This window comes from Ammodytes marinus (assembly GCF_949987685.1).
Source record: "Ammodytes marinus genome assembly, chromosome: 12".
Lineage (NCBI taxonomy): Eukaryota > Metazoa > Chordata > Actinopteri > Uranoscopiformes > Ammodytidae > Ammodytes > Ammodytes marinus.
Window position 1 is genome coordinate 15,044,527 of NC_137216.1, and position 72,089 is coordinate 15,116,615.

At 41.0% G+C, this 72,089-nt stretch overlaps 4 protein-coding genes across 5 annotated transcripts in view; 2 read left to right on the forward strand and 2 right to left on the reverse strand.

Moving 5' to 3' along the window:
• The first annotated feature begins 5,118 nt into the window (after positions 1-5,118).
• On the forward strand, positions 5,119-13,904 carry desma (desmin a). 2 transcript variants are annotated; one of them, XM_080038636.1, is made up of 11 exons: positions 5,119-5,768; positions 7,840-7,900; positions 8,096-8,191; positions 9,077-9,238; positions 9,686-9,811; positions 9,961-10,071; positions 10,278-10,387; positions 10,562-10,617; positions 11,302-11,393; positions 12,473-12,544; positions 13,076-13,904. In XM_080038636.1, exons 1-11 carry the CDS (start codon positions 5,200-5,202, stop codon positions 13,115-13,117), a joined length of 1,497 nt encoding a protein of 498 aa, XP_079894762.1. In that variant the 5' UTR covers positions 5,119-5,199; the 3' UTR covers positions 13,118-13,904. The 2 variants fall into 2 exon arrangements, with proteins under 2 accessions (XP_079894762.1, XP_079894763.1); XM_080038637.1 differs by lacking the exon at positions 12,473-12,544.
• A 5,336-nt stretch (positions 13,905-19,240) lies between these two features.
• Positions 19,241-30,973, reverse strand: tmem198aa (transmembrane protein 198aa; the record flags this gene model as incomplete). The annotated part of the gene is made up of 6 exons (XM_080038681.1): positions 19,241-19,390; positions 19,872-20,182; positions 23,554-23,677; positions 24,746-24,958; positions 25,991-26,229; positions 30,835-30,973. The coding sequence occupies 6 exons, from the start codon at positions 30,971-30,973 to the stop codon at positions 19,241-19,243; spliced, it is 1,176 nt and encodes a 391-aa protein (XP_079894807.1).
• A 17,157-nt stretch (positions 30,974-48,130) lies between these two features.
• On the forward strand, positions 48,131-61,579 carry bin1a (bridging integrator 1a; the record flags this gene model as incomplete). The annotated part of the gene is made up of 20 exons (XM_080038434.1): positions 48,131-48,217; positions 49,118-49,198; positions 49,434-49,488; positions 49,698-49,792; positions 50,048-50,143; positions 50,379-50,489; positions 50,611-50,703; positions 51,153-51,238; positions 51,410-51,485; positions 51,967-52,028; positions 52,866-52,901; positions 53,985-54,054; positions 54,203-54,328; positions 55,145-55,228; positions 57,156-57,176; positions 59,358-59,774; positions 60,365-60,418; positions 61,081-61,155; positions 61,282-61,383; positions 61,478-61,579. The coding sequence occupies 20 exons, from the start codon at positions 48,131-48,133 to the stop codon at positions 61,577-61,579; spliced, it is 1,929 nt and encodes a 642-aa protein (XP_079894560.1).
• A 4,851-nt stretch (positions 61,580-66,430) lies between these two features.
• The window catches only part of LOC307258782 (indian hedgehog B protein-like), a gene marked incomplete at its 5' end in the record, with an annotated part of 17,442 nt that continues 11,783 nt past the window's right edge, over positions 66,431-72,089 (reverse strand). The window contains 2 exons of the mRNA XM_080038435.1: positions 66,431-68,806; positions 71,191-71,294. Of these exons, the coding sequence (XP_079894561.1) occupies positions 68,058-68,806; positions 71,191-71,294 (853 nt within the window). The 3' untranslated portion in view covers positions 66,431-68,057. The remainder of the gene's footprint in view (positions 68,807-71,190; positions 71,295-72,089) is intronic.

A 72,089-nucleotide genomic window follows, 5' to 3' on the forward strand; every position in this document is an offset into this window, starting at 1 on the left:
CCTGACAAGTCCTGTATTCCCAGAACCACAAAATAAACGTTTTGTAAAAAAAGAAATTGTGAACAGCAGCTTAAAGTTTGTAAGGTTACCTTTGAAATATGTACGCTAGGCAAAACAAAGCAATATGATTCAAATGTGGTGTTGAAAAGAAGACTTTTTGAAAAGTGATACAACACTGAACACACACACAAGGACTGAGTAGGTCATATGCCTGAGGCAGTGAACAATGGCTTATCTTGTCTCTCTTGCATACTTGTAGATTGTTGTATGCACAGCAGGGGGGGGGGGGCAACTTGCAAGAGAAAGGAGTCTGGCTCTAAAATTCCTTTGATCAAACTTTGCTGTTGTGCTTGGACACCAATGAATGTCAAATCTGATTTGCAGTTGATAGTATCTGAGTCTGACTGTCAGCAGTTACTGTATTAAGGGCATGCCAGTAAAAGCAGCATCATAAGTCTTATTTTTACTGACAAGGTCGGGCTGTCTTCAGACCCATGAACCTTTGGGACAGTGGCTATACAACAGAGTTCAAACGGGAAAGCTTAAAATAGAGCTGATGCCACTAGCAGCTGACAAACACATTCCTCCCTGAAATGCATTTAAATGCACGACCACCCATGAACAACCCAACACCCACCAACAAATTCCTGTGTAAATTCATTTCTTCATCTTTATGTTAAAAACATATCAGCTCACATAAATGTGTCTCTCTCCTAAATGTACACCACTTAGAGCTCACTTACTCAATCCATTTCTTAAAAGAATGGTTCAACATTTTAGTTTTTGCCTCACTCTTCGTCTCAAGAAAAGTTGACATGAATCATCCCTTTATATGCGTGTGCATTTTTGATGAAGAAATGGGCAAATGTCACACACAGAGGTTAGCTTAGCGCAAACACTGGTAGTCAAGGGGAGTGTTAGCCTGCCTCTGCTGACCAAGAGTGCCTATTTGCAGACCCATGGGGGAGCGGAGCTCCACCGGAAACACGAAACCTGCTCCACCGGAAATACGCTACCTTCTTCTTCGTTTTGTTTTACTGGTGGCCAAGTGGCCAGGGGCCTATTTCAGGTAGCTGGTTTACTGCGGCAACATACGCCGTGGGTCTAACCTGCTGGATAGGTGATTTGACCTACTCTGAGTTTGTTTTCACTTTATGCTGCTGCTCGTTAAATAGCCTAATATGAATATAGAAATGATATAATAATTAAAACTGTGATCACTAGAGGACAAGGGATCTGGTAATAAATCAATCAGGATCTACAATGGAAACTGTCACCCTATGTCAGACGTTAATGTCTTTCACTCCTCACTTTTTAAAATTAGTTGTTTATTTTAATCTGGTGGCACTTTTTGAGTTTTATTTATAAGAGTTTATATTTGTATGTGATTGACCTACTTGTGATAATTGTGAATTAAAGAGACGGATTTCGGAAGATGTTGGCCTACACAAAGCTTCGTTGCGTCATTCATCTTCTACCTCAACATCTACTTTTTACCACGGTCCTGGCCACTTGGGACCCTTAACAAACGGACTTATTTTACTGTCTACTAGCACCATAGCCGGTGGAAACTGTGTAAAACAAAACGAAGAAGAAACGCTGGGTGATCGCCGCCAGTAAAACAAAACGAAGAAGAAGGTTTCGTGTTTCCGGTGGAGCTCCGCTCCCCCATGGGTCCGCAAATAGGTGCCTCTCCTGCTGACAGTCAAATTATTCACTAAACTCAACACATCCCTAAACGCTCACGTGTGCTTGGTGTGACTTGTTTATTTACCACATTATGTTAACTTATATGTTCACTATTCCGATACCGTGGTGAAGTTAGTTTGAAGTTGGATATTCGACAGACGTTCATCAGCTAGCTTTTCTCGTCTCGTACTTAAATCTTCACCAAACCTCTACAACAAACCAACCAATATATTTTCAATATAAAAAGATTTAAATATGTTATGAAAAGTGCGACTCAGTTACAGAACATATTTAAATCCCTGTTTATATTGAAGGAGGAAGGTGATAAACCCTCGTTCAGTAACTTTTTATAGTGATAGCACATTCATCCAGTTTCATCGTCATTGCAATTCTACAGTAATGTTAAACCTAAAAATGTATGGCTAACTTTGTGGGACTGAATTATGGCTTTGAGGTGTGAGGTGATTCCAATACGAAAAATGTATTCTCCCTCAAAATTACAAATATAAAGACACAACAGAGACAGCATTATAAAATGTTCAAATGATGCACTTAACTAGATCCAGCATGGTTGGTCTACACATATTTTTACACCCAAATAGGATGCATGCAAGTCCAGTGGAGAGCCATTATGACAAACTGGAGAGTGTGAGGGATGTTCCTAGTCAACCCATACCGCTCCTAATGTAACCAAGGGTACATAGAATACAACTCTTTTGTAACTTTATAGCTTCTGGCAGGGTAGTCAGTCACCCAACCATTATGTAAGATACATACTATTGTGCAGCATCAGGAGCATCCGTTTTATGTGTGAAGGAATTAAGTTGATACAGTTAGAAATGTCAGTCATCAGTAATGTGTTTGTTTGAAAATTAGGCCGTGTGCTTTTATGATCCAGTTTCTTTTCCACCATTTAACTTGCATACACTGAATTACAATAAGGACACCTTAGCTATTTCAAACGTGGGAAGCTATTTGAAGCTGACATGGGATGTCAGTGGCGTGCACAAGCATTTTGGGGGGCAGGTGTTGTTTGCAGCATAACAACAAGGCAAACGGCTACTTTTTCTGCAGGCAATTGGGCATCTTTGAGCCAATTAATTTTAGCAGGAGCTTTAATTCAGCCTTATTATGATTATGCGTGTGGCTCATGGTACAGTGGTGTCACGGTGCATTTGAAACACAGGCTTCAGACCTCGCAAAATAAGTTGGTTTGGCTTATTTTTGACCTCCCCATGAGAACTCATCTTGAATCTTCCCGCCTTTGAGAGGTTGGGTTGGTTAAAAGTAGATGATCGGGTATCTCAAATACAGCTATGTATGGTACATAGGATTGTGAATGGGGATGTTCCCAGATATTTTAGAGGTTATTTTAATCGAGTAGGTGAGGTTCACACGCATGCCACTAGGGGTAGCACCACTGATTTTGTACCACCCAGGGTGAGGACTAACATGGGAAAGGGTTCCTTTTTGTATGCAGGTGCAGCACTTTGGAACAGGTAACCGGGAGCACTCAAGTTGGTCGGGAGTTTGGGCAATTGGCCCTAAAAAAATGGCTTAGACATAATTAGGCTTGTCTTAGTTATCTTTATGTATGTGTATATTTTGTGTATGTTTTGTGTACAGGGACCACAATGGAAATAAGCCTTCGGGCTTTTTTGTGTCTATCCCTGGCTAATTTATGTATTTTAATGTGTGACAGAGTGCTGTTCATGTTTTTATATCAAAATGGTCAAATAAAATCATTCATTCATTCATTCAATGACACAATATTTCTTCTGATGGATGACCAAAGCATTTTAAGGTTATTTGTACATAGACACAACCCCCTGGTCTAATGACTTCTAATAACCAGACACACAGAACCGGGAACTAGGGTGTGGACCCTGGACCTTCTTGGGGGGTCCGGGGGAATGCTCCCCCGGAAGAAAATGTTTAACCTTTTAAAGTAAAATTCATCAATCTGGTGCACTTTGAGAAGAAAACTGAGGCTAAATCAATTGTGTCCTATGTGAGCTATTTAGTTCTATTTTATGGAATAATTTGGAGACAAATAAAAAAGCAGAAAGAAAAATCCTTCTGCTGATCTCCGATCTCAAAAGGCCACTTGATTGGTCCAGGGGGCAAAGGGCAGGTGCTCAAGCACTACTTTGGGTCTACCTGTGCACGCCCCTGTAGGGATGTGATTTATTTTGGTCTATTGACAAATAGACTGTGGCTCCGCGGTGAATACTATCCCCTCTGGATGTGGTATACAGAAAGAGTTTATGAAGCAAGAATATAGTTTCTCTCTAACAACTACATTGACTGTCTAATGGACACACTGACTTACTTACTCACTCACTCAATAGTGCATTCAACCAAGAATGCACACACACACACACACACACACACACACACACACACACACACACACAACACACACACACACACACACACACACACACACACACACACACACACACACACACACACACACACACACACCCACACACACTACAGGAAAAAGCCACCACCCTTTCAAGCATTTGAAACCAGACCCCTCGACAGCTGAATCCAGGGCTGGCAACAGGCGCAGCTTGGGGAGAGGGGAAAAGGGGTTGGAGGAAAGAGGAGTCGCTGAAGAGTGGGTGGAGATGTAAAGGAAAGGCCTTGAAAATAACTGATGACATATCAAGATACCTGAGAAATTTACATTTACAAAAAAAGGACATCTAAGAAATCTCAATCTCTTTGAAAACCAGTTATTTTCCTTTTTAATGCTAAGGATTGCAAAGCGGAAATAAATGACCAAACAGAAATTACTTTAATCAGACATGGAATAGAGGTTATTCCTGTGAATGATATATCAATACATCATCTGCGTATAAAGTAATGCTCCCTTCATCAACGAAAATACAGAATATTAGAGCGTTCTGCCTTATTACATGACCATATAGAATAAATCACATTACTGAAAACTATTGAAGGATTGCTTTTCTGATCGCAATGATCGGCATCTTTGCACTTCACCAAAGCGGCCATGTGATAAAAATGTTAAAATAATCCATATAGTCTCTACTCTCTACGGTAAAATGTGCCATTAAAGCTCATGTACAGTTAGAAGATTATTAGATGAAAGTTAACGTTGGTAGAATTAGAAGCACTTTCTGTGATCATAATCTCCATTGTGTTTCCAATCTTTACTCAGAGATACATCTTCAGTCCATTGTGAACCGTCTTAAATTTGGGGACAGGATTTAAAATTATGAAACAAGTGTTAAATTGAAGGAAATTGGGGTTGAGGGATGACGTAGGAGGAAGTGGGAGTACGAGGTGATTGGAGAAAGAGTATGGGGCAGGGGGAGGGGTAAGGGTAGGAGTGGGTGTGGTAAATCTACAAATAGCCGCGCTCAGTGTCAGGCATTTCTTCACTTTGTTTCTCTCCCAGTTGCGCAGTGGGACAGTTGGGTCTCATCACCTCAAGCGGCTCCATCCAACTCCACAAGACAACCAAGCAGTAAACCAGCCATGAGCAAGTCCTACTCCTCCTCGGCCCAGTCGGCCTCCTCGTACCGTCGCACCTTCGGTTCAGGTGTCGGGGCGACCCCAAACCTCTACTCTTCTGGAGGGGGCCGCAGCTCTGGTTCAAGCCACATGTCCAGAGTCTATGAGGTGAAGAGCACTGGCGCTCCCTCCTATTCCAGCTACCGGGTGTCTTCTGGTGCCGGGGGAGCGGGGTACGGCTCCTCTGCCGCTGTGCGCACCTATTCCGGAGAGAAACTGGACTTCAACCTGGCCGATGCCATGAACCAGGACTTCCTCAACACAAGGACCAATGAAAAGCACGAGCTCCAGCACCTCAACGACCGCTTTGCCAGCTACATCGAGAAGGTGCGTTTCCTGGAGCAGCAGAATGCCATGCTGACCATGGAGATTGAGAAGATGAAGGGCCGTGAGGGGACCGGGCGCGTGGCTGACATGTTTGAAGAGGAAATGAGGGAGCTGAGGAGGCAAATCGAGGGCCTCTCCAACCAGCGTGCCCGAGTGGAGGTGGAGAGAGACAACCTGGCTGATGACCTGCAGAAAATTAAGCTCAGGTAAGTTACAAGAGGTACTGAATGAGTTGATGGATTGTACCAATGGCTTTACAGGTAAAGAGTGGGGATGAATGAAGGAAAAGGGTGGAAGGAAGAACACGTTACACTGATATGGTTGTTTATTTTAACAGTTACCGACTGAGTAGGTCAGATAAGGTCACTGTCACTTTGCACTTCTATTATTGGGAAGAACAACTGTCACTTTTGGCTTGTGACCCTTTAAAGCGAAGCACTTTCTATTTGCGAAACCCATGTCACACTTTTAATTTCTGTGAGTCTCCACCCCCATGTTGGCAACTGCTAGTCTACAACAGAAACAAGGTGACACATTGCTGGATGTTACAGGAAGAGAAATTGAAAGCAGAAGAAGAGGGATCACATGTGGCATCAAAGGCAACTCATTGATTTCCAGAGGGTGTCTCTTCCCTTTTGAGAAGAGGAAAGCAACAAAGTAACAAAGGAGAGATTTGAGAATAGCTACACTTCAATGACTGTTACAGTCCACCAACTTTTTACAAAGGTGTTTTATAATTAATTCACAAGAGACGTAGAAGAAGAAGAAGAGAGATGAAGAGAGAGAAAGAGGGACTTGCAGGCCCCTAGGAATAAAGTTGAGGCAGACAGTCAGCCAGATAGAGAAGCAGACAGATGATGATGAACAGATGAACACATTGTCTGTTTGGAAAAATTATAGCGAGAATGAAACAAAGGTAGAAAAAAGGACAAACAATTTGTAAACACAAGTCCATCCGAGTGTGGGATACAGTTAGAGCCGTGATGTGGGTGTACTTCTGAATAGTCTATTTGTAGCTATGTTAGCCTTTTGTATTAAGATTTTTTGTCAGAAAGCAACATCAGCTAGATGGTTAGCGCGCACACACACACACACACACACACACACACACACACACACACACACACACACACACACACACACACACACACACACACACACACACACACACACATTATATGCACAAACTTTCCCTCTTCCAACAGCCCTTTTCTAATGCCTGCAGCACTGATTGAACTTGCCAAAGCACCTGCTGCTCCCACAAGATGAAAATACACACAGAAACCTCCTGCCTGCCAACAGTTAAAAACGCAGACACACACCCACTCAAACACACAGTGTCTACATCAGCAAATAAAACTACTGTAGAGACATAGCTAATCTTTAAACAATCTCTTTTTTGTACCCGTTAGCCATTTCGCTGCAGCTGCAAGAAAGCGGCAGAAAGTGAAACACTATCAATGCATTTGCTGCAGTGACAACATAAAAAACAAGATACAATATGATTACTAGATTCTTCATGGGACATATGTTCTGCAGATTCACCACAGAGCAATTATAGGAATATAATCCAATATCCTGTACAGTATAGTCCATAACTGCTAAGTGCCATCCAACTGTGCCACATGTAACAAAGAAAAGCATTTTACCACCAATGTGAAATTGATTACCATGAAGTCTGATTTGAAACATTCCCTGATAATAGCCTGCTTTTCATGGAACATTTCCCTGAATGCTGTATCATTTAAAACTGCAGAACAGTTACAATTAACATCTCACAAACGGTAGAACAATCAAAAATCACCAACCAACTTTATCTGTAACCAACTTTATCTGTACCACATGTATTTTTCCCCACATTTTCCAGTTGTTCATGGTGCATAGTGGAGTGCTAATTCTGGAAACAGCACCAGCCAAGGGCAGACCTCTGTTCATTTCTCACTGTTACCCTTTCTGACTCTGACAGTGTGACAGCAGCTGCACCGCAGCTTCAGGGACTCAAAGAGCAAGTGCACAAGTGTGCGTGTGTGTGGCTACTGATCCACTTAAAAGTTAGACTGTGATGTGTCTAGTCAGTTCTATTCTTGTAAATTGTACAGTCAGCCAAAACGTACAGAGAGCTGGAGGAAAGAGTCTGAAACTAGTTTATCTGTGTTGTAATTGATTCCTGTGGAAGAAGACATGTTCTCAAACACAGTTATGATGTTTATCTTGGCTTATCTTTCAACTCTCCTCTCTTCTTTCTTTTTTCTGTTATTTTGCTCCTGCTCTGCCCAGACTGCAGGAGGAGATTCACCAGAAGGAAGAGGCTGAGAACAACCTTTCTGCTTTCAGAGCTGTACGTCTTCTATTTCCACATAATCACACATTTGCACCTCAACTCATTTTATTCTTAAAGCTTGAAGTAAAAAAATAAAATTAAAATAAGTGAATTACTCCACCTCGCCCAATTTTCCCTCTCATCGAGCAATTTCCGCTACTTTTATTTTCTTTCTTCATCCTCAATTATTTTTCTTCCTGTTTGTGCATTCAGGATGTTGACAGTGCCACCTTGGCCAGGCTGGACCTGGAGAGACGCATTGAGAGTCTGCAAGAGGAGATTGCCTTCCTCAAGAAAATCCATGAAGAGGTCTGTTGATCGATCAATTACTGTCTGTCTGTCCGCCTGCAACCAGGCCCCTACAGTATGTCCAAGTACTATGTATGTCAGTACTGTATCGTATAACAACTCTGAGTTAGGTGATACTGTAATATTAGATATATCTGAGCGTATGTAGGCATGCAGCACTTCAAAGGGATCAAATATATTACACCTAAACACACCCACCTATGTTAAAATGTATATCGTCACACAAACAGTCTCTCACCCTGTTTGTACAAAGATTTAACAATCTGGGCCTTAATGTTTCATGCAAAGCAGATGCAATGAGTGCAATAGACACATTTGTGCCCATTCACCCACAGACTTCAAAGGACACATAGTTGACCTCTCAGAAATGCAGAACTGTTCACTGGTTCAAGAGCATGTCAGCTGCAATGAACGTGTGTGTGTGTGTGTGTGTGTGTGTGTGTGTGTGTGTGTGTGTGTGTGTGTGTGTGTGTGTGTGTGTGTGTGTGTGTGTGTGTGTGTGTGTGTGTGTGTGTGTGTGTGTGTCTGGGAGAGAGAGGGTGAAAGATTGTGTGCATGTGAACAGATGCAAAGCTATGTATATCTATCTATACACACCAAGAGACAGCTGATTGAAACCAACCATTCTAGTTTCACAGCGATAGGCCAGCCCTATGCTGCATGTTGCTTTTAATAATCAGTCAATGCACCACCAGGGCAAATGGCTGTGGTTTGACATCTGACATTTCTTCTATAATAATACTGTGTGATCCTTTTGACACAGGTTATTGATGCAGAGACCAGGCCTAAATGAGCTGTCTGTTTCTTTAACTCTTTTCCCATAAACATTCCCCTTTACACTTTCCTGTCTAAACGGACTGCTTTTATTCTCCTATCACTTTGCAGGAGATCCGTGAGTTCCAGAGCCAGATGCAGGACACTCAGGTCCAGGTCCAGATGGATATGTCCAAACCAGACCTGACTGCTGCTCTGAGGGACATCCGCGTGCAGTACGAGGCCATCGCCGCCAAAAACATCTCAGAGGCCGAGGAGTGGTATAAGTCTAAGGTAAGAGAGCAGGAGCACACACACACACATATATACACACACACACACACACACACACACACACACACACACACACACACACACACACACACACACACACACACACACACACACACATATATATATACACACACATGTTGTCTTAGGTCACTTTTGGGGACTTTACATAGGCATACATTCGTTTTTCCTGGAACTTGTAGTTGCCTAAACCTAACCCTGAACCTAACCTTACCCTTACATTAACCACCGACCCAAAAATATGAGTTGTATGGCTTTTGTCCCCAATTGCCAAGCCGTCCCCACTCAACCCGTTTTAGGTCTTGTTTGTGTCCCCGAAAGTCCCTTAAATCAGAAACGCGTGCACACACACACCCATACACCCACACACACACACACACACACATAAGTACCGGTACACTGTTAAAACCACATCCCCTCTCTTCTCAGGTGTCTGATCTGAACCAGGCTGTGAGTAAGAACAACGATGCACTGCGTCAGTCCAAGCAGGAGAGCATGGAGTACAGACACCAGATCCAGTCCTACACCTGTGAGATCGACTCACTCAAGGGCACCGTAAGTAATTGTGGTTATCTTCCCATTCTTTTCTTACTGTAACAGGCACGATTCCTGTTTCGGACACATGGGGCCTTTTACTGGCCTGTCTTTGCTTTCATTCTGTCTTACCTCTCTGTTCCACTTCTAACAACATCATGTCTCTGTAGAACGAGTCTCTGCTGCGCCAGATGAGGGATATGGAGGATCGCAACGGCCGCGAGGCTTCTGGTTTCCAAGATAATATCTCAAGGCTGGAAGAAGAAATTAATAAGATGAAGGTAATTATCTTTTCACATCCACAAATCCACTGGATTGTAAATAGTATGATCAAAATTTGAGCCGAATTTCGATGGTTGTCAATCTGGTGATACTCATCGACTAGAGCTCATAGCAGCTACATCACTGATTATTTATCTGACCTTAGCGCAGTGTTTGGTGTGAAGTTAATTTGAGCGGAGAATAACACTTTTTTTGTTTATTACAGGATGACATGGCGCGTCACCTGAGAGAGTACCAGGACCTCCTCAATGTGAAGATGGCCCTTGATATTGAGATCGCAACCTACCGCAAGCTGCTGGAGGGCGAGGAGAGCAGGTGTGTGTTTGTATGTCTGTGTGTGTAAGGTTAGACAGCCCAAGACTGTCATAACTTGACTCCTCTGATTGAGGTGTGTAACTTGTATTTTAGTATGTTCCCTATTTATTTATTATATATTATTATAACCAGCTGAAGTAGTAAGCAGAATTCTGTGTTTCACCTTTGTTCCAGGATCACTACCAATGTGCCCATGCAGTCTGCTTACTCCTCCTCCATTGGATTCAGAGGTAACGGACACAGCACACATTCCTCCCTTCACGTTAAAATACCCACAAAATCAATACAAACATTCCAGATGAGGTGACAAGGGGACAGAAAAGACTAATTATAGCTTGTGACTGTATATGGCAGGTGCTATTTTGAGGGGCATTACATGTTGCGTGCCAGCAGTGACACATTGTAACCACAGTGTGGCGACATATGGCACGTCCGAAAACACTCTCTGATTCACAGGGACACTCTCACCAACAAGCCACACATTGCTGATCACACAACTATGTCCGCTCACTTGATGGATTGAGTCAGAACGTGCAGTTTATCTCTGTCGATACCTCTCCCCGCTTCACTTTGCCGCTGCTTGAATACAACGATGAGTAGTAATTTAAGATGATGTAGTGGGTACAGCGACGCTTCATTAGTGCCATTGATTTGGAATTTGAGTTTGAATATTACACCTTTAGGGAAGCCAATCATAGGAGCTACAGAGACGGCTATGGATCATGGCTGTCCCTTTAATGTGCAGGATGTGTCATCATTCACTTCATAAGCAATTAACCCTCTGAGGGCAATTTTAAACTGATGGCAATGTTTACAGCCTGAATTAACTCATTTTGTAATTGAAAAAAAGGTTTATTGTATGAGTTTATAAACCAGTTTAAAGTAGTAACAGCTGTATGAATGTATTCTTACAGAGACCAGTCCAGAGTCCCAGCAACCACGCTCTTCAGAGGTTCACTCCAAGAAGACTGTGCTCATCAAGACCATTGAGACCCGCGATGGAGAGGTTTGAGCACACACACACACACACAAACAGACACAAACACACATACATGACAGACAGTACACCTTTCAGCCCCATAAACTGTTATGGAGTTGTTTCACCTATGTTTGAGCTAGTAAGAGACAACCATTAATAATTCTCCAAATCAATCGTTTTTATTTTTTATATTCTTATCCAGATGAAATATTTTATGGGCCAGGGCTCTAGTGCCCATAGTGTAAGTCTGCATGCAATATTCCACCCACCTTTGAATATCTGTTCACATACGGGATAACACAAACAACTAGAATTCAAAAGAAAAATCCCCTTGGTTTAATTTATTCTCCACATTTGTCTATAAGGGAATGAAGCAATCTATAAATTGAAATCTTTAAATTATCTTTATCATACCTCTAGTCTCTAGCTGAAATCTTGTTGTTTGCGACAACCCTTCAAGTGAATTGCAGCACTCCACACCAGCTTCCACCAATAAGCAGCTTTACTGTAACTGACAACTGTTCCTCCTTGCCATGGGCATTATAGTGGGAGGGGGGGGGAGTGTAACTGACTACTGAGGATCCCCCCCAAAAAAAGGCTGTCTGTGTCCACTATCAACCCTCCCAAAATTATTCCAGGCAATGATTTCTAAACAGCTGATCCAGCTGAGGAATGCAGGTGCTCTGAAGTGCACAGTTAAGCCCCTTTCACACATGAACCTCAGAGAATGTTTCCGTAGAATTTGACCTGGAGAATGTCCGGATCTACCTGTTCACACATGCAGCACACAGCAGGAGATTGAATGTGGGTTGTCGGCGTTGGTATAAATGACCTGCCTGCCTTTGCCTCTGGCATTTGTATTTTTCGCCGGTCACGCGCCAATTGGGCGATATCGATATGCCCACCCTGCGCTCCCGACTGGGACTTAGGAATAGGGGGCCACCTTGGTAATATCTTCGTAAAGACTGGGTAGAATTCCGAGTCATACCTACAGCTCATCCGGGTAAACTCCGTTTAATTTCTGAGTCGAAAGTGCAGGTGTGAAAGGGGCTATATTGTCATGCCTCTCTCTCTCTCTCTGTCTCTCTGAAAAAAAATTAAAAAAGGAAAATCTGGTAACCAAAAGAGAGAAGAAACAAAGGAAAGAGAAAGAAAGGAAGGCGAGGGAAGCTGCTGAGGTGAGCACATCAAACACAGTTAAGAATGGTTACAGCTCATATTACCTGTTGTTTGGATTGAAGGCAGTCAGCCAGGAATACATTTTTGGAGCATTTTTGGTATATTTAACCTGAATTAGTCTGTATCAGAAATAAATCAGCATCATATCTAAAATGGCATATATGGCATTATATCTTTAAAAAATGACCTATCAAAGCCTCACATCAAATACATGGCCCTTATTTAACCTAACTAGACCATAGTTTAGTTTGGCTACAATATGTTGAGGAAGGAGGGTTGATATGTGGGCTAATTTCAAACTTTGCAGACTTAACCACAAAAAAGGGGCCCACAACCACTTGGGGCCCAGGATTTTGTTCTACACCCCTGCTCCCCGCAAAGCACTTCACTCCAAACAATACCCGCTTCACTATTGATGGAAAACACTCTCGCATGTTATCTGCAACACTCTGAAGCGCTTTACATAGAACTTTTTTTAAATGTTGTCCTTCATAGCAATTTACACTACTTTCCTCTTCTCTCCTCCTCAGGTGGTCAGCGAGTCCACACAGCACCAGCAAGACATCATGTAAAACCAGAAGAACCAAAAAAACACTACGTGTGAAAAAAAGTAATGAAAAAAATTGTACGTCAAAAATTAAAATGTTCCTACCACAACTATAACAACCTATAAGCTGAGCCTATTTCTACAAACAGAAAGTTGACCATTTCAGCTAATTCAAAAGGAAACTTTCATTTACATAAGTGAATGCAACCAGTGTACATTTTTAGACAATGCTCTGTAAACATCATAAGCATGGCCGCACGATGCATAATGTCTTTAGCCTGGTTTTTAAATAAAGGTCATTCCAGGAATTCTGCTTTGTATTCATGTTACGTTCCTTCCCTTAAAAAGTTTTTTTAACGTCATCCCCACAAAAAGAAATAAATCAATGTCGAGAGCAAGAGTTTCATGCTAACGGGCGGGCTTTGTGTGGCTGTATAGGCCCTGTATCCACAGGGAGCAAAGTGGGAGATGGATCAATGGTCCTCAAACACCACGGTGGAAAGTGAAAGTGTTACAGTACAGAACATATTCCAAGTCTCTCTGTGCGAGTGTAGAAGTAACTGACTTGAATAAGAAGGGGAGGTTGGTTGAGTGACTGATTTAGTGAAAAATTAGACACTGGTCTTAGGTTTGAAAAATGTCAGAAAAACAAACATCTAATGAGAAAAAGGAACTCAGCTTAGTTTGAAGTTTGAGCTCAACAGCCTAGCATGTGTTAGGTGAGTAGGCCTAATTGTTATGTGTATGGGTGGCTCTGTTATGCTACTTCACTGTGCCGACAATCTCAAATAAAGACATTTGTTTTCACCGTTCGTCGCTTTTGGGTCAGCCAGTTTCTTAAAGATTCACCATCAAATAAAAATCTTGTTATTTGTGACTGTACCATGGCACGTGCACTGTGGGTCGTTAGCATATCTCATATAGCGTACACATCTCTGGATTGGTTCCTTCATGAACTGTTCCTACCCAGTGCATTCATCATCTGATGTGGGGCTGTGTTCCCTCTCTAAAACCATACTGGCTTTCTCAGCCAAGTGTAACCTTCTATTGTTAACATTTAATTCACTCTGAAAGGGAGAATGGGAGTTGAAATCATCAGTAACGGGACTAATCTTGGTTGCGGGGAAAGAGTGAACAATGTCTTGTTAATGAGCTGGGCTCCGGTCTTGCTTTGTTTTTCAGCAGAAGGCAGATAAGCTCAGCGACAAGAATAATGTAGTCTGCGCACTTTGTGTCTGAAGTCACTGGACTGAAAATGTCAGCAGCGATAAAGAAAAAAGAAAAGAAAGAAAAAAAAGGGGGTGGGGGAGTTCTGCTGGAGACAAAAAAGAAAGCTACAGAAGCTAAGACCAAGAGGGTGGTACAGGAACAAAACAACGGAGAGAGACAGCACACATGTTATGAAAAGGGATATTCAGCGATACAGAAAAAAGTAAAAAAACAAGGAGAAGATTCAGTGAGAATAAAGAAAAAAGAACAGAAAGAAAGAGGTGGAAAAGAAAAGCGTTTTTTACTGCTTTTCCAGGAATTATTGGAGCAATGTTGATCGGAGCTTTCTGTCTTTGGTCTCTGCTGTCGACGAATACGACTTTTCAATCTTTAGGCTATAGGTTAATAAAAGAAAGAGGCTGCATATTCCTCGGTTCCATTTCCCCCAAATGAAGCCAGCTATACCTTTGTGACCTCTCCTCCACTGGCTAGATAAAGTACATGTAAAACGGCATTGAGGCGTAAAATACAACAGTAATCGATACACATCTCTCTTTTTGTGCTTATTTTCTAATTATCATATATTTTATACCTGAGTAAGCACCCTGAGGCAAATTGTTATGTGTGATGCGGTGCAATGTAAATAAAACAACTGCAACTGCACTGTAGTTTGTTATAAGGTAGAATGTGATATACTGTAGATTTAAACCTACTGATAGACCACTCGAAGACAAATAAATGAAGAGATCTGAACTCGCCCAGATATTTGGTTTCATGTGTTATGCTTCTCACCAGTGCCGGCCCGAGGCATAAGCGAACTAAGCGGTTGCTTAGGGCACCCCGACTCGACCGCCAGGTCAACTGGTCTGAGATTAACTGATCATGTGTGTATTGAGTTTATTTAAAAACATTTGGAAATGGGGCTGCCCTCGGTTGCCCATGGACTATGTCTTTAGCCTATTTCAGCCTTGTCTGTGAAAAAAAGATAGCTGGACAACAGTTCTTCTGCTTGTTCCTCTCACATCATTTATATTTGTGGCACAGACAGTTGGATTCATTATATTACAGATAAATATGGCCCATAAAGGAAAAAGAGCACCAAGCTCAACCCAGAGGACCCTGCATAATATATTATAAAATATATATTTATGGAATATCCATTTGTCTTTCTTCTATAGCTTTTAATTCTAATTTATCCAACCCAGTGTCTCCAAATTATTTGTTCACACAAAATTCCTCAGATTTAGCCTCTCCATTTTCCTCTCAAAGTGCACCAGATTCATGCATTTCACTTTAAAAAGGTAAAAAAATACCCCCGTACCCTCCTAGGAGGGTCGGGATCTCGGCTGGCTACTATTTTCACCCAGATGTTCATTGGAGTCACTAGCGGAAATCACTGGGTGTGTGAATGACATTTAACAATAGTCGATATTTTGGGCACAATAACATTGGAGAGGGGGCCCCTAATCAAATTCTGCTTAGGGCCCCATGACGGCTTGGGCTGGCTCTGCTTCTTACTCCCTAATAGTAAGTTATAATTATATTATACCATATAATGTACAGCCCCACTGATAGTTTCATAGAGGCCAATAATATCCAGGTATTTAAAAAAAATCCTATAACAAAATAATGGCTATAAGTATTTTTATTTATATACATAAAAAACACAACATGATCAATACTAATTGGGATCATAGATAGTATAATAAATTGGGACACATTCCAGTTGACTAATCAGTGCCCTCCGGTGGACAAACGATGCAATGGCTGTCTAAGTCACAATGTTCGTGTTACTTATTTACTTTTCCACAGCTAAAACAACCACAACAACGGTAATTGAAATATTGCCCAAGCCGTCTATCTCCAACTGTGTAATGCTGGAATAAAGAATCACAGCATATAGGATCTGATTTTTTGCTGTAGTATCTTGCTGGTTTTAGTATCACTGGCCACTCCACACACACCTTATTTTGTCAAATGTGTGAGTGTGTTTGTGTGTGCAAGTGCACTTCTGATTATTTGGTATTTGTACTCCTTTTAATAACTGTATTCACAAAACATTATCAAGGAACCACAGAGACAACGAGACAATTAGATTGGAGAAGCACAATGTTTATCATGTTTTAGGTCCATATAAATTCATGCTCAATAATAATAATACTCATAATAATATCCAGGCGATTTGCACAAATCTGAACAGTATGTTAGTAAAATGTGGAAAAATGATTGAATTACTGTTAGTCGCTGACAATCAGAGTGGAGGCTCAGTTTCTTTGCTGATGTTCAACATCATTCATCACATGATGGGGACGGTACAAGTGCAGCCAAATTCAAACCAACTGGACACAGCAGGAACACAATATAAAACGGGGTCTATTAGAAAATAAATCAGCAGGATAAATTACATGGACATGGAAATGAAACATAAAAAAATTGTACATTTGAAAAATATTTACAGTTCAGTATCTACAACACACGTGGTTCCCCCAACATATATTCAGCAGTGACAGGCAATCACAGAAAATAATAGAAATATATTTTTTTAAAGGAACATTTTTAATAAAACAATTAATGTTGTCCCATTTTGTTCATTTCCTTTTTTCCAAAATGCAAAGACTGTGATGTTACAAATTCACAACAGTAAAACCACAAAAATAAGATTAAAAACAGGACTCAAGTGTAAGTAAAACTCCAAATGACCAGACGGTATCGATTCAAATGCTTTTTCAAAGCCCTCTACCTGGAGAGTGTAAACACAGACAGAAGAGGAGAAGAAAGGGACTTTAGCTGGACCTATCCACTGTGACAGAATAGGAAAAAGTTGTTCCTCACAGGATTCTTGAATGTTGCATTAAAAATGTATTATTATTTTGTATTAAAGGTCACTGTAAACCATGATATTATGATGGTCCTTTCCTACACACTGTTGATATTTAAACTCATCATGTGCCAGATTGACAACCTTCAACAATGTTTACTTCCTTCAGTCCGTCTGGATGGAACTCAACTGAAAATCCAGAGGTTTTCACATGACAACAGTGACACGCTGATACACTTGACACATTGGAAACAAATACTCAAGGATTCTCATGCAGTACTGGGTTAGGATGAAAAAGGATCAGTCTTCAGGTGCCAAGCCCATCACATTGGGTATTAAAGGCAGTTACCGTGGAATCTTTTGGTTTATTCAAACCTCAGACAGTAAAAACTCCACAAATGACATCAAACACAATCCATGATTGGCCATAATCTGCATTGCTGTGGGATTTCAATACAGTTCCTCCCTTTTGTATAATATGGTCTTTCATCTTCAGCTGTTTTACAGTAACACTTAGTGTTAGGGGGAACTGTAACATCGGGAGTGTTGGTGTTTATTGTATATATATAAGTCCTTCACCTCTCCGGATGTCCAGTAGAACAATATCAATGTGTGGAGCCCATTTGAATTTCAAAGCAAATCACAGGCAAATTAATGTACACTAAAAAAAAAAAAACAGTAAAAAAAAAAAAAAAAAAAAGAGGTCCAGTAGTAAACATTGGAGGGCGCCATTTGCGAATGCCTTAATCTTTTCACTACGTCTCATTTACAAAGACATTATCTTAATTTTAAATGTCTTCCTTTCTATCCATCGGTTTTTTCTAAACAACATTTTTAACCAGGCCAGTGTATGAGCAGGAAAGAGGACGAAAACACAGCACGTTCTACAGTACATACATTACAATGAATCCCCCTCTTCTTGGCCAACATTTGGTACAATCCAGCACTTGCCACGGGGTTTATGTGTCCACTCACACACACACATGAACGCACTAAATTCAACATTTTCAATGTCATGTATTGTCCTCCTCCAAAATGTCCAACAGACTTCACAGACAACAGTCGAGTGACTGGGTGATCAGTATCAGACAGCAGTTTCTCACATTAAGACAGCTAACAAATTTAATGGTAGATTGTTTTTGGAATAATAAGGGGTAAAGCGACATGAGAGCACATGTCTACAAATAGAATTCCATACTGTAGCTTACACAAATGTCCAGCGGATAAAACAAAACTTGGGTGGAGATATGGATGAGTCTCGTGCTCTGTGGTTAAAACAGTTGGCGAACGAGGGGCAAAAGGAATGCGACGAGACATCAGCATGTTCACCCTTGGGAATTGGCAACAACGACAACAAGTGTTCGAGCGTGAAATAACAGAAACCGTCTTTTCGGGTTGAACTGTTTGATCCAAAACACACTTCAAACCAGTCTCTGTTCTGCAATTTGAGGCAGCAGAATACCCGGGCTGCCATGTCTCGTTCAAAGTCTTTTTTTTTTTTTTGTTGTAAAAATGACAGTTTGATTTCATGAGCATCTTGCTTCATTCACACAGTGACCTTTTCAATCCCGGGAGAGATGAAGAAGAGCTGCCTTTCAGTGTTAGCTGTGTTCTCTGTACTCTTAACGGAATCCTTGAGGCTAATAGTTTCTTCCATGTTTTATCCTCGGAGTACTGATAGCTTTATTGAAGATCGTGCTACCTTGACTCAAAGCCATGTGATGCATATGGAAATGGTACGGCCTTTCTTTTGGAAAAATTTGTGTTTGAATTGCTGTTTGTTTCCCCTCTACAATCCCACTGGAAGCTTCTTCTCATGACTTGGAGCAACTAAGCCAACCAAAATGGAAATCAAATGTTCAACAGAGATATTTCAATTCAATTCCACCAGACTGGGCCATTTCTTTCCCCCAGTGTCACCCGGAACCAGTACAGTAACACATAGAGATTTACTGTTGAATGATGATCCCCACCTTTGGGTTATATTGAGTTCCTGTCGGGTTAATAGGCAGTTGATTGAGTTGGCACGGTAAGGTTTAGGTTTTTTCTATCCCTAACTTTGACAAAAGAGGGTTTGAAGAGCCTTGCGTGGTCAGATGTGCACGTGTGTATTTCACCGTCTCAGATGCGAACAGGGGGTCCACTGGGGGCCGTGAGGGGCACTTGGGAGCCACAGTCGTAGTCCAGTTCACCCATCCGGGTGCGACTCATGCGGCTGTGGGAATACACTCGTCTGTCCGTCTGTCTGTCCCTGAAACTCCTGATGTAGCTCTGCAGGAGGAAACATGATACAGGGTTGGGTAATGTAACATGATGACAGCACGTTTTACACTCATGTCCAAACATTAATTTATTATGAACAATACAATTTTTGTCTAGTGCAAAAGCGGAATAAAATGTGTATGACAATTTCTTTGTTCAAGAAGCACTGATTTCCAGCTCATATTAGTTAGTTCCAAATATTTCCGCACATACTCCCCACAGTAAAAAAAAACAGTGGGCGGATAGGTTAAATAGTTTCGTGTGACTTACTGCTGCCTCCATTTTCATATTAAATTTAGGCTACTGACATAAGTCATATTCAGTAGAAGAAAGCCACATATCTTTTAAATATTTGTTAAGTTTTTACTAAAAATTACCACATGAAAATATTGATAGAGAGCTTATTTGTCTTATGTCTTTAAAAAAAAAATTATAAGCAGTATCTCAACTTGAATTTCACTGTAGGAATAACAAGGCTGCTGCTTCTTACCGGTGACAGCACATCTCCATCGAAGCGTCTCTTGGGGTTGGCCTTGCGGGGGTAGCCGGCGGGTTCAGTCTGCGGAGGGGGGACTTTAGGAGGCTGGGAGCTCTGGGCCAGGTGGTGGGGGTTTGAGGCTGCTGGGTGATAGTACTGCTGGTGGTGCAGGTGGTGGTGCTGATGGTGGGCTTTCTGCTTGTGGTCGGTCTTCAGGTTCTGCCGTTTCTTCTTCTTCTTGGTCTCTTTCTCCTTTTTCAGCCTCTCCTCCCGCTGTCGGATGCGCATGAGCTGCACCCTGCGCTGCTGTCGACTCAAAACCACTGGGAGAGGGGAGAGGGGAGAGGGGAGAGGGGTGATTTGATAAAGTGTGGAAAAAGAAAGAACGAGAGAGGAGGAGGGGGAACGATAGATAATCATTAGGCAGTGCGAGAGTGATAAAGACAGAACAATGTAGTGTTTTTTTAGAGAAATAAAATGTAAAATCACTCAATCTGACGAAAAAAAAAACGTTAATGTTAACTTTTAATTGTAAGTAAACCATCCCTAGGGGTGTTGTTGTTGTGAATACAGTCTGGAAAAAATAAAAAAATAAAAGAGTCACCACAGATGCCTAATTTCCTCATTTCCTTTATTCTTCATTCAGTGGCGGACAGACAATTTTCCTCGCTGCATGAACTCATAGTGAGCTGCTGTGTTTCCTGACATACTGTGAGTGGGTGAGTGTTGTTGTGTTATTTTCACACCCTCCCCGGCAAGGGATGTACAAAACGTATATCCTGCCTCACTAGTCCATTGATTCCCCATGTTATTATCTTTGGTTTCCCTTGCTTGTAAGCATTTAGATTCAGCAGTATAATACACAGAAGTGTCAGGGACTTGTTTCAAGTTAATTATGTGGGGTCATGATGGAGCCGCAAGCACAAGGCCCCCACTGAACTGAAAAAAAGAGAAGTTGTACTGTATGCGTCACTCTGTGTGTGTGTGTGTGTGTGTGTGTGTGTGTGTGTGTGTGTGTGTGTGTGTGTGTGTGTGTGTGTGTGTGTGTGTGTGTGTGTGTGTGTGTGTGTGTGTGTGTGTGTGTGCGTGTGTGGGTGGGTGTTGAAGTGTTATGAGGTCTATTGTTGTTTCTTTGTGCAGGCGGACAGCTAACGAGGCACCATCTGCCAGGGAAACTGCTTAATAATACCCCCCTTTTCTTTTCCTCAGCTCACCCCACCTCGGGCCCTCTGGGTACATGCTTCTCTGTGTGTATGTATGTGTGTGTGTTTGTGCGTGCGTGCGTGAGTGTGTGTGTGTGTGTGTATGCGCGCAAGTTGCTGTATATTTATCTTTTAGAAGAACAGCATGAGCTTTAGAGGAAATGTTGGCCATCCCCCACTTCTTTGAAAGGGCTGCCTAACAGTTAAAGTTAGAATTAGGCTAAATTAAAAAATAATCAAAGACTTCAGTTTTGACCGTCATGGTTAGGGATATTGGGATTAAGAGTGAACTTTTTCATCAAAGGTATGTTTGTGTTCAATCCAAACAAAGTACAAGCTAATTTATTCATGCCCATGTCCTGCACGCTACTTAATAATCGGCCGATGGACAGATGCTAACTGCTTCCTTACTGCTCCATTTTGGTGCCCAGCTTACCCGTCCAAGTAAATCGGCCTCCTATGCCCTTCCCCCACATCCCCTCCCTCTTTTCTTCCTCATCCTTTCTCTTTCGATACAGGGCTTGTCAACGTGAAGGACAATTTGAGCAGTGAATGAAACTACAGACAAACTGAAAAATCCTTGTACACACTGTACAGGTCAATTTAAAGGGTGTTCTGTCTCTTATCACAAAGCAGCACCGACTGCAATAACAGTCTTAGTCACTTCAGTATCAACCTTTTCCCTGTTGCTTTCTTTTTATCTCCTCTTATTCCTACCAGCCATAATAGTAAAACAAATCGAATTCATATTATTGTTTGATATCATTCTCATTCATTATGAGCTAACAGCATAGTGTGGGAAACATTTACGGTTGAATTCACTTGTCTGTGTGAATGTCTGACGGTCAGGAAGACAGTAGTGTGTGTCTGTCAACGCATGGTGAATCAGCTTTTAATCATTCCCTCTCTTATAGAGAGACTGTCCTCTTCGTCCTGCATGTCTCTCTCCCCCACATTTTTTTAAAATAGCACTAAAAAGCTCCCTCTGTCGCTTTGCCCACACCCTCTGGCTTGAAGCCATGGCAGCCATGTTTAATCCCATTATTTAAGGCCATGTGTGACTTCTTCTAAGAACAGTCTATAACTTTGTACGTCTGACACCAGCAAAGATCAAATGTCTGAGCTTGTGTGTGCGTGTACGAATGAATGAGATGTGTGTGTGTGATTTTATTATCCTTTAGTTAGTGTACGAGTGAATGAGAGACTGTGCACCAGTATATTTCTGTAGCTGTCTGTTAGCTATGTGAGCTGTGTGTGTTGTTGTTTGTGTGATGCATTTAAACTGTGGGTTTGGGTGTGTGGGTGTGCAGTCTTGCCATCTGTGTTGTGGTGGCTTTCAGAAGCCTGTTTCCTTCAAAAACACATTTTGCTTACAACACTAATGTTATTAAATGCAGAGTCTCCCTCACACACGCACATACACCTGCTAACACACACAGACACACTGTGTTCCCGGCCTTCATTATCATGATGTTTTATCTAAGCTGCCAATAAATGGGCCTTTTTAACACAATTAGAATGGATCTGTCAGTCATGATAAAATGGCATTAGCTTGTGGTGGCCTTTGTGAGATTGATACTGAAACAAGCCTCACCATTATTCTGTGTTCTTGAAATGCTTACTGAGCTTTTACGATTAAACCTTAAAAAACAGAAATTACCGTTTTAAGTAAAGGATGCATTATGTATTGAATGTACCAGGTTTGAATGGATTCTTAATTAAACACCCAATTTACAAACATCAACATATGCACGTGCACTGTACCTACAGCCTGGACATTGCAGCAGCAGTCCTGCTTCATTTCCATTGTCGCTGTCATACCTTAATATGACGCACTATGCAGGATGTGTAAAAGTTAATCATCCTCACCGTTTAAAACATCAAACTGTGTAGATTATCCCTACCTGCCTTGATAAGTGTCGGATTTTGACTTGATCCAATGCATTTTAAAAAGAGATCTGTCTGTTCCAGCCTCGCCTGCAGCTTGTGGCTGTGGCCTACATTACCATAAAGCTGGAGCGGACACGGTGAGGTGAGCACCGCCTCCCTTGAATCAGCCGTTACTGAGTATATCCATCATGTGTTCAGATCGGAGCAGAAACTCTGTCTGGCTGCAGCTTTATCAAGAGGAGCAGCAGTAAACTAATATAATTTAAATCCAGGGACAGCAACTAAGTCTATATATTACGTTAGATGTGTGTGCATTTTCATGAATCCATTAGCTTTGGGGTGTTTTTATTGAAATCCTTCACTCAAGGAAGAGGTAAAATATTCCAGGGTGTGTTTTTTTTTACATTTCCATATCACCTGACCTCGACACCTACTGCAAACCTGCTGCCAAATGTCTTGAGCCTCTGTTCCATTGTACCATTGGCTAAGTTTTTTATATCAACAAATATCACAAAATCGTGATGAAAATAAAAGACGTCGCTTCAACCACAATGACATCTGCGTCAGAGGGCTGGTTGTGTGTGTAAAGCAGCATCACTCACCCTCTGTATGAGAAAATCCCTCTGCAGTGACTTTCCATTGGATCAGCACTCCCAGTAATGCCAGGACAGGCCATACCCCCAAGATGACCCAGGTAAACCAGCACACAGACCTCTTTGGAGACACCTGCAAAGTATACAGTATACTTACAATTTAGGTTGAATGATTTCATTTCGACAAAGCGCGATGTTCCACAATACCATAAACATATGTTCTAACTAAATAACGACAATTATTTCAGTTTTCAAATCCCCTTAGGAATACCCGGAAAATGATTGCATAAAAACAAAAGGATTTAGCCAAACATCTCAAAATTAAACTTATATTGAAAAATAAAGAGGTCCCAAAACCACAGCTGCTCCAGAAGGGCTTCCCACTGTGTACATCCAAAAGCCTGATTAAGTGACCTAATACAACACCTGATACAAACAGACTTTAAGTTAGTTTTCCTTTCATTTGTCACCCATCTGTACATCTTGAGAGTCTAATGGGAGTAGTTTAAGTGTGCCAAATAAGTTCGGTTTTCACTCTAACTAAATACTCTACAGGCTGATTAATACTCCTACAAATCAAGGGAAAAAACCATCAGTACAATCCTGCGCAGATGCAATTGGTTGGAGTTTCAACCTGCCGACTGTCAACTCTCTATTACACATGTATAAAAACTTCCCCCTGAGTATTGGAATGTAAATTGTGTTCTTGCATGTGCATGGCCGATATGAAAACACAGTGGGCGCGTGTTTCTAATGTGCTATACTGTTTCAATACCACTGGTTGTATTAAGTCTTTGTAGGCAAATCTACAAAGTGTAGCACTGTTTTATGCCAAGATAGATTTACTCGGGGTTGAACCTTGACATGTCAGCTTTTTATTTCAATGAATTAGTTCAAAAAAAGACATTTCCATTTTGGTATTTCAATAAAAAGGCTGTATGTAACAGCAAATCTGTAAAATCGTGGTGTTGAACGTTCTATTATAATTATTCTTGTTCAACTTTTTTTTGCCCGAACTATCGTTCTGTGTGTCTCTCTCTCCACCTCTCTCATGCAAACAAAATCATGAAAATTTCTGACCAAGGTGAAGAGCCCAACAATGCAATCCAGGGACACAGTAATAATGTACACATGAGCACGAGCACACACACACGGTCACCCTAAAGCACACACAGCAGCAGAACCCTCACAAATACTGTACCTTGAGTCTCTCGTAGACATATTGCACCAAGGCAAACAGCTCTATAAAGTAGTCCACGGTGACTGTGATGATGGCAGAGCCGAACATGGCGGTGGAGAGGGTGACAAAGCAGCGCTGCCACTGAAGAGTGAGGACGGCAAATAAGGTCCCAGAGCCCAGCAGAATGCCCAGGGGAACCCACACTGTTTTGGGGTGGTAGAACTCCTCCATAACCTTAGAGAGGGAGAGGTAAAGGTGTATTTTTTTAACTTTGGCAGTTGGTATTTTTTTAAAAGGGCACTATTAATTTGTTATAATCAGCAGAACTGGTCACATATGAAAATGAATTGCAACAAAAAATAAGTTTGCACAATTTAAATAATTTGAATGGATTTCTTAGTCAGTTGTAAGATTTGCTATGGTGACCTTGGACAAGCAAATTGATCACTGCTCTAATCAGGCTTTCCTGTGATGATAATACTGTGCTTTATTTGTAATGAAAATAAGAAACAAAACGATTACATGCAGTGCGGTTTCATCACCTATCTTAAAGGGATAGTTTAATATTTTTGAAGTGGGGTTGTATGGGGTACTTATGTATGGTTAGTCTGTTACCTTATCGAGATGGCTGTCAGCACAGTCATTTTAAGGAGTTTAGGGGAGATGTCGCTGTGGCAGACGTCAGCTTTGTACTGTTGCAGAGGGGGCCAAATATATATCTCCACATATATAAATGCAAACTTAAAACTTCAATATCTCTTCAACTGTACGCCAAACTGGGATTTTCCCCAAGCTTTAGTTTACCGCCAGACAGCCTTTTATTTTTATTTTCTTGTGTCTCTATACTAATCTGCAGAAGCTCTGAGTCGAGCAGCTGATTGGCTCGTGTGATACAAAAATAAACGGCTGTCTGGCAGCAAACTAAAGAGGTTGAAAAAAATCTCAGTTCAGCATAGAATTGAATGGATATTTAGGTTTTAACTTGGTATTTTGTATATGTGGAGAAAACACTTTTTTTCTTCTGGCCCCTACTGTAACAGTACAATGCTGACTTCTGCTACAGTGACGTCTCCCCCAAACTCCTTAAAAAATTATCGCACTGACCGCCAGCTCCATAAGGTAACACACTAACTGATGTACTCAATACAGCCCCATACAAATATACTGAACTATACCTACCTAGTGTAGACGGGTATTTCCCTTGAGATGCCGTATACAAAATGGACATAAATCTAAATAGTGTTCAAAGAAAATGCGTCTTCTCACCACCAGTGAAGCCACTCCAACCAGGAGTCCCATCAGCAGGCCCACCATAAACAGTCCCACACTGCGAACCAACATGGTGACCAGGCCACACAGGGTCCCGATGCCCAGGCCGATGCCTACCGAGGCCTCTACGCTCAGCTGAGTGTCCATCACCCTCTCCTTGTAGCACAGCATGAAGATGACCACAGAGCCAAACATCAGGCCTGTGAGGAACAGTACGGCCTTGAAGCATCGGTAGCCTATAGAGGAGAGAAGGGCAATAAGAAGGACCACAGTGAGAGACTATCATAAGTCTACAAACACTGGGATCATTGACGCTTATGGTTCAATTCATTTTAATGTAATATGTATTCTTCACAGGTCTTTAAGCCACAAAAACCAGACAATTTTTAAGGTTGCTGTAAAAGATTTCTGACTGATTTTTATCACCCTCCATCCGTACCACCAATTAACAGTTTGACCACTTTACTTCCTTTAAAATTCCTGCACATGTCTGTACCATTGATTGTGTATAAAAAAAAGGTCTGTACTCAAAATCTGTTTACATTTTTTAATTTGCAGTTGATGAGGATTTTACGATTGATTTGAGGATCCCAAAAAATTATTACGTATTGTTTATGACATTAAATAATTATTTGTTTAACAGTAATTCAACCTTAAGTTGCTACTCAAAACCTCATATAAAGCATGATTTATTAGAAAGTACACGTATTTCATCTATGATTTAACATTTTCCCTTTTATATGCTTCAATTATCTCTCAATTCAGCTCAAGCACTGTAAATGGCGTTGTAGTTTTACAGCAACTTCTTGACAATAAAAAGGTGTAGTCATATCTTAACAGGGAGGATAAAATATTATAGGGAGGATGCATAGTGAACAGCAACACAATAAATAAACAGCCAGGGAGCAGTATACGGTATGTCCACACAGCAAGATGAATGTCCTCATTGGGACGCAATGATGAAGAACAGATAAACTGTCTCTTTAATCTTTCATAGAACTGCTTTAAAATATGATAATCATCATATTACAGAAGGTCAACCGCATTCATTAGTCAACAGGCCCGCTGAACAGAACAGCTGCTCCCCCTTTTAGTTTTTTTGTCCCATTGTATGACCCTTGCTTGTCCTTAGCTTTCTAATTTTTTCTATCTCTCTCTAACTGGCTTATTTTCATTTTCACTGCCCTTATTGCAAAGATAATAGGGAAAAAAATATGCCAACGGATACAAAGCTCAAACCATCAACAGCTAAAATCTCATTTGCCCTTGTTTCTGTGTTTTTGAATGCTTGCGTCTCCCTTTAATCTTTTGCAATTATATTTCCTTCTTTCTCTGTCTGACTGGACGCGAGGGGAGCACACATCGGATTGTTATCTTTGTGTAATCAGGCACAGCGGAGTCAGACAATACTCTCATCTGCGCGACTATCCCTTTCCTTATGTGGGATATTTTTCAGCCATCAGGCCCTTAAATAAAAAAAAAAGTAGGGTGACAGACACAGCTGTTTGCACTTCTTCTCTAACAAATGCCTAAATGACTAAAGTCTGACATGGAATAACTGGAGCATCTCCAAAGCATCCACAGCCACCTGAACATTTTGTTTGTTCAGCAGCCGTTACAAATCCCCAACATTTGTTCTTCCATATCCGATAGTTGCCATCAATCAATGAATGTACGCTTTGAAAATATCAGGCTCCTCTCTAGACTGCTCCTAATCTTCTAGTCGACTCTCATTGTCCCACTTTTCTCTGACCCATCCTCTTTTCTTTTTTTACTACGACTACGCTCATTTGCTTATCCCTCCCACTGCTGTCTTTAGTTCCTTGTTGCGTTTCTTTAGTTTTCCTCCAGCCATCAAAACCTTCCCTCCCATCTGTTCACTCGTTCTTCTTCCTCTCCCTCTATTCCTTTGCCTCGTCCATCTTATTTCTACCACATCAATCATCATTCCTGCTGCTGCGATTTTGCCCTTTTTTTTCTGGATGGAATAAATGACAGCTAAAATGTTCTTCTCAAGACCTTGGATCTACACCAAATGCAATTGGCAAGCGGTACATATTGGATGGGAGAATCAATTTTGCAACTGAAAATTGGCAGAAATTCCCTTTTTGTCCCTCAGCCCATTCGAAACCGACTGTGGGGTTTATGTGATGTGTCAACAACAGGCAGTGTGCCTCATTTGCAGAAAAGCGATTTTGTTTGCTTATAGAGCAAGACCCAGCACAGAGGGTGAAAATGCACCTATTTATCTTCTCTTCTTGTAGGCAAATAGAAAACAGATGGTGAGGGCAGAAAAGTATTTGTAGTAGAAAATGATGCCATTCTGCCTCATTGAGAGACATTTGCCGTTCATTTTTTAGAAGCATGTAATACATATTCAGTGTGAAGCTTTTATAGCTGGTTGTAATTTAGCAGATTCAGAAAACATTACACACAAACATGTTTTAATGTGGCTTGCTAAATGCAATGACTCTTCTGTTGCGCAGTATGCCCGAAGTACAGCTGAAGCAGATGAACTACATGTATTTTGTCTAGCACTGCACATGAGGACAAGTGTTGAGGATTTACAAATAGCAATGTTCTCCACCCACTTTATCCCACCAATGATTTTGCATTGGGGACACGAGCCGCTAAGGTCTTGTTGCGTGCTGTCAACTTTGGGCAACCTTTTTGTAATGCAGGGACTGATGCTGCTGATGCTTTACCAGGAAATATACAGTGAATGTCAATGCCATCGGTACGGCCCTCTCAATTTATATGCCACACATGCTCACAGCTCCAGCATACATCAATATTCATCCAAAAACAGCAGAGAGGTTGCTTTCATAAAATCGTAATACTACATGTTCTGATGACACAATTCTGTATTTATTATTAAACAAAATGTTACCTCGTTAATTTGCTTGGACGTTTTTGTTCAGCAGTATTCAGTAATACATCTGTGTACTAGTGCCGTGATTTTATTGGATTGTATTTTAGTTTACATAAATGAAAAGCAGTGGCCAAGTTATGTAACAAAGGATGATTGATTACCTGCTGACAATCAGTGTACACTGCTTGTGTGTTGTGTTGAGATATAATTGCAAACATTTCTACCTGCATCTGGGGGCTCTCATGTGTACAATAAGTTGGTCTCTTCTCTGCAAATCAAAATTTCAAAAGCATGCGGGTGTAAATCAACTCCCTCATACTATTTGTAGCAATGCATACTAGTCCCTCTATTCTGTTTCCTGACCGGCAAAGGTAAAACTAATATTTAAAAAATGTGCACAAATCTAATATATTCAATCTATCTATATTCATCTAGTAATTAAAAAAAAAACACAGCTAGTTGAAAATGTCTTCCACTTTAAACTAGAGAGTAGTTGCAAAGTGAATAAATAAACATGCCCCTAAGACCACCCAAGGCAAAACACTAAAATCTAATTGTACCTTTGTGCAAAAATGCATTAGACATCCTGAATTCAAAGTCCCTATTCAAGAGAAAATACAATTTCTAGGTGCATATTTCTTTGTTGCAACAAAAAACAACTCTAAAAGCCTTGAGCCATTACAGCAGATCGCTCCCTCTTATTATTTATTCATTATACATTCCTGTAATAACTTTACATCCAAGCCTATTATGATGAGCCCTTAATACTTATGATGCAATCAAACTCAGTGACTCACTGGGCACAAAATAAGCCTCAAGTAAGGACTTTGTAACTTAACATATAAATGAACCCATGCATACAGTATGAGTCCAGGCGTTTCATGGCACAGAGGAAAATTAGACATAAGGGGGTATGCTGTTAGTTAGGCCTGGTATTTTTGAATAAGTTCTCAGCCTCTTTTTTTTCTTTTAGCAGGGCTACTGAATCATTTAGATGTAAGAAATGGGAACAAGCCTTTAAATAAGCGGCAGAAGATAACTTTTTTTTTTCTTTAAAAGACAGCAGGCAGTGCAATCTTTTTAGTATGTAAGCAGTTGGGGAAAGAGTGTCGGAGGACTTGGTAAGTTGTAATTCCAAGAAAACATTTGAGTCTAAGTGTAAACCGTGAGTTGCATTGAGCATGCAGTAAAGTAGAGTAAATACGGTTATAAGCCCCAGTAGCTTAGTTTTAGGAATGAGATTTCAATATTGATTCACATAACCAGAAACAAGAGAACCTCTCTATAGTGTTCTTAAATCAATAATACCATGCAAGAGCAGAGCAGTATCAACTAGACAAACAACATAACAATAATGAACAGTGAGCTACATAGTTCAGGGCTCTTTGGCTATATGTTTTAGCACTTAAAAGAATAACCTGGCATTTATAAACTAGGAAATGTATCCCATCAACAACGCTACTAGCATAGGTATATATTTTTTTATTTTTTTATTCTCAATATCGTTTTCTGAAGGGGTTTAACCATTTTCCCCTGCTTCTAGTCTAGCTGGAGGTAGCTTTATAGTTGCAGACGCCTACATGACACACAAGAGTGGTATTGATCTTCTCATGTAGCTACAGTACATGCATATAAACAAATACCTTAATTTCCCAAATATATTCCTTTTATTTATCAGCTGAACAGGAGACAGTTGTTTTAGGGGATTTGGATGAAAAGAAAGATAGATATTATGCCAATATATTCAATACTAATTGAATACAAAAATAATGGTCTCTTTAGTGGAAGGCTGTCTTACTGACATGCCACTCACCTTACTAGATCCTAGAACTATACAAGAACAGGGTAAATGCTGTTTAAAGTTTCTTTTTTTCATTGCTAAGAGCATGAGAACATGTTAGATACATTACATGTTAGTAAATACTAGCTAGGACTAAATGAGAAAAGCTGTGTTTACATCCACACTTACCAAAGAAGCAGTAGATGATTCCAAACAGGCAGCACATGGAGCAGACCACTGAGGGCACGATCTCATATCTCCTCTCAATCTCCTGGTCACACATCAGCTTGACCTCACCCAAGCCCAGCAGCTGGCTAGTGGAAGTCATGTTGACTCAAGGTAAGAGGGGGGTGGCGTACAGGGCAGGGGGTGAGGGATGGAGGGGATGTGCAGGGATGTCTGGATCAGTGGGCCTCACCCATTGAAACTGGTCTACCTGCAAACAGGAGGCAAAGAAAGGAGGAGTGATGTAGAGAGAGAGGGAAGGAATGATAGAATGAAAAGACAGAGGAGAGAGTGATTATTGATCGCTCATTTTAAGTTCTTGGTTGTAAGTGCTGACAGAGCAGTAAACATGCATTCCATTTTTTTTAAAGAAACACCCCGGAACAGCACAGCCACTCGAAACAAATACTGCAGCAAAAGAAATTACTGCCTGAAAAAAAATTGCAATTCAGCCACTATCATTCACTTCGGATATAGCGTAAAACGGTCGTAACAGATTTTTGCCAACAGTTCGAAAGTGTTTGACTTGTAGCAGAAGATTTGCAGCACACACATAATGGTTGCCACAGAAAGATCAGCAGTGCATAAATGTTGTGGCTAAATTGTGGAACAGAAATATAAAAAACATTTTCTGATGGATTGGGCGGAGTTTCTTTTTTGTAATAACTGTCCAGCGGCAGATCATGACTAACACAACCGCACATTCTCACTCACGGCTGGTCATCAAGCTAAGAGGCTGCTATGTCATAACTTCAAATTGTCCAAAGTAGTGCCTAAGTATTGACCACATATCTGTATATTGTTTCACTGAAACATTAATCAGGAATAGAAATACTAGAGTATTACACATATTTTTTTCATAATGCTGCATATGTCCAATGGAATGTGTTTTCGACAGGAACATTTAGTGCAACAGATGCTGAATTTTTGCGACAGCATGGGACATTGTGAAAATGTCATGACACACTTATCCTGGTGAAAATTAATGTGATTCACAATATTTTTATTTATTAATATCCTTTTCTGTTTCCCTGGTTCTCTTTTGGTGCTATCTCTGCCATCAGCTATGGGCACATTCATTCAATTACAGTGTCACACTTTATCCTAACATAACAGCATAATGCATAGACTTTGCAGTTTTAGTGACAAAAGAACAGCATTAATGTTAGCACTTAAAGGTACATTGTGCACAAAAACCCAAACAGCTGCAGTGTGTGATTCAATGACTTTTTTTTTATTTATTTTTTTGTTTAAGTCTTTATTGAACATGTTAAAAATAGTACATACAAAATAAAATGAATGAGCAGTAAAAAAGGAAATAAATAAATTAAAACAAACAGATGGGATCCTCAGGATCCTGAGCAACGTTGTACTGTTTCATGCACCCACACACACCTTCACACTTATTCAGGCTCTACATCCCAATGGTTAAATTTGCAGTTCAAGCACACAAATTAAGACCTACTAATCGTATATACTCAGGCTCTCACACAACAGTGGCTATATTATAATGGAAGCATCCTCTCAGTTACATAAATGGCAATGTTTTACTCTGCATCATCATTATTTCACAAAGTACCATACCACAACGTTCATGCAGTCAGCAGGGTAGCTGTCTTCATCATGGCACCTCTTGCTAAGTCATGCATGCAAAAGGTACGAGTGTGCACACACACTCACAGACTTCTTAAAACTATTGCCAGTCTTCACATATTTACCCTTTGTGTCGAGTCCACCGTTTCCATTAGCTATGTGTTACTCCAAGTGTCATCTGTCTGGACCTGTTCTCATCTACTTTACTCCTCTCTGCTTCTATGCCGTCTCTCTGGCAAAGCCCAGGACTTTCGGAAGGAACATTCAATCTTGAGGGATTGACTGATGTAATAATTGTAGTCGGTCATGCATTTTGTTTGCACGTATAGCAACTCTATAAAATACATCAGCAGCCTCGCCACTCCTGTATCTCTACCATCGCAGAAGTCTCAAACAATTGTATTGTAGAACAGTAGTACTACCCCAAAAGTATATCAGCACCTTCTATTGCATTTACAGAATGCACTCTAAACCTATACTGTTCTTTAACAGCCTCTCTGGTGTTAAAGGTTACGTATTAAATTTGACGTTTCTGTCCCAAATCCATTGCCTCAGTCTGGTTCTCTCTTCAGGCCACTGCACTCGTCATGTCAGAGTACAGATGACACACTCACATACGCTCTCTCAGTAACACAGTCACCCTTTGCTGCGTTTACTCTTGCACAGTGCACACACATTGACAAATATAGAAATTGCATACACATACTGTATTCACCTGCCTGATTGCACAGGGGAGGTAAGCCATTGTTACTCCATTTTGACTTATTATGATGCGTTTACACAAACACACACAGAAATTGTATTTCTTCACCTTTTCACTCTATTTAAAATGGCAGATTATTGACAACCAGTGAGCTATGTTATAATGTGAATAAGTATCTAATCACCATGTCTCAATAAATAATTGCTCATCAAAATGAATGCAAGCTGCTGTGTTTATTTCCCTGTGTGTTTAAGCCCTAGCCACAGTACCTTTCATTAGATGCATTTGGCAGCACCCAACCGAGTCTGCCTCATGAGCGTCCCCTGTCACTTATATGATACGGTAGTATTAAACATTGTAATGCTCCCAGTCGGCACTACTCAAGAGCTAAAGTGAAGCTGATTTGCATTAACACAGGTTGATTTAAATGCAGCAGTCTTCAGTAGCAATCATGTTGGCTACGCACTATATCAAGTGTGACAATAACAACTGGGAGCACATTGTGTGAGGCTGTATTGATTTCTCAGTCAAGTGTAATCCTCCGGTTTAAGTACAGAGTACTAGTACCTGGAGCAGGACACTTCAACTGAGTAAACACTTATTGACATGAGGAAGTCAGATGTCTGGTTCACTGAGCGGTCCCCCTCCGCATCAAAGTTACTGCAGATAATGCCATGTGATAAAACTGTATTTACTGGTACATAGCAAACGTGATTAAATGTTGAGGGGAAGCTTTGGAATAAACTTCACTTTTTAAGTAAATGCTTAATCTGCTACTGGATCAGTATTCAAATACATACATTGTGGGGATACATAAACCAGATGTTTGTCTACAATATATAGGTGAGTCTCCTTTTGCAATTTTAAAACCTGCATTAGTTTGAACTCTATGCAGACATGGTCAAAAACCTTGAAAGCAACTGGAGGAATACCGATTTATAATTGCCTGTCTCCAGTGGTGAAACGGATCGGATGGAGGATTGCAGCTTAGTTACACAACATTGAAAAATCCAACTGAGAGTGCATGACAAGGGACACTACGCTACCATACTGCCAAAAAGTATAAAAACAAACTGAAGTGTGCACAAATCATTTGGTATCTAAAGCTGCCTTCATTTTTCTCGCTTACTTAAATTGTTAGGGTTTCATAAATAGTTTTTAGTTACACAATGCCTGTTTACAAGCAGGATATGTGCTATGGGTGCAATTGCTGACATCCCCAGTCACTAGGAGAAGTGACGGAGACACAGAGTTGTACAATTAGTCAGATCTAAATTGGTTCTTAAAACAACACGTCCCAATGCAGAAAAAGCTTTTTCAGAAACCACAGATTGGTGATCAGAAATAAAGTTCTATAATAAAGTTTGTGGATATTCACTAACAAAAGATACAAATGATTCAGTTGACAGTGCAAGTCAAGTCAATGTTGCCAATGCAGAGCAAAAGAAAAATATGCTGTGACTTTACCATTAAAATCTTCAGTTTATTTCCATGACAGCTTGATCTGTAATCATCCTCACTTTACGCCGCACAACTCGTCCAAGCTGAACGTTGATTTCAATGCGGGAGTTTTTTTTTTTTAAATTCACACGCTTGGGTGACCTGCCACTTCCTCTGTTGACTGTCTGCAACACCAGCAGAGAGAAAACATGATTAGAAAATGGTCCACCAATAGTCAGAAGAAGCTAGGGGAAAAACTGCACATTATGCAACAATGTCACGTCCCGTCTGTTGCTATAACAACCAGCAGCGGTGCAAGGAATGGGTGCTCGTCTCCATGGGAATGTGCATGTTAAGAACCAATCCGTGGTGGTTGCTTTGAGGCCCCCTTGGCAGCGGACCATCCTGACCCATGACCCTATTCAGCTAGTGCCTCTTTATAACTCACCAACATTATGAGGGGTGCCACTGAACTGAGTGTACGGCGTATGGAATGGTCAAAAACAGCCGTATCCTTCATACTTATTTCAGAAATGTAATGGAGTGATACGTGTTAACTTTGATATGAAAAGTGTGTGACAATGCTAAAGACACAAATAAATCCAAGCACCTTTAGAGAACACCATCAAATGAATGGCAAAGACAGACGGACATTTTCAACAGTAAACATCCGCTCAAAACCTTGGAGTTAGCGTGTTTTCTTTTGGATCAAAAATATAGTCTACATTAATTAACCACTTTTTTCAAAACTGCAGCTTCCTCTTAAAGTAAGAATGTTTCTTTGCACTCATTTTCACGGTGTGCCCCCAAAAACATGCGGGGAGGAAGACATCATAAAGTGGATGCATATCAGTTCTGTATTACTGGTGCTTTCTCTGTGTGATATACTGCTGAATAACCTGAAACATTAAGTGTTTCAAAGAAAAACCAAGTGAGGAGCTTTCGGTGTGTAAACTCTGCAGGTTTAACCGACGTCTAAATGCTGTTTCACGGGCACACTTTTCCTCCCCGCTTGACAAGCACTGAATCACACCACCGCGCCTCTCACATAAATCACAGTTCACATAGTGATTTCTTCAGCGCATCTACTCTCTTGCATGCACCGCCATCAGCCCGACAGGCCAATAATGTTAGAGTACATATCAAAACCGTTGGCAGAGTAATAACCTTTCTGCGTGCCGGAGTCTTGCTTCTCTGTTCCTCTCTCCTCCGGATGAGTAGACAGTCTGAGGTCACAGATCAAATTTGAACATTGCTGGCACTGTAATAAGGGTTTCATGATTGGTTCAGTCATGTACCAGCTTGTATCCCTGGCCCCTGAAACTGTATTTGCTACAGTTCCCCGTGAGCGTGTGACCTCCCCTTCACCTCTATGAGTGTCCTGACTTTTACAGATGATCTTTGATCCATATCTTGTAGATATCATGGCAGAAGACAGCAGCACCCTTACAACTGCCAGAAGTAGTTGACATAGAAAAACGCTGCTCCCCCTGAACCACTGTCGATATGTATATTTGTTTCTGTACTTGCACACTAGTACCATTATAATTTCAAATGCAACTGCATATATATGAAGTAAATGTCAGACTGTACGTAGCAAAAGTTCAGAGAAATGGGACGAGGAGCGGAGTCTTCTCTGCCTTCTCTGTGAAGTGTGTCTGTTTGCATGTGTGGAAGTCTTTTCCGCCCCAAACCTGCTGCGAGATAAATTATATTTTCTAATCTTCTATTGATATGTGCAAACTGACAGCGAGAAAGATGTGTGTGTCCTGTGTGTGTGTTTGTATGTATGCGTGTCAGTATAAATATTTCAAAAGCCCCACACTGGGTGGTGGCGACTGAGCATTCCCAGAAAGAGGACATACTGCTCTCCATGGTGGGGATAGGAACGGTTGGACAGAGATAGACAGAGAGAAGGAGACAGACGGAAAGAAAGGCACAGAGAAGAGAAATATAGGAAGACTTAATACGCAAATGGTTTCACCAACTTAAAAAGTTCCTGCAAAAGTGTGCTTGCAGGCTACCCTGGAAATCCAGACTCGCTGCTGGCAAATTTTCATTTGCTCCGCATACTAATCTGGACACGAACCATTGGAGCTCATAATCAAATAAAATTGTACTATCTGATATGGGCGGGCGTAACCGGATGACGACAGTGCTGCGCTGCGACGTCGCAGTTGTGATAGTAAACAATAAAGATGGCTGCAGAATAAGTTGCTTGAAACTAAAGATACATTTTCTGTTTTGCCGACCGACCACGGCAAAAGTGTAATATACCAGTTAGCCCTGCTGTTCTCTAAACGAACAGTGCTGAATACGTCACCATGTTCATTGCTCTGATTGGTCTTAGTGCTATCCAATTGTGCCCCGCACAGTGGTATTTTGAAATGCATGCGTTGTTGCCGCCCCGTGAGTTGGGAAGGTCTATTGCTCATCGCCAGACCCTAAAATTGTTCTTGATGTGGGTATGGATATACAGGCATGAAAACTATATTTGTGAGCATAACTTTACCAAAAATCAAAAGTACGTATAGCTTTTTTCCACCTTGCAGCTTGAAGTAAGCTTCCTGCCTTTTCAACATTTGAAAAGGCATACAAACAAAACCAAACCTCAGGTCAACTTTAGTTCCTGTGCCTAAGGAACAAAATTGATGGTAAAGCTCTGGAGTTACGGTTCACAATTACTCAGTTTATTCTATACTGTAATGAGCAAAGAGAGTCTCTTTGAAAGTGTTTCACATATTAGTTTTTTAAAAAGCAACAGTGCAGCATCCCTTGGGTTTCTATTACTTGTTGTTTTTTGGGAAAAATAAAAAGAGCTGCATGTCTTTCCAGAAACATTGGTGTCTTAACCCCATGGTCTTAACTCTGGAAAATAAACAGAATTCCCTCTGAACAGTTTTTCCTGACACTGCTTTATACTGAAGCTGAAACCTGATATTGAAAAGTGTTGTTCTTTGAAAAGTAGTTTTTTTTTATAGCTAATTGCAACACAAACAAAAAATCACATCACAGCTTTTTTATTTGGGTTGCAGAGGGAATCTCAGATCTCTTAAAATACTGTACATACACACACAATTATGTTTGTATTTTTTTTTCAATCTTTTTACTTCTACTTTTATTTCTCCTAACGCCAGTATGAAGTGGTGATATGGATTTTTAAATGGACCTAAGTGAACTCGGCTCAGCGCATTACACAGATAATTGCATGATGGCTGTAACTAATGTCATAACTCTATTTGTATCAGATGACTTGTGAGAGAATACAATACAATGCAACACAACCTATGGGGAAAGGAGTTCACTGGGTTATAGATCAGTAGGCTAATGCAGGATAGAGATTTAACCTGGTTAGCTGGGCTTACGCTACACAACTTTTCACGCGATTTGGCAGTCGCAGACAATCTTCCAATGTCGGACCGAAATCACAGGAGTCGTGCTGGAGTTGTGGCGCGCGCCCGTAATCTCCGTCGTTTGGTGTAAGGTGGTCTTTTGACCCGATTTCACTCAGTCTTCTTCCCGTCTTGACGTCCCGACATTATCAAACAGGTTTGATATTATCGTTAGTCTTAAGGGGTTGGCTCAAGCGAAATGATGTGAACTCTCTCCTGCACCAAGCACGACACAGGAGGAGCGGCATTAGTCGCGACTTGTGTCCACCTGTGAGGCACTTCTTTCGGACACTTTTACCTAGCAGCCTCGGCTGAAGAACCAGACTGACAACCGCGCAACCGTAACACTTTACCGTCACATTTAGGGTTAGGAGGTAAAGTTACTGGGGGACGGGATTCGCAAATAAAGCTGGTCAAATAACTAAAGGAAGTCCCCCGCTCGGAATATTGATTTAAATTTGTTTTAATTAAATAATCACAATTGCGTTTGCGGAAATAATATTAATCTCAAAAGGAATCTAGTTGTAGTCTTGCAATATGAGACCCCCTGTCTTTTCAAAATCTTATTCTGTGACTGAAATCTTATTAATTGTCTTCAGGTGTAAGTTACTTGTCTTTAGATGTCAGGGTGTCAGTGATCAGTCTTGTCAAAGTCGTCTAGCGTAAGCATTAGATGAAATGTTTCAAACTAAATCTGTTGACCGAGATATCAAGCCTTTTCTCAGGGTGAGGATGAAAATATACTACAGATAGGATCGGTAGATAGCCTCGTAGAGTTAGCAACATTGAGATATTTTACAGTAGCCACATTTGTTTTAGGGGAAACTCATGACCACCAGATTGCATAAATATCAGTATAAGGCACTCAACGGACCTTGTTTTAGGGATGTCTGTTTATCAAGTGTTCATTTGTGGGTTCATTCTTCTCTTCTTATGGGGCGGACTCATATCCAAATAAGAAGTAGGAACTAGCTTGTTAACAGAGGAACAAACAGAGATGGTCATGGTCACTATCTGACGGCATTCAGTCTTATGTTCCATTTCCAGTCTGGAGAAAGAAAAAGCGAGAGTATTCATGCACATGTGATAGGGAGTAACAGTGTTGCTGATGTCATGGTTACTAACAGGATGACTGTGTTTCCACCAAGCCCATCTGTCACTGGGGAGACTACTACTACTACTACTGTCTGTGTGTGTGTGTGTGTGTGTGTGTGTGTGTGTGTGTGTGTGTGTGTGTGTGTGTGTGTGTGTGTGTGTGTGTGTGTGTGTGTGTGTGTGTGTGTGTGTGTGTGTGTGTGTGTGTGTGTGTGTGTGTGTGTGTGTGTGTGTGTGTGTGTGTGTGTGTGTGTGTGTGTGTGTGTGGTGAGAGGAGGGTGTTGTCGGGAAATTTCAGAGAGTTCGAATCTACTTGTAATTCAAGACCTGGCATGAAAGAAATACAGCAAAACGGTCCTATCTAGCTTCTGTTATTATGCAATCTGCAGTAGAATAAAGACAGTGATTTAATTACCGTCATTTCAAACAGCATAGAGATCATTTCAGTTCCATCATTATCCATTATTTGTCCAAAGGGACAAAGGTCTTTATTTTCTTTGTTGAGCTTGTTAGTTAAATGTCAATATATAGATATATAAGTACATTGTTTTGAAAAAAAAGAACAATACATGTGCACTGGTGACCTTTGTAATACACAGGAGGAGGTCCCCAACCAGGATAATAGCTTTGACAACAATGCAGTAATAATAGAAGGCATTTCAATCACTTACTAGCTATATCCTATAGTGAATACTTGCATTAGTGCAATTTTTTTATCGTTTGAAATCTCAGACAAAGCCTATAGATATTCTCTATGGGTGGCGACAACTGCTCTTAAAAAAACTAAATATGAGAAAACCATCATGTCAATCATTCAAGAATTGTATTAAGGGTTGTTTATATTCAACATGTTTATAAAGTTGAATAGTGCTCGTTGGACCAAAATAGCAGCAATTTCAAGAGTTTATGCTTGGGGAACTTTTGATTAGGCTCTATTGGAGGACACACTCACAGTGAAACAGCCTTGGACTGAGTCATCTGGTTGCCCGGGTCATTAGGTTTAAACTGCAGGCGGGTGATTTGTATGGGAGCTGTGGTTAACTTGCTCCTCACGCTCTCTCTCACTCTCTTCCTTTGAGCCACAACTTTATTGAGCTGTCTGACCTATAGACCCCTCATGCACCCGCCCACACATCCCCCGACACATACATAAACCAAACACAGAGAGGCTGTATATATGTCGCAAGAGAGAGACTAATCTAGATCCTAATGTCCTCCTATGTAGCTGGTCATCCTCTCTCCCATTCTGTCTCCATGCATCTATATCACCTATCAATCCCATCAACAGAACCTGCTTTCCGGTTCTGTGACCTATCTAAGGTCTATCTTCAGATGTTGAATGTGTTCCGTGGGCAGCCTAGGGGCACTTAAAGTTAAGTCAAGAGTGTATGTGTGTGTGTGAGAGAGTAGAATGTTGGTGGCCTCAGCATTGATCCCCCTGTAAGCCTTGGTCATTGCTTGTGGCCTGAAGGTGAAGTGACAGGGGAGTAAAGAGGCTTTCATCAGATTACAGCTCATTCTCCGTCCTTTGTCCATCTCTCTCTCTTTCCAGCAGCATCATCATTTATCTCCCCACTGCTTTCAACCACTTTGCTCCTCTCCCTATCTCTCTTTGTCCCTCACCGATCACACTAGCCCTACTTTAAGCCACACTGTTAAATGTGTCCTTGATTATGCATGGATCCATTTCTCTTTGTATAAAGGCGACACACACACACACACACACACACACACACACACACACACACACACACAAAGCAAACAACGTTCAGACTAATGTCTTTTTCACAGGCATATTTATACACTTTTTTTATTCAGGGTTACTGAGGTCAACTTCTTTGACACACAGATGGATTCATAATGTTTCTAACAGCGGAAACATTTCTTTCAAATCCATTAAGCCTCCAGTTCAAACATCATTATTGCCACACTGTTTGCTTGCTATCAGCCAAGAGTAAAAGAAAAACCTAAACTCTTTTTTTTTTTTTACTTTTCCCTGAGACAGTATTACTGCCTTGTATATTAATATGCAGTAGCAGGGATGTGCATTGCTGCTGACCAACAATGTGCCTGTAAGAGCGCAAACACCCGTGGTGAAAGTAATGGCGGTAGACCTATTAATCGGTCGGCTGATTAATCAGGCCGATTAATGGCATTTTTAGATAATGGGCATTGGCCGATACTTGCACTTATGAGGCAGATTAAAAATACATCCAAATATGTCTACAGACACTGCAGGCAGCCTTATCAGTATGGCTGCTGTTGAACAATGGAAGCGATTTTTAAGATTTTAACCCAAATATTTACCTTGTATTCTTTTCACCAGGGACGGCCAGTTGTAGTAGATAGCAAAAAAGGACAATATTTTCTTCTGAAATGTAGAGAACTATAATAGATGGAAGGATAACAGCAGTAACAATTTTTAAGTTCAGTATGTAGTATATATGTACTGTACTAGTAAGAAGTGTACTTAAATGCCAGACAAATACTTGGTTATTTTCCTGTAATGGCAAACACACCACTAAAATGATCCAGTACTTCCTATTTCAAAAACTCCATAGTATTGGCTTCACATAGCTCATAAATAATGTATACACACAACACTAAAACACTGCATCTGCACACATGGCTAGACATGTTTAGGATATTGCTTGCATCTTCTACATTCACGCTTTGGAAGATGCAGCTGATGTGTCTGTTCCGACAGTATGGAGACACTCTTTCAGTTACAGAGCTACATGACAGCCAAGCACAAACACAAGTGCCACCTTGCCTGAGGGTTGTTACTCTATGTGAGTCAGATCTGGTTGGATCTAGTGGCCCCGAACCTGATGCTGCCCTTATTACACTGACGCCTCCCTGACAAGCTATACATTTAGTTTACCGAGTGCTCAAATCATTAAATAGACGTTCAGACAGCATATTGGTGAGCCGCATAACACACGGCAATATATCTGACTGGTACTCTGAACCGCTGTATCTGCGGTGGTGTGTGTATGTGAATACGCCGGCGGGAAGGACAGCACTGGCGTGTATTAACAGGATTAGGATCGACTTTACCCTCTCTCCCCTCCTCTTTTGCTCTCACCCTTTCTCTTCTCACCAATCCCTTTCTCCGCTCTGACAATTTCCTCTTTAAGTCTATTTCCCTCATTTTATGGTCATTCTTTTTGTTTATATTCCGTGTCAGTTCCCACTTTTCTTAAAGGTGCAGTCAGTGATTCATGAGAGCGCTTGTTTTCAAAATCACTTTGTCAAAATCAGTAAATATCTCCTCGAGATCCGCTACCTGTCCGTACTGTGTTTGCGCTAAAAATAAAATATGGTGTTGATACACAGCCTAGGCTCTGTAAACTGGTGTGTTCACAAAGGGTATGTCAACAAAGGGGGCCCACCATAGCTAGAAACATGCCCGTTTAGGCTGTGTATTAACACTGGATTTTATTTGCTCAGCGCACACACAGTACAAGTACAATCTCTATTATTGCTTCATTCATGTATTTCTTCAATAACTCTCATTTTCACTCACTGTCGTCACTTCTTCTTTGTCTGCCCACTTTAACCTGACATCTCTCTCTGTAATATCAGAACAAAAACATTACGGCCTGTTGCAGAGTAGCTCTTTCAGACGGAGAAGCCCCCGCAGACGTTTTGTTCTTAAGTCTTTTTTGGCTTATGTTTACTGCGCTTACATAAGCCGTCGTCAAAGCACAGCGCAGAGAGTGCATAGCAACACGGGCAATCCATTTATTGTACGAATGTATGAATGAAAGCCTTCTGGGACTAATACTCACCTTAACACTGGGATCCAATAACGAGTTTCCATCTTAGAGATTCCCATATCTTCTCCTCTGCCTACTCCTAGTCCCCCCTTTTCTTTGCTTTGTTAAGCGACTGAGTTTTAGAAAAGCGCTATATAAGTTGAATGTAATATTACCAGATCTAGCTTAATACTGATTTTCTTTTTAAACAAAAATGGGTTGTGATGTTTAAACATTTCCTCTGCACACTGAATACCTCTGTTAGCCCCAAACTAGGCTGTTTTCTCCCAAGTATTTAAATGAAATGTCTATGTCATGATAAATTGAAGAGGTTCAGATTTTAAAAAATAACGAAGAGATTGTTTGTATTGCCCTTCATATTCACCCTCCTCTGACCCTCACTAGATTATTTATGCTTTAGTCATCTGCGTAGAAAGGCAAAATGCCATAAGGAGACAACACTTCTGACTTCTGGCCAGGCTTCTCATCAACTCTGAGCATGTCACTTTGGCCTAAGTCTGAGGACTGCTTGGCCCTTGGAGATGGTTACATAACTATCAGCAAAGCACCACATGGTGGGCCTCATTCAAACAGTTTTTAAATCAATAAAGTATCTATCTATCCATCCATCCATCAATCCGTCCATCCATCTTATCTGAAACATGCTATTCCTAACCAATCTTCATCTACCATACACCGAGGCTAGAAATATGATATCAAAAGATGTCATTATTCAAAAAACGAAACAATATACTGACTGTATATGTAAGAGAATTGGGGTTCATACTGAAAAATTGCTGGCTGGACCATTTGGACACTTTTGGAAATGAATGCAAAACCTTCTGTAACAGTGCCTTGTTGCCAACAAGTTGGGTGTGCAGCAGCAGTAGTAGGGGCTTGGTGCATGCAAACATATGACAAAAAGCTGTTATTTGATGAACATTGAGGTATCCATTTTTCCAAAACCAAACCCTAACCCACAGCGCAAAAGTTCAGCCCAGGAAATCAATAATAAACTGAAGGAAAGTCTCATTGAACTCTGTGGATTTACGCAAGTGCACTCTCCGATGCGTCACACAGCCAAACAAAAAGCATGGTCAGAAGAAGCTATAGCTCTAAGCAGCTGCATGTTCCTTAACACTCACATTCAATCTTATTCATGCTCCCTTCCATTCCGTCTTTTTCTCTGTATCCTCTATTCAAATACAGCACAACCTTGAAATCCATCATCATATTTACAGCTCAGGGGCATAATTCTACTTCTAATAAACTGTGCCTGATGGAAGCCAACATGACTCGTATAAGCTGTAATAGTACAAAACTCTGAGCTCATAGCAAGCCAAACAAGGAGCATGAATCATAATCTCTTTTTTACATGCTCTCTGCATTTCCCCGTCCACCAGTTATAAGTCTCACCCTTTCCCTTGTGACATCAAAGCAGGTGTGAATATTATCTAAATATCTGCAAGTCTTTCATTTTGTCGGTTTATGCAGTTTCTCCTCCTCAAATCACATGAACAGTTGTGCACACACACAGTATGCCCCCAAGCACATCACCAAACAAACAAGCGCACACACACACACACACGCACACGCACACGCACACACACACACACGCACACACACACACACGCACACACACATTGCACGGCAAAATATGTGAAAGGGAGCAGATAACCGCACTCATTCCATGTCAAATGGTTTAATTTTGATGCATTTCTGAATTAAACACTGAGAGACTGAAAGCAAGTTATAGTACATGGATCAATTAGTTATATTCTTCCAATGTAGAGAAGGCTTCTGTCAAACTAATGTGTGGCTGGCTGGCTACTAAGACAACATTTGCGTGATTAACAAAAAGGCATTACAATTAAGATAAATAAATAACAATTGCCCACACACTGGGCAAATGTTTCATGTGCTATTATTTTGCCCTCAAGACGAGGGGAGGTGGAGGGAATGACAATATTTTCTCTTTCTCTGTCTTTTTCTCTCAATGTTTTACTTTTGGGATAAACCCCTACTAGGCAATAGTGAAATGGAGATGTTTTGCTTTGATAGATAGATAGATAGATAGATAGATAGATAGATAGATAGATAGATAGATAGATAGATAGATAGATAGATAGATAGATAGATAGATAGATGCACGGTACTTTATGCGATTGCAAACCAAATTTGGCCTCCCAGTGTTTACACGCTGTCCAAACCAATTATGTACACCGGTATCAAATTCACAGTTTAGACTTTTGAATTATTAATTCCCACACACCACGGAGGACACATAGGGCTGCCACGGATGCAACCGTTGACAGGGTCTAGTGTCATAACACCAAATGTTCCGTTCAGACGCGGTTTGAAAACAATAGAGGGAAAACAATAGCAGAGCCTAGGCAGTCCTCCTCCTTGTGTGAACATTTCCATACGCAATTGCGATAAACGGGCTTTGGATAATTGGCTTTCGGGGACCATTTTTATACATTTGGAAAAGTGGATTGTTCTTGTTTTTTTTTTTGTTTTTTTTAGGGGGGGCTTTTGGGCGAATATATTAGCACAAACAAAAATACACTTCAGTCCGTTGTTGTGGAACGCGGAGTACACAATTCAACATGTTCTGTGCAATGCATCGTAGCCTTGTGTAATTGGGGGCGAACAAAGAAAACTCACTCACCTCAGAAATGCAACATTTTTTGCGTGCTTTTCTTTTGTCAGCCCACGAGCCGGAATTAAAATAAAACAAGAACAAGACGATGTTACTCCACTTGTCTGCCGGGTCGGCTTGAGAACCTCCACATTATGACATATCAGCGAACCGGGGTCGGCTCAGCGCCAGCGAGAGCAACTCCAGAAAACCCCGTATAGCGAAGACGAAACAATGCTGAACTCCTCTCAGCCACTCTTCTCTTACTGGCTGCCTATCGGTGTCCAGACAGACGTGCTTGCTGCTGTTAGCCAGCACCTCCTCATGTAATATTGAACGCCGATAATGGACTAGCGAGACTAGGGGGGGAATGGAAATGCTGCCTTGCGGTTTTTATTCCTTGTTTACATCATGCTGCCGTATTATATTCCCCCCCTGTCTACGACCCGTGCATGCGCTTCCTTTGTGCTCTCCGTCAGTCTCGCTCACTGTGGATAACGGGTCAAACCATTCCTGCAGCACGGGAGGGGGGAGGTGGAGAGGGGCCATTCATGTGGATGCATCATAGATAGTAAATAATAGGGATGCATGCGGGAGCAGATAGGCTTTGGTGACTCGTGGCCAAATGTTGTTATTGTCGTCGGGAATATAGACAGTCCGGCGGACGGGAGGAAGAGAGAGAGGGGGTGTGTGTATTTGTGTGTGTGTGTGTGTGTGTGTGTGTGTGAGTGAGTGAGTGAGTGGGGGGGGGGGGGGTATAGGCCCCTGGGAAAAGATGAGATGGAGGAAAGTGAAAAAATTAGGTGTATTTTAGGTGACATCAGAATGGTAAATGTGATCAATTGCATCTAAAATTGAACAAGTGGTAATCAAAACACCGAGCCTAATTCGATACATGTTCTCTAGGCCTATTGAAATAAGTTCCTTGGTTCCTGTCTTGATAGGCTACATTATTACATTACATTACAGTCTTACTAGGAACTAGGCCTACTGTGTAATCACCCACCAAACATAAACCATTTTACTTCTCGCATATAAGTAGCATTTCCGGTGTAGACACCCTCTCATGCTTGATGATTATTCAACAGATATGCCTATATAATTACATCCAGTGCAAAGGTAGGGGAACACACAAACAACAAATACTTTCGGCCTCGTCCTCGCAGAGCTTTTTAAGTCCTGCTGCCTGTGACTTTCCCTCAGCACCAGTGTTAGTTCAGGACCTTGGAGAGCTACACAGTCAGCACCAGCCACCTGTGTCCACAAAGAGCTATAGTTTATGATGGAGTTAGTATCATAAAATGTCGAAGCAAACGTATTTTAAAATTATTATGGGCAGGGCTGTTTAGGAGCGTTGGTAGGCCCATTTTACTTGGGTACGTGCCCCAGTAAAAAAAAATGCAGATTTCGTACACACAGCAGGCATTCAGAAGTGTTTTGGAGGCCTGTTCCCCAGTAGCCTGCCTAGAGATGTATTTCTAGTAACACCTCTGGAGAAGGACATCGAACAAGCGCAAACCAAGTTGTAGTCATGGTCGGCTTACTATGAATTCACTCATCATCTCTCAGAAAAATGTGCGCAGGATGGTCGACTCCCCTTTACACATATAGTCCTCCACCAGACTTTTTTTTTTTTTTGGCGAAAAAAATACACTTTTTTTGAAAAGAAAAAGAAATTGTTCAGGGCCCCTTATGTTTACGTGTGGATATGAACTGGGTCAATAGCGCCCTCTCCTGGAGAGTGAGTCCGCTACTTGAGACGATGTGGAGATCATAATACACGTTTACGCAACCGGATGAAACCCGATGTGGCCTATAGTGACTAATGAATTGCAATGTATCATGAGAGAGCAGGGTATCCGAGCTGGTGCTCGATAAGTAGACAGTTCCATCTTGGAAATGCGAGGCCATGCAGTGAATCTGATTAAAGCAGCTTTAGGCCTACTCTGAATTTACTGCAGACAATTCTCGAAAGTGATGTAAAAGTGAAATGGCACTGTACGCTTACTGTGGCCTACTAAATGGTGTTTTCAGTCTTTTTTATCTTTAAATCATTAGTGTGTATTCGTTGAGTCGGTGGCTTGCTTGCTTCCTTGAGTTGCTCTTGCTATATCTATATTTTTTTTCTTCATGTCACTTCAAATGTTATGTAACAACACAATATCAGACTGATGAATGGTTGAGGCGTTAATGTTGTGCATGCGTGCATTTAAAAAACACAGTTGAAGGTCATAAGATTCGCAATTCATTTTTAAATGTCTAAAGTGCACAAACAGCACAATTTTTTCAAATTATGGTTTTACCAGTGGATGAATAGCCCCATGTATTTGTACTGTAGGCTACACGGTGTTGCTGAGCGGACGCGCAACAGCATCTGTGCCTTTAAGAGCATCTCTGACAGCATCCTCCTCTGTCACGGACGCGCACACAGCAGCTCAGTATTTGAGAATAGAGCTTAGCTTACACACATCTTCCGATAGATGCAAAATAATATCACATAATTACATTTCGTCGCCGTCATTTCTCCACTGGACATTGATGAATTTGCTTCAACGGTCACCGTAGCGGTCCATCCGATCGTTATTGCTCTTATTCCCTAACCTTTCCGCATCCGAAGACCGATCTGCGCTACAAGATGGCTGAGTTGAATTTGGGGAAGGGGCTTACTGCGGGGAAAGTGGCCAGCAACGTTCAGAAAAAGCTAACGAGAGCCCAAGAGAAGGTAAGAGCCACTCTATGACACGTTGGTGTGTGTGCGGATGAAATGGTTATCCAGGCCTTCGAGCCGCGAAGCAGCTCAGCGCCGCATCCTCCACCAAGGCGCAGTGTCGCATCACGACATCTCAAAAATAGGGGCAGAGATGCTGTGTTTGGGGATGGGGGTGTCCACGTCAAGAATGCACCGTTCCTGTAGTCAATGTCATGCAGCGGGCACGTTAAGCCTAATATTGCAGTGCGATATAGTGTAGGCCTGCACATAATTAAGCACTTGACTGATGTGTTTCTGGGATTTTAAATAATTGCCTAGACATCATACAAACCCCCTCTCGCATTCTGCTAGCACTCTGACCATAATGATCACCCTAGCTGCAAGATGTATAGGTGGTAGATGTGTGAGGCCTTGCCTATGCGTCCACGCACCGAACGTTGTGCAATGAATAAATGGCAGGGGGCGCTATTTGCCTATCATAATGCACCATGTGCTGTAGGGCTAAAGAGAGACAGGCAGAGAGAAAACAGATGATGGTGTCCCTGTAAACCCAGTGTTCGTTACATATGTTATTTTCACTGTAGCATACAGTGGCTTTTGCAAACATGCATATATATACATAATACACTGCAAATGGGACTTAAACATCTGATATATTTACGTATTATTAGATGAATTAGCAATTGTTTAATTTTACCATTGTGTTTTATAATGCATCATGTTGTGCTATTGCAACCCACTCATTATACCCACAAATGCAAATAAATCACGTTTGAAGAAAAACAAGAAGAAAAACAGATTCAGTGTCACATGTGCATTGTCCGGTTGACCTGTCTTAAAAGGAAACTTAGCACCGCTAACCACCTTATCCTTGGTATTGTTGCTGACTGTTTCTGTTGCTTTCAATGACAGGTTCTCCAGAAGCTTGGCAAAGCCGATGAGACCAAAGATGTTGCTTTTGAGGAAGAAGTGATCAACTTCAACAAACAATATGTGGGTACATCCAGTGAACTGCACCATGTCATATTACATGAGTTATATTTTTTGGTTTTGCTCAAAAGTAAATTATGCCGCAAACAGTTGGCCTACAGCTTAAAATGAGACACAGTTTGGGTTGCCTTTACTGAGACTGAAATATGTTCCAGCTCCACAGGCTTGTAACATCTCTGTACCTGTCTCATCACACTGTTTTCAATCTGCCTCATGTTTGGCTCTGCTCTGCCCCCAGGCGGAAGGCAGCAAACTTCAAAGAGACCTCAGGGCATACCTGGAGGCAGTGAAAGGTGACCCACACATTCACGTTGCTGAATACACAAATATGCTCACCAAGGCGTGCATGTTAACACACAATCACCGAGGTACAAATTAACCTGCACACATCCGCTAATGTACTAGTGATGTTGAACATTTGTGTGTGTGTGTGTGTGTGTGTGTGTGTGTGTGTGTGTGTGTGTGTGTGTGTGTGTGTGTGTGTGTGTGTGTGTGTCCTCAGCCATGCACGAGTCCTCGAAGAATGTGCAGTCATGTTTGGCTGACATGTACGAACCTGAGTGGTACGGCAAGGACGAAGTGGATTCCATTGTGGAGGTCAGACACCCTTTTCAAGAATGTGTGTGTGTGTGTGTGTCTGTTTGTGTTTTTGGCTCCTGTTCAGCAATATGCATCATTCATTTAGGGAGCCAAGGCATAGCAACACAGCTACTGGAAGTTACTCTAAATTGATGGAGAAATACACACAAGGAGCATGCTATTGCATTAACAAAAGAAGCAATGTCTTATTCAATCTCTGATGTTATGTGTTTGTGATTGTGTATGGCGCTGTTATGTTTATTCACGCTGCAGGACTGTGATGTGCTGTGGACTGACTACCACCAAAAGTTGGTCGATCATGCTCTCATCTCTATGGATACGTACCTGGGACAGTTTCCTGATATCAAGGTTAGCTGTGTGCCCATACAGTCTCACGGTTTCTCCCACGCCATACTGTAATTCCTGATTTTAGTTTTAGCAATCATGCACTACTGTATTTCTATTGCACCCAACACAAAAATGACTATTGAATTTTTTATAAGATGCAAAACCTATAATATTTTTTTTGCATGCATGCTCCTAATGTTTCACGTGTCTGTTCACATTGCACATACACTTAACCTCCTCCTTTTGTTTTGTCCAGTCACGTATAGCTAAGAGGGACAGGAAGCTGGTGGATTACGACAGTGCCAGGCACCAGTATGCCACCACACACAAGACCAAGAAAAAGGACGGGGGAATTAAAATCACTAAGGTAAAACACACCAGTACACCAGTATTATAAAAATAAATCTTGTTGTATAACACTAATATTTCTCAAATTTGACAGCATTTAACATGAGTTATCTCCCTGCCTCTTTCTCTCTCTCTTCCAGCCCTCCTCCTTGCTAGAGAGGGCCACTCCAGGTTGGGCTCAGGGTATCTTGTCTGCACACAACATTGCCCAGAGCAGTCTGTCCAGGGGCCAGGTATACCTGATTATCGTATTACACTTCCCGTAACGTCTGCTTACTATCAAACATTGATAACAGGGGTGTCCTTGCATATAAGCACGGGCTTTACTGTAACAAGGGGTTCTTCAGTTTGAACATGCAGGGGCGAATCATTCTGTACGTCATTGCTCTCTTGTTCTACCCATGTTCCCTGTCATCGCTTGTTTACTTTAGCAAAACCCTGTTGAAGCGTAATGCTAAGTGTCATGGGATGTTACGCACACAGAGCTTGTCATTTCTCAACAGAACATCAAGCGCACAAACATGCCCTGATGTACCTGTGCGTGCGTGCGTGTGCGTATGCGTGTTTGTGTGTTTGTGTTTGTGTTTGTGTTTGTGTGTGTGTGTGTGTGTGTGTGTGTGTGTGTGTGTGTGTGTGTGTGTGTGTGTGTGTGTGTGTGTGTGTGTGTATGTGTGTGTTTCAGACTGAGGAAGAGTTGGAGAGAGCCCAGAAGGTATTTGAGGAGATTAATATTGACTTGCAAGAGGAGTTACCATCACTCTGGAACAGGTGCGTATGTGTGTGTGTCTGACCGTCAGTGGAAATAGATTATCCCATGGATGGACGGATGCTGTAATCACTTTTCACTTACATCTGTGATACATTTACCCTGACAGGACATTCAATTAAGTCAAGCAAGTAATGCAGTCGATACTGTCTCTTTCTCTTTCTCTCTCCCAGTCGTGTCGGGTTCTATGTCAGCACCTTCCAGAGTTTGGCAGGTTTTGAGGAGAAGTTTCACAAGGAAATTGGCCGGGTGAGATTCGCTTTCATGAAGAAAAAAACAGACAAAACAAATGGACACAGCACATCAGATAACTGTTGATTAAATATGTTGCCAGCAAGGGATTTAATCATATCTTCAAAATAAAAAATAAAAAATGGAATCGTGCTGCCCTTTAACACTGTTTTTGAAACCCGAAGCAATGCCTGTTATGCTATGTTTCTTAGTACCCCCCCGCCCACCCCCGTAATACAAAAGTAGGTCATGTTGTTTTATAGGACTGCAGTGACATTATACCCTGTATTACTGCCTTAGCTTGAGGGTTGTTAAGACTGTCCGTCTGAATTTGGACATGATGATGCAAATTGGCCATAGCAGCCAGGCACACTTGGCAGAGCTTAGATAACATAACACAAAACACAGCATAGTGATTATGTCATAGAAAGTTCATGAAGTGATGCTGTTGGTGTTTGTTATAATATCTAACGATTCTTTAATTCTCTCTCTTCTGCAGTTGGATCAAGATTTGAATGGCATCTTGGTGAAATTGGAGGGAACAGACACAGACACAAGCGGGTTAGTGAGCAATGAAAACCCAATCTTTTTCTGCAGTGCCTTATAATAGCATTTGTAGCTTATTAATTAATCATTGACTTTTTAAGAAAAACATTGTTTCAGTGAACTTTCTTTTGAAATAAAGATTTGGATTTTAAAGAAAATAAATATTAAGATTTATTTTCAGCATATAGGCATCTAATAAAATCTGCTAGTATAGGCATTATAAATAAACACCAGTAGGTGACAGTGATGCTATATTCAGACTCAAAAATACTGGGCCATTTCTGTTTGATTGATATTCCACTCTGGTAAACACTTGGCAATCTCAGGTTTTGGCACTTCCTAAATCAAAACACTTGAAAACATCTGTTTGTGTGAAATGTTGCTATGTTGAAGTGGCTCTTAGCCAAGAGGAAAGAACTGCATTTATTATTAAGGTTGACGGATGTTATTAGCTATCACAAAATGAGCATCTTTAACTGCCTGTGCAACATTCCATAGAGACGTGGTCCACTCAGTGGTCCACTTATTCTTTTTTTAAGAGGGAACACAGAAAGCTACATAAATACCCTCTTGGTACAACACACATATTTGCTGACTTTTACCATTTGATTTATCTGCTGTGCCTGCAAAAGTACTCTCGGAAGATAAGTGGCGAGATGCACGAAAGGGTTTTATGGTCCTAAATTATCCATTGCATTATTTTACGGTCATAGGTTGAAGGTGGAACCTTCTATTCCTGCTATATCTGGGTAATATGAAAGGCATGGATTAACACACTATCAAAAACATTCATAGCTTCATTAAGGGACAAACAAAATGGCATTCATTAACCTCGAACAACCCCCCTTACAGAAAGACAGGCGCCTCATCGTCAGGAACAAATAGGAGGTAATTGGAAGCAAATGTGGTAACCATTGGTGACGCAACTCTTGTCTGTCTGTCCAACTAACCTGTTTGTCCAGCCGCCTATCTGTCAGTCAATCAGTGAGTCAGTCTGGAGGCTTGGGCCATTGAAGGCAGAACTAGTGCTTGGTTGTGCAAGTGAATTCATAGACACTGATCAGAGCGTTGTGTGCCCAGAGCTGCTAATATAGAAGAGTTGAGCAAACCTGTATGTTTAATGCTGCACCAGGCAAAGCGGTTATGTAACCACGCTACCCATAACTCACTTCACAATAATTTGTTGAAGAACAATGTTGGAGAACATTAATTGATAAAGCAAAGTGTTCACATAGAAGATGCCATTTTTCATTTTGAAGCAGGTGAGTATCATTCCTCCTTAATTTAACAATATTTCAACACTGTGTGTCCCTTTAGTATCCCCTGGTAAACATGTGATAGCTGATATAATTAATGTCTTAAAATTAGATCAAGCCAAAGCCTCAAGATCAAGTAATCAGGTCCCACCTTAGGGCACTTGTCATGTCAGTGGATGGCGTTATTGCAGCATTTTCCCAAAACAATTAAATAATATATATTAATATTACTACATTAAACTGAAGCCCCTGCTGCCCACTAACGGCCCTGGTAATGCAGTGTTTGAGTTTTCAAAGAGATTTCCTTTGCTGCCACTTGCCGTACAAAATTGCCTGGTCTAGCTAATGACGTGCAGGTTTTCCGACCTTTAGAATTCCTACTAATCTAGGACTGCTTTTGAAGGCCTGTATCACTGCTCGCTTGTGAGGATTTTACTGGCGGCACAGACAAAGCCTGCTTGCATGGGATTGAGGGAGGGAGAAACAGGAGGGGAATGGCCGGGAAGGGAGGCTCACATTTCTACTCATCTTGCATGACAGCTCTTGCAACAACAACTTGTGCTTGGATTCTTGTAGAGCATGCCTTGTGATTTCTCAGGTCGTGTTATCTTTTAGCCTTTCTCTCGCCATTCTTGTTTGTTTCTCGCTAATCAATCAGCAATATTTTCTCTTTTTTTGCCCTCCATCTCACGTTCTCTTTCTCTCGTTCACCCAGTGTGAAAGAAGCAACTAACCACACTCTGAGGCCAGGAGGACCCCCGCCCATCCCCAAATCTCCATCCAAGGTAAGCAACTCGCTCTCACACTACCTCACGCTCACACTAAAGGACACATCTCTTCGCTCTTCTAACAGCAAAATGGTCATATACATTGTTCTCACGGCAGCATTCATAGGTAGCGTAGATCATTTTACTTTTATTTTTTCTCTCCTAGCTAAGGCCAGCGATGCCCCCTCCACCCAAGGCAACCCCATCTAAGGAGTTGAAAACAGAAAACATCGTCAACCTGTTTGATGCTGCAGCAGCTGCTCCTGATATCAGCGTCACCTCTCCAACAGAGGTCAGTGAGCAGCTATTGACAAAAACAGCCACAATACCCTTTAACTTTCCGATCTCCTGCACAGGTCAGGGCCTTTGGGTATAACCATCTTCCGGCCTGTCCTTCTGTCTACCGTTCCATTCTATTCTAAGAATCTAAGCCGCGGTCGTGGTGTTGAGTAAAGACGGAGAAGTAGCCCCTCAAGCCTGGTCTCAACCCAAGCATTAACTTATCAATCGATTCTTGTCACTAAGCCACATTTCTCAATTATTATTGTTCCTAATAGAAATGATGGAAACTGTACACAGGAACAGTAACAATCCCTTTTCTTTTGCACACCGTTGTCAGCGTTATGATCAACACAGTACGTTAGCTTAGTCTAGTTGCTTTTACAGCCGAGAACAGCGGGGAACGAATCGAAGCTCCACAATGACATTTCAAAAAATGTAATACTAGTTTAATGTCTATGTATTATTAATCTGTTAATTAGTCTATTAATAATTTGCTTAATTTACAGCAAATTATTTTCAAAAGATGCTCCCTCCGCAGTTAGCTACCGCGATTAGTCGTTGGGACTGACTAGCTATATGCTACTTCTGCTAACTAACTGGAAGTTACACCCATAATCATTTCTAAATCTGCGCTCCTGAGAATAAGGGCTTTCTATTCTATTCTATTCTATTCTATTCTATTCTATTCTATTCTATTCTATTCTATTCTATTCTATTCTATTCTATTCTATTCTATTCTATTCTGCTTTCTCCTCTGTCCTCTTCCTTACCCCACTCTATTGCGTCCAGTTAGCCAATGAGCCCTTCCTATTCCTGTCGTTATCAGTTTAACAGTCCCGCAGTGAGCAGCCTGTTGGACATGGACCTGGACTCTTTCAGTGCAGCAACCAAAGCCTCCGCGGTCACACAGGTGGACGACTCGTGGCATGACCATATACTGTAGATCCTTTTTGAGTCCCACTGATAGAAATGCCAAGTTTATCAAGAGTTTTTATAATTTATTGAGAACGGTTTATAATACATTTTAAGATATATGAGTCTGTCAGTTTTTTTTTTATAATGCTAGAAATTTCCCCTTGCAAATGCTGTTGTTTGACTTAAGATATATTGAAACAAGCCTGCTAAGTCTGGATATAAATCAAATCACTTGGTAAGGTTGGCATCTAGAGTTTGAGGTGTTTGAGGTGTGCTCTGCTTCTTCATTTAACATAATGAGGGATGGATGATGGCATGATGATCATTGGTGACCACTTCTTCCTGCTTTAGCTCTATCCACAGACTACTCATGGCATGAACTGTAGACTAAAACCCTGCTCTGCTCTAACTCGCTTCTCTTCAGAATTGTACAGCAGAATGTTGTTATAGATACATTTTATCTGAGCATCTATACCTAACAAGTGAATGGCATGTAGCCTGTTGTATAGTTTAACCCTGGTAGTAGCTGCGAGCCACACAAACTGGCCTCATGGTGATAGAAAATTTACAGGATCTGTTGTGGTTGTGACTTTGCGCCTTGTAATGACGTGGATATAAAGCACTCACATAAAACTTGGACCACAGTTTTAATTTTTGAAAAACTTATATGCTTCAAGTTTTCTTACTAGAGGAACCCAGAAGGCCTGTTGAATTAGTCAGTGTGTTTACATGCAGACTCATAATCGGGTAAATAAACGAATAAGACTTCAACGGGTCTTGTAAAATGCATGTAAACACCTTTATCCGATCTACTTCACACACAAATCGGCACATTAACGGACAAGCGAAGTCGAATAAGAACACCTAGATAACTCGTTCATAGTCGGCATTCGATCTGCATGTAAACAGCATCGCATATCACACATCGGAGTTTGCGTTCTGCGCTTGCTCGGAATCCCTCCCGGGGAGACGACGTAATAAATAGTAGGGTTGTTGCCGGTGTTGCGCCTAAAGCTGTGACCTGCCAGAATGTGTGACCCTAGTGGGCGCTGTTCTTATTTCTTCTTGTGATGTCACAACTGGGCAAACTATAAGGTTAGACAGTGAGACCATAAAACACTCTTTCTGCCTTTTCTCAGGCTAGGACGAACGGATATCTAAAATGTTTGCACATTTATACTACATAGGATCTCAGAGTTCCATACACCTTGACATTCCCACTAGTGAAGTAGGCCTTTAATAATACAGGTGACATTTACAATAAGAATTTTTTTTTTAACAAAATAAAAATAAAATCTAATTTACCATACTGTACTCTACCTAGCCAGCATGAAACAGCACACAGAGTTAGCGAGTAGCTGGCAACTAAAGATCTGGAAGAGGAGCGGATATTGGATTGGCAGGAAGACAAAACTCCAAATTTATGCTAGAGATTCCTGTTTCCAAAAGTATTTTATATAGTGCAGTTAGTGCTCACTTAATTAAAATGAAGATAATTCAATGCAGTCCTGTCACAGAATTCCCAAAGAGTATGTGGAGATCTGTGGTGTTTTTTTTAGTTCAAGTAGATTAATTAATAAAAAAAAAATACTATACATTTTTTGAGTGGTTCTTTTCTTAGTTAAAGAAAATCTGTCAACAGTTCTCACTTTTCAAGATGTTTTACCTACTGTAACATCGCTTGTGTGCAGATATTCTGATAAGTGACTTTTGACACACTTAGGGGTATCACGTGTATTATAAATGAAAAAGGAAAAACTTCAGAGATCACTTTATATTGCTTGTACTCTGCTGGACATTCACTGCTATGTGCTTAAGAGCATGGGACCTGCACTGGGAAATGTACTATTGAATGCAACCTGCATTAACGAGATATTTTTAAAGAGTTGTTTGTCTTCTCATTCTGATTCGGTTTTCCACAGCCTGCAAACTGGGACTCGTGGGTAAGCTTATCAACCCCATCATAATCAATACGATTTTTTAATACAAAAACATACCATCATCATAATCATCACCATCGTCATAAACATTTTCGTATTTGTGTTTGTAGTAACCATCGATTTATTTGTCATTGTTTACATTTACCACTTATGTAGCCATTGTGCAAGGCCTCTGCTCTCATTACGCTGGCACATGCAGGTCATGCTGTGCAGGTACTTCTACAATGGCTATTTCTGTGGATGAACTAAGTTTACCCTAAATGGATCTCTTTCATTTGTCCGTCCCAAAACTGTTTGTGTGTTGTCTTTGTGTCGGCCGTGCTTGATGTGACAACACTAAACACTGAAGGGATCGCTGTGCTGTGTTCAAATACAACTTGGAAATGAGCTTGGGTCAATTCAGTTTCAAATTGATATGTGAAACTTTGGAGAAGCATGGTATATTGATGATGCACTGCTGTAGTTTTAAACTTATTAAGGAAGGATCGATTTTAACACACCACCGACATCCATAAAATACATCAAATGTACACAATCGTGTAACTTCATTTAAATATCATAGTAAATATGAATTAAAAATCCCCCTTCCGTGTCAAATGATTTGAAACTGAATTAGCCTTTTTTTTCTGTTTCCCTTGGTATCCCTGTGTGTTCACATGCCACACTCATGTAGCCTTTCACATGTCAGCTACATGTTCCATGTGACACACAGGGAACAGTTTTTTTGTCGTTGCAAAAGTTGAGTGGAGTTGCTCCTGCTTGTCCGTGGTTTGTTTCATAGAAATGAGACTGGTCAACTAACAAGAGCTAGTGGGCAGCTTCACAAAGCAACTTGGCGCTCTGACCGTGATTGAACCAACCCTTTCGTTCATCCCTGTCACTGTAAGAGAGAGGTGTCTCAACAATCATGCAGTTCTGATGTATGAGGGGAAAAGCAGTGATATCTCAGAAAGGAAGGACACTTCTCCTCTTACAAGGCTCCCTTCCTCTTTCTCCATCTGAACATAGCCGTGGGAATCTAAACCATGCTTGCAAACTACACACAGAAGATCCAACCTCTATTTTCTGATGGGAAAAGGCGGACAGTTTTTTGCTTTCCTACCTTCTGCTGCCACCCTTCCTTATCTTCATCTGTCTTTTAATTTAATCTGGGCCTTGTCTGTAAAGGTTCACCCCTATACATCAGTCTCCTTGGGTCTTATGTGATGATGGTGGTGTTGATGATGACTTGCTGACATCTCCTGCTGAACTCCTGGCATTGATGTCCATGGCATTTGTCATGGCCCTGTTTCTGCTCATACGTTGCAAAACTGTTAGATTTTGCAACATCCCTTAAATATGACCCATAAGTTTAACCTGAACTAGCGCTTGTGACTAACTCCCGAAACCCTTATCCTTGTTCAAATCCCCTGGTTTTGCAGATTTTAGTGTTTTACTAGTCGTCCATCTTTTACACCACAACTGCTAAGCATTTTCAAATTTGGCTTTAAAATTACACGTGTGTGTTCTTGAAGGAAATGCTAACATGCTAACAATGGTTAGTGGGTACAATGCAAATCCTGTTCCCTATAATGGTTTACCATATTAGCATGTAAACACTTACTGATAACCCCTAAACACAAAATACATGTGAGGCTTTTGCTAGTGTCATTTTGCAGATATATGATCATAAAGCAAGGTCAAATTTGACCTGATCACCGAAGTGATTTCAATTTCCTCTGAGAGGGACCTTAAGGTCTGCACCAAATGTGATGGCCATCCATGGATGTCTACCACATTTCTTGGCTGTCCATCAAATAGTCAAATCAGTCTGTGTAACATGTGGCAGACCTAAAGACTTAAATGGTCCTTTAATGTTTGAACTTTACTTTTTGAATACCTTACCCACCTTTCTAAAAATGCAACCCTTATGCACCTAGTCCCTTTAGACCTCCTATTGATTTCCAACCCCCTTGCTCATCTAAAATATTCTACTTTGCTCCTTAGCTTGCTGTTTTGTCCATATACTGACCAATACCCACAAAACACCCTGCCAAAATGCTCAGTCTCCTTAATACCTTTCCTTTCTATCCCTCGAAAGTCCCTCTTGACCATTTGATTTATTTACACCTTGATACCCATAATAGTAAAATATATTTTATGACCTCTTAACTCAATTGAAACCTGACCCCTTGCCCCTCATAGCATGAGGACAATGGTGCCCAGGAAGAGGAGCCCGAGCAGCAGCACTATGACCCTGTGGCTGCTGCCACGGAGGGCTGGGGGGACGACGGTACGCAGCCTGTTCGCTATGACCCCATAGCTGCTGCCACAGAGGGCTGGGGGGATGATGGAACCCTGCCAGTCCGCTATGAGGGAGAACCAGAACCAGAACCAGAACCAGAACCAGAACTAGAGCCTGAGCCTGAGCCTGAGCCTGTGGCCGCAGCTCAGGAGGAAGAAGACAATGATGATGGTGGGAGCTATTATGATGACGGAGGAGAGCAGCCGGGCACAGAGGAGCCGCTGCCTGCCACCGAGGAGGCTGAAGCTCCAGCTGCTGACCCCGCTTTGGACCAAGAAACACCAGCCACCACTACGCTGGATAATGAAGAGGGTCAGGTAACCAAGGAGAGAGAGAAAAAAAATCCTGAGATGCATCTAGGACAAAACAAAAAAAAAATGTTGGATGCATCCAATTTTTTTTTTAAGGAGGAGGTTTGAGTATGGAAAGGTTTGAGTATGGAAAGGTTTGAGTACTGGAAAGGAAGACATGATAAGAGATGAATTGTGAATGGAAGAAATCTTATAGGATGCATCTGGACCAGCAAAGACGGATGCATTGTCTTTGACACAGGGCAAGTTGGAAACAAAATCGATTGAGGGAAAGGCTCCTGAATACACACAACTAATCCTAGGCACTGCTAATCACACACAAGTCCACTGCACATAGTAGCCTACACGCTTTACCCTCATGGTAAGTCAACTGTGCATTAGTATCTAAGCTTACTGTTGATTCAACATCCTCCTGTTAACTCGTAGCTTTGCTCTTTGGGCTATGCAGCTCGTCTTTTTGTCTGTCTTTGTCTTGTCTTGTCTTGTCTGTACTTGTTTCTTCCATTCTTTCCGCCTACTTGCTTTCTATCTTTCATTCATTTCAACCCTCTAACCTTTCTATGTTATTCCTCTATGCCATAATTCTCTGCTCCCAGGGTGAGTCTCCAGAGGCTGCTCCAGCAACAGTGGAAGAAGCAGTAACAGAAGAGGTGAGTGCAGGGAACCACTGCATCGTGTGATGACGCTTATGATATCAATATGTAATTTTGCTTCCAAGGCAATTAGCATTGAAGCTTAAAAACAAATATTTTAAATAACCAAAGTAAGGTAAATGAGGTTAAAACATCAGCAGGTAGTGTATGTCTGTAATAAGTCAAAACAAAGATTTCCTTAAAATGCTTGAAAGTGTGTTGTATTACATTATATTTAAATACATACAGACATACAAATGATTCCAAGCTGTTTCCACTACAGCTGGACTCGATTCAAGCATTTTCTAAAAATCAGGTATCCTTGTTATGCCTCCGCGCTGGCAATAGTAGAATGCTGGAGGCATGATGTCTGTCTGTCCATCTGTTCGGACGTACGACTGTCTTGTGAGCGCAATATCTCATGAACGATTTGAGGGATTTTCTTCAAACTTTGCATACATGTCGACCCTTTTTCAAGGATGAACTTATTACATTTTGGAGAGGTCAAAGGTCAAGTTCACTGTGACCTCCAGTATTGTGAGCGCAATATATCATGTAGACTTATAAGGTTTTTTATTTCTAGCTTTGCACAAATCGATTTTTATTTTGTTTCTGTTACTGCTCAATCATATCTCCTGTGCACTACATGGCAGTGAACTGAACCTTCTCTTTTCTGCCAGACGCCTGCAGTAGCAACAGAATCAACAGAAGTGGCATCAGAATCTGCAGAAATGCCAGCTCGCTTCCTCTTCAAGGTAGAGCCGGTTACTGAATTCAAAAATATCTCAACAGTGAAGAGGGTTATAAACAGTTATATACATACACCCAAAATGTATCTTGAGGTCATGTACTAGACTGATGTTAGTATCTATGTGATATAGGTCACGGTGATGCATGACTATAATGCCAATGACACAGACGAACTGGAGATGAAGGCTGGGGACGTGGTGTTAGTGATCGGCTTTGACAACCCTGAGGAACAGGTATGCACACACGCACATGCACACAGTTATGTACCGTGGAATCAAAGTGACAATGAGGTGAATTTATCTTTAATTTGAATGTCTGTGTGTACAGGATGATGGCTGGCTGATGGGCTTGAAGCAGGAGGACTGGAAGCAGAACAAAGAAAAGGCTGCTAGAGGAGTATTCCCAGAGAACTTCACCCAAAGGCTGTGAGGAAAGAGGTGGACACAACGTCATCCCTGCTTCCTTCTCCATGTCTCTCTTTTTTCTTGCCTCACCCTTCCCTTCCCTTGCCCCTGATACTGTATCCTTACTAGGACGTTGGCCATAGAAGCAGGTCGGAGCTGTGACAGCCCTGGCTGAAATTGTGCATTTCGAAAAGGTCTGCTACACTGTGCTAAAAGTGGATGTATTGGCATGTCTGTGGATTTGTGCCAATGTGTACAAATGACAGATGTAGCCACTTCACAGGTCCCGCTCTTTGCTGCACTATTGTTTCTACTCCACACAGCGGAGGGGAATCCCGATCGTACAGGAGAGATGCATGGACGGAAACCTCTGCAGATTACATCATCATGTTTTATCTCATCACAAACTCTCCACCACCATAACAGAGAACATGTCTATCGAGAGGTGCTTTTGTTCATCCGATTCTGAGATATTGAGAACAGTGTAATATTATCCAGATGATGTCAAGTGTAGCAGTGTAGTGTAAGACCCAAAGTTTGTTTTATTAAGGTTTGATTAGAGTCCTCACAATGTTAAGTAACATTCACCCTGCAGAGCAACACCACCAACTCCACCCCAGTCAAATTGCGAAAATACTGTTGAAGAATTAAGATAAACAAAACTAAATTTGCTCTTACAGAAATGAGTCAGCTTTAGCCACGTGTGCAGCCATTAAGCATCCCTTTTTTTCTTCTACGAAATGCAGGTTTTTTTCATCACCTGTGCTGTTATTGTTGATGGCTGACTGCATTTTTGACCATACAGTCAAGTGCGAAAGTTTGTGAACCCCTTGAACATTTTGGAATTTTATTTATTTTTACCATTAATAATTCATTTTTATCAATACCAGTATTTTTTATATGAAATAGCAGGTGTTTGTTTATCAATTCAACATTTTTCTTTCCCAGAAATAAATTGTTAAAACAGATAAAACAAATTATTTGACAAATGTTGTATGATCAAAAGTTTGTGAACCCTAAGCTGCATTGCTTAAATCGAGCAAGTAAACACAATCAGATGGGCCAAATTGAGTCATGAAATGGACCAATGTAGTGAGAGATCTTTAGGGAAGAAATTGGGTGGCACTAGATACAACAGAGATAACACCAGGTCAGTTTAGGCTCACCAAAGTGAACCCATACAGGTCAGACATGCTAAAAGGGAACCCAATCTCTGAGGATCTCAGGAATAGAGTTTTGATGCTGCACATTTGTCTGGGGACAGCTATAAATTATTTTTTTTAAAGTTTGAGCTCCATCGGTCCACCGTGAGGCAAATCATCTACAAATGGAGAGCTTTAAGAGTGACTGAACATCTGCCTAGAAGTGGACTTCCTTCAAAAATATCCACAAGCGCCACAAGATCAGTGATTTTTCAGGTAAAAGCCAACCCAAACATTACATCTAGTGATTTGCAGACCTCTCGTGCAGCATCTGGGACAGATGTGCATGGTTCCACAATAAGAAGAAAACTCAGTCAACATGGCTTTCATGGGATGGTTGCTGAAGAAGCCTCTGCTCTCAAAAAAGAACAAAACTGTTTGTCACAACTTTGCCACAGAGCACCTGGAGATACCTGAAGTCTTATTCTGTGGACAAATTAGTCCAAAATTGAACTGTTTGGTCATAACCAAAACCGCCATGTTTGGGCAAAAACGCAATTCTGCCTACCACCTACAGAACCTTCTCCCAAGTGAATAATGGTGGTTTCAAATTGTCTGCAAATCTCCAGATGTAATGTTTGGGTTGGCTTTTACCTGAAAAATCACTTTTCTTGTGGCGCTTGAGGATATTTTTGAAGGAAGTCCACTTCTAGGCAGATGTTAAGTCACTCTTAAAGCTCTCCATTTGTAGATGATTTGCCTCACGGTGGACCGATTGAGCTCAAATTTTTTTTATGAATTTATAACTGTCCCCAGACAAATGTGCAACATCAAAACTCTATTCCTGAGATCCTCTGAGATTTGTTTCCCTTTTAGCATGTCTGACCTGTATGGGTTCACTTTGGTGAGCCTAAACTGACCTGGTTTTATCTCTGTTTTATCTAGTGCCACCCAATTTCTTCCCTAAAGATCTCTCATTACATTGGTCTATTTCATCAACCAATTTGGCCCACCTGATTGTGTCAACCTGCTCGATTTAAGCAATGCAGCTCAGGGTTCACAAACTTTTGCACATACAACATTCGTCAAATAATTTGTTTTATCTGTTTTAACAATTGATTTCTGGAAAAGAAAAATGTTCAATTGATAAACAAACATCTGTTATTTCATATAAAAAATACTGGTATTGATAAAAATGAATTAATAATGGTTAAAATAAATAAAATTCCAAAAGGCTCAAGGGGTTCACAAACTTTCGCACTTGACTGTATATACCTAAGTGGAGGTGGAGCATAGTATTTTTCAATTACTCTGATAAGTCCTGGGATTCCAATGCTGAGACAGTTTTACTCTTTAATTACCAGTCTTAATTAGTTACGTGTGAATCATGAGCCCTTGGTTGTTGTAATATTTTAAAATAGTTTGAATTCAATGGTGGTATAAGTAGTATGAAACTGTTGTTAAAAATTCCAAATAAATGCATATGCAGTTAACTGGTTTTCCGACACCAACCTAGATAAAGAAATTGAATGAAAATGTTTTAAAAAAAACAAACCAACGCTAGTCTTAGAGTCCTATAGAGTAGGAAAACACAGCTGTATTCACAGTTGTGTTTTTTCTTCCTTGTGTTTTTGTGTAGAATGGGCATGTAAAAAAATCCCTTTTCTTTTTTTTTCACAAGGGAATCCAAATATGCATTAGCCAGATTTGCTAAAAAGCTTGTCAACATACTACAATAACAAGATGCTGCTACTGGTGGTATGTTAGTTAGACAGATATGGCTACACCCTAATGCTAAATAAAAATATAAAATGACAGAGCCAGCCTCATTGGTTTTGGAAAAAATGTGCGGTAAAACAATTCCTTGTGTTTTCATAGAGGCGACTTAACTCAAATGCAGATGATCAAGAATATGCACCAGAGCAACGCATTTTATTTTTGTATGCTGCCAAGCAATGATTACATATAGCCTAATGTAACTATGTCAACTAAAATTGCCAATTTAGGATGTTACGGAGCGTTTTGTACTTCTGTCAGGTTTACCGCTCTCAACATAACCCCTAGTCCTAGTCTATAAAGTTAACTATCTGACATGCAGTCATTCATTCAGTCACTGGATCAAAAGAGTTTCACATGGTGTGTGTGTGTGTGTGTGTGTGTGTGTTCAGGTTGTTTGGAAAAATAAATTCTTTATCTATAGGCTATTGTTGTTGGATGATATCACCGAAACCTACCAGGGGATAAGGCCGTCCATTTCAAAGGGGAACGTTTTTCTGACTAGACAAAAGACAACTCAGATGTATTTGGGTCTTTTCCCCAATGGCTGGTATTATGGTTCCAGGTGTTATTGTGCATTTGTTGTGTAAAAGTGTAATTTTGCCAAGCTGTGATGACAGATACATATTCTATAAATACATTCATATCTGTATGTGAGTTACTGTGAGCATGCTGACTATCCATGTGTTGTTGTGTGAACACCCTTAATTTAGGACAATGATACTTCTTGGGTCACTTTTGAGGCAGTGGAAACAGGCAATTCTTTTTTATTTATTTATTTATTTATTTTTTGTACTTATTTTGTTAAAGTTAGTAAGGGAGGTGGTGGGCAGTTACATATTTCCTTTCTTTCCACAGCTCCCTCCTAAAACAGTCTTGATTATATTTGCTGGCTGTCTGGTAGCCTTGCCTCAAAATGTTTGCTGGGGTATCATGGTCCAAACAGAGTTAAACATGGTTACGTGAAGACAGGACGCATAGAGAAAACATTCAAACCACCAGACTCAGGTGGACAAAGTTTTTATTTTTTTTATGGTTTTGAGTATTCTAACTCCTTGAGATGTGCATGATCTTTTTTCATGTGTATTTAAGAGTCTTAACACAAGAGATTATCTCCTGCACATTAAGGTCAACCAGATCACTGTCATATTTTTAATTATTTTGAAATATCTATAACTCAGCGAGTGTTTTAACCTGGGTCTGGTTCTCTATCTGTCTATATGGATCCTGCTCCTGCGATGAGCTATGGGATCCAAGAAAAAGGGTTTTCCTGTACCTTACTGACCAATATTATTAAAGATGACTCAGAAACTGTTGTGTATTGATTTTTTGTGGTTCTCGTGTGCATACTGCTTAGATTTTTTTTTTTTTTTTGGGGGGGGGGGCAAGGAATGAAGTGGGGTTATTTTGCCTTTGTTTACACGGCTAAGACAAACGGGATGAAAGCCAATTCTTGTTTTTTATGGAATAATAAGCAGTAAGAAAAACAAAAAAAGCAACTTGCTATATGCGCTCACAATGCTTTCGTGCAAATACTGAAGTATCCAGCAGGGTGCACTGTGCTCAAAGAGTAACTCTCTATCCTGGAAGAAGGAAAACACATCTAGGCATCACAAGGAGGAAAGAGGAGTGTTTGCTGTGTGCTGCTGTCCTTGGTACTGAAACCAACCAAAGCAGCCCACCCTTTAACCACAGCCATTCATGCTGCGTTCACATTGTCCCAGTGGTTGCAATGATGCACCAACATTTTCAGTGATCACCAGGCTGTTTATGGATGGTTATCAGCACACATTCAAAAAACCAAGTTGCAAGCCCTCATCAAAAAAAAGTCAGGGCCATTCAATCAGAACAAGCATTATTTAACTTTATTCCTTGTTACTTTGGTGTTGAGTATTTTTTTTATTTTTTTTACTGTTTCTTTCTACCAAATAAAACACAGGGTAGTTTTGGATTGAAAACAACAACTTTATGTTTCAAATACAAATTGTATGCACACAGTTGTCAAACATAATAATAATAATAATAATAATAATAATAATAATAATAATAATAATAATAATAATAATAATAATAATAATAATAATAATAATAATAATAATAATAATAATAATAATAATAATAATAGTTTACATTATTTTCTAAAAAATAGATCTTTAAATAGTCTCTCCAACAATAGCTTAATATACATATGTGACAAACCTTTAGCAGGCATACAGATTAGCGCCTTGGAGTCAGCTAGATACTTGCAATGTTTTTTTTTAAGTCTTCACAAAGCACACCTGATAGGTGTCAACTTGGACAACACTGTACTGAACTGCATTGTGAACTACATGTTAATCCTCACTTACTGTAATTGAACCATCAAATCTCCTTCCCATACTGTTTAAAAGACAATGTTTCTGTACTTCTGCCAGTCTAGGTGTTAAGTCTGGGTTGACAGTTGGAAAACGAAAGAAGACCACGCAAAGGAGAGCCATCAAGTAACTTGCTATTAAAGGTAAATGTTAGAGATGTAATATCCGTTATCTAATATGGTGCATAGCTGTTGCTTAATACAGTAGTTGAATACAGCCTGAGTGTTGTGTATGCCTTAACTTAATACAACTGACCTGAAAAATGAACACCTGAAAAATTGTTACAAGATTAAAACCTTTTTTTAAATTAAAAAACTCATAAGAATGCATAAATGATCCATATAAATCAGTTTGAGACAATCAGGGTGACTGAAGGCAGATGACAAACTTGGAAAAACAGATTGAAAGTTTGGCCATTAAAAACCCAACAGATACCTATCCTGAAGTTAGGACACTACAGCACAAATACCATGTCAATCATCATTCCCTGCCTTTCAACAGTTTCCCAACAAAGCTATAATGCCAAAGAGCAAATTGCCACATCGCATTCAGTAAATACATACAGCTTCAACCCCCATTGTTCAGTTTAATATCAATTTGTATATTAATATACAGTATATGCTCTATAAATATGAGTAAAGAATCAGTGGAATTACTGTGGTGACGATTCTGACAGTGAGTTAAGTTGTTGTCTTTTGGCTCTCGTGTGTTGAATTTCTTCAAATTATCAGTGAGGCCCAGCATGATCTGAAGATGCATAAAGTGGACAGGTTACAGTAAATATACAGTACAAAGTAATGATGAGACCTGATTGTCTTGCTTCATCATGTATGTTTTTGTTTTAAGGAAAGCTTGAATCACAGTTCAAGTTTATTTGTGTAAGTGTGTTCCCTGGTATTCAACTTTTGAAATGGTCTCATGCGCTAAAACAACTGTCATTAGATTGTATGGTACACCTTAGACTTCCCGATTCCTTAGATCTTGCGGAATGAATGACATACAAATTGCCAAAAGTATAAAAGAAAAATGTCTTTGTTTTTGGCACAATTGTATGTGTGCTACAAAAAGGAATTTGTACAGCAAATACAGGCAAGTAGAAAAAAAATGAAAAACACGTTTCCATTATAACATAAAATCGTCTTTGGTTGTCCCTCACACTGTGCTTTGGTGTTCCTGAATAAAACAGGTATAATGAGCAAAGTCATCAGTGTGAGGCATGTCTCTGTGGCTCCTATGTCTGTGCTTGCTCGACCCCCCAGGGGTGGAAGTGTTGGGAGTCCAGCAGCATCAGCCCCAGCCTCTGTAGAAGCCCTGGGTACCAATGCAGGCCGTCAGTCTGTGGTTCTGAAGGTCCCATCAGGCTGAAGAAGAACCTTAGTGGGGCCAAGACCCAGTGGGCCAAAGCGTGATTGTCCACAGCGGCGTAGCATGATGCTAGCACACCGTTCACCACTATGGAGCCATGCTGGGTTAGCGGGGCATACAACCCAGTGCTCTTCTGTTCTTCTACAAAGGTCACCACTGATAGCGTTGCTGGAGGTGACCCCGCTTTTCCTTGTGATGTAAGTACGCACTGTCCCGGGCGGACCTCACTGGAGAAAACTGTCTTCAGACCTGCTTCCCGGCTAGGCCTGCCCTCCCGTACGGAGCTCATTAGCGGCATTTCAGCTGTCTCTTCCCGCATTAGCTCACCCAGCGCGTCAGTGCAGTCTGTGACAAATATCAGGTGAGCGGCAGTGAGGGTGATATTCAGGCCTGCGCTGGTGCCAATGACGTAGAAGATCTTCGTGACGTTGGGCTGGCGGTCCAGAAAGGATAGGACCGGGCTGTAGAGCAGTGGGCCGTGACCGCCGGTCGTGGAGGAAGCCAGGACGCGGTCGCCAGGGTGAAGGTCACGCATCTGTTTAGTAGCCCCGCCTTCAAGGGTAACCTGGGCATCGCCAGGGAAACAACCGCCAGTTTTGGCTGCCACAGAATGCTCTGGAGAGACAAAGAAGAAAGAGAATTAGGATTATTTGATAGATTTAATTTACTTCTGTTTTCATTTTTCATTGTATGACTTTCTGGTGCAGATGCAAGAACAACGAGTCTGAACATGAGGAGAGAAGAATACAGTTTGAACAGGGAGCAGCAGTGCAGCAGTACTCTGACTTCCACAGTGTTGCATGATCACTGAGTGAGCTATAAAACGGGTGAGACTTTGACACTGACTCAAGGACAACTTTATCTGAGTGGATCAGTGGTAGATTGTTAACATATGTATAGTACGTGACTTGTGTTTAAACTTAGTTTTTTTTTCGTCAGCCTCTGGCTCTCTGCTTGTCCATAGACCTCCTTTTACACAAAGAGAAATGACAAACATTGTTTTACCAGCACATCAGCATTTGTAACTCCATCCACAGTTGATCATTCCATTTTCTAAACTACATTGGATATTTCCCATTGCTTTCACTATGAACTGAACCTGTTTTGAAAGCATCTTTCAAAAGGTTTTTATGGCCCTATATGACTGAATATGACATCAAATCATTAATATTACTTCCAAAAATAGTTGTGTTTTTTTCTGATGCTTATTAAATGCTTGGGGGTGTCACAGAAATGTGTTTTCAAAATCTAACACATTGCCAAGTGGAGTAAGAGCAGCTCTCCTCCTGTCATATTTCATACAATGTTGTTAGAGGAGATAGTTTGACCATTTACTTTACCATGGCATATATGACTATTTGCCGCTATACCTAATTTGTCCAACCCAACTTGGCATGGTTACGTCAGCAGGTAACAAGTGATACAACATTAGTTTGTTTTCTTCACTGTTAGCTTAGTCTTATCCATATGCATCCACTCTTGCTGGAGTATTTCTGAATAAGGTGTCCCCTTTAAGACGCAGTTGAGACAAGGTGGCAAGAAGAGGCAGCCAGTGAGAGCTAATGGATAACCAGCTGATTGTATCACCACAGTCAGAGCACGGCCTGGGGTCAGAGAGACAGGAAAGCACACAGACTCAGACCTGTGTCTGGATACTGTTTGGATTACAGCAAAGTTCGTGTCACATGCCCACTCTCAATGGTTCCACCCAAGGAAAGTGCATTGGTACATTGTAATGAGCTTGTTTCTTGACAATGCATTCTGCTATTTTGGGAAAGAGCTAGTAGAATGGTCTTAAAGGAACCAGGAAGGAACTGGGGGAAAAATCAGAGGCAAATAATAGGCAAGAAGACAGACGAATAGATTATTTGTTAAAACTACTGAAGGAAAACTCTGTTTGAAATAAGAAATATTCATTAGTGTGTGTGTGTGTGTGTGTGTGTGTGTGTGTGTATGTGGGTGGGTGGGAGGGTCGTCTTAAAGCAGTCTTAAGGCAGCCAAATATTTGTCCAAGGTGTGTGTGTCTGTAAGCCTGAGGGCTGTGACCGCAAGGTGATAAGACTGAGATAAGAGATCTGAGAGAAACCTGCTGAAGGAAAAGCAAGAGGAAAACAAAGAGAGAGTTAATCATCTCACAGCCTGCTAACCTCAGCGCACGGCTAGAATGTAGTTTGGCATCAAACGACTGGTAGTACCAGACATGGGTAAATGGATTTCTAAAATGTCTCAAAAGTTAGAATAGCTTGAGGTGGAATGCGGTCAAGTATTGTTTGCGCACAGACCATATCTGATTTGCTGTTAATAAAGAGTGTGTTGGAGAAATTTTATTTAATATTAACAATGACATTTGGAAAATAAATGAAACAGTCTAAGAAATGCAGAAAGGACAGTGATATGTCTATATAGAAGCTGTTCATATAGACAGTATGTTCACATATACATTTTTAATAACTGATTACATGTATTTGCTGATATATTGCACTGTCCCACTGCTCAACATAGGCTACATCCATGTCAAAAAAACGGTAATAGTTTTACACTGGCTCTATATGCACATTATACAGCTAAATATATTATAATCACAACACATTATCCCTTTATGGTGGTATCTGACCAGGAAGTGAGACTTAATACAGCAAAGAGCGCAGGTGCACACCCTGCTTTGATTGGCTCCCAATAGGCCACATACACACACGCACACACACACACACACACACACACACACACACACACACACACACACACACACACACACACACACACACACACACACACATACACACACACACACACACACACACACACACACACACAGACGGATGATATTGTCACCGAAAGCCAAGGTGAACCATTAGTGCATCACTAAGAAAGGGTCTAGTATCAACCTCATTAGTGGTAATGGCAGCTGGCCACAAACACACACACAAAAACACACAAACAGATAACGCAGCCACACACACACACACACACACATACTGTTGCTCATATCCACCTCTTACCTGACTTGACGCTGCAGTGAATGTGGGCTTTGGACTCATAGTAGACCCAGTCAAATCCAGCTTCTACGGCCAGCCGGGCCAACATGGCATACTTATTTCTATCTCTGTATGAGAAAGGGTAAAAGAGATGCTATTAACTCTAAATGTGATCCAATCAGAGTTTAACTACCACTGCATACCATTTTCAAAAATGCACAAAAGAAACCTTTTAAAAAAAACTGAAATACATACATTTGTTTATATGCTGTAATTCACTTAACCCTTGTGTGGTGTTCGGGTCTGTGGGACCCATTTTCTTTTTTATCAAAAGAAAACTGATACTATTAATTATAATTTCAAACTGAGACTCATTGGCCTTGGCTCATCTACTGGGAAGAACATATATCAGAAAAAAAATTTGGTCAACACACGCTGTACACCCCCCCTACACATTTATATTACATTCAGGATGTTCGGGTCTACTGGACCCAGGGCTAATACAAGTGTAGAAATTGTAGGTTTTGGAAGAGAGAGAAGCTTTTAAAGATGATGTAGAGTTAGAGGGTTCAGAATGTGAGGATCACTCACTCTCTCATGATCATTACTCATCATAAACTGCTTATCAGGGGTCGGGTCTCGGGCCAGCAGCTTGAGCAGGGGACCCCAAACTTCTCCTTCCCGGGCCACAGTAACTAGCTCAGACTGGGGGATCCAGAGGTGTTCCCAGGTCAGGGTGGAGATATAATTTCTCCACCTAGTCCTGGGTCTTCCCTGAGGCCTCCTTCCAGCTGGATGTGACGGGAACACCTCCCTAGGGAGGCGCCCTGGGAGCATCCTTACCAGATGCCCAAACCACCTCAACTTGCTCCTTTTTACACGTAGGAGTAGCGTCTGTACTACAAAATCTCTCAGGATGACTG

Coding starts and splice junctions, on each gene's coding strand:
- desma (XM_080038636.1), top strand. CDS start 5,200: ATGAGCAAGTCCTACTCCTCCTCGGCCCAGTCGGCCTCCTCGTACCGT. Junction 5,769..7,839: donor CTGCAGAAAATTAAGCTCAG/GTAAGTTACAAG, acceptor TGCTCTGCCCAG/ACTGCAGGAGGAGATTCACC. Junction 8,192..9,076: donor TCAAGAAAATCCATGAAGAG/GTCTGTTGATCG, acceptor ATCACTTTGCAG/GAGATCCGTGAGTTCCAGAG.